Below are 72,089 nucleotides of genomic sequence, written 5' to 3' on the forward strand. Positions count from 1 at the left end.
GGGAAATTAAACATCCATTTACCGTATTAGGTTTAGGGTGCATAACGTGATCCATTTGTCTTAGTAAGGCATTTTGCAAATGTGATTTTTGAATGAGCAAATTAGTCATCTGATCCGTCCTATATCCGGGCTGGCCGGAGTCGGGATCGTCCTTGACTGATGCTGGAAAGGGAACAGACCCTGCACCAGGCGGCCACATAAGGCGCGAGCCTGTTGGCGATGCAAGGGGGTCTCCCATGGTTTTGAAAATAGGAAAGAAATGGCCTGTTTAGGCGCGGGTCAGTCGACGGTTTAAGACGCGTTCTGACCATTTGAAAAACGTTTATAAAACGTGTTGAAAAATGGGTATTTGAACCCGTTTTGGTTTGAAAGGGTCGTTTAGACCGTATTTGTTGATTTGAGGAACGAGACTCGAATAATCATCATTATTTTGATGATATTCGGTGTCGGGTTCGATTTGGCAAGCTTGACATGAATAGTTTTGAAAATAATTATGAACTAATTATTTTAAGTTCATTTGAATATAACTAGTTTAGATCCCACGCAATGAATGCGCGTTATTTATAGAGTTTTTATTTTTAGAAAAAAAAAATTGAGCTATAAAACTAATAAAAAAATTGAGTAATGTCATGAAATATATATATATACAGTGGCGGATCCAGGAATAAATATTTATGGGGTCCTATACTTTCCGGCTATTTGTAATTTTTTTTTTTGAAGTTTCAATGTACAAAAGCAAAAATTTTCTACCGTAAAATAGACTTTTTCAAATTTATGGTGTAGCTACCCACAATCATACCATCGATAACCCTTACACTAGTGTATTTACGTACCTCCCTATTTTTTGTACTATTCTCCGATTCTCCCTAATAAATGAATAGTTAAAATTATTGTTAGATACTCGTCACAAAGCTTACAACCGACAAGTTAATCACGAAAGTAAATAACCATATTCCTTTTTTATATTCGTATTTGAAAAATTGGTACCTAAATTATTAATTTTTATAGTGAAAACCGTAAATTATCGGACATAATAAACAACAGATTCTTTGAAATTGATCGATCTGCCCTTAAATTTATTGAAAAACGTCACATAATTTGGAAGGAGTACGAAGAGTAAACGTATTCAACTACTACGTGAATATAGATTTAAGAAAAAAATGGAACTAGCTTAGCTAACACAAATTCTAGAATAAAACGGTTTCATGAGATGGTTCTTTGTTATAAAAAATAATTCATTTCTTGTTATTAATAAAAGAGTTATTTTTATACAAATATATATACCGTCTTACAATATATTACCGTCTTACACAAAAATTACCGAGTTATTGATATTTTAGTGTTCTATCTAATCAAAGTAGAGTCATCATATGACAGAGTATAGAGCTATAGCCTATAGGCACTTAGGTTTAACAGAAAACCAAATTTCAGTCACTACTTTGGAATTGGATAATCAAATACGGAGTAATATTTAGTGTAAATTTTTTATACGTAAATCCTCTAAAGCAAGGACAAGTGGTAATGTGAGTGTATAATAGGTGTCCTACTAGCAAGTTTAGGGTGTCCTCTCCTGCAATTTTCATAATTTACTGCAAACTTTTCCACTGTTTGTGGTGTCCTTGGACACCCCATGACAATAGGTAGATCCGCCACTGTATATATATATATATATATATATATATATATATATATATATATATATATAGAGAAGGGTTCTTATAAGGCCTTCATACCTTATAAGGCCCTAAGTCTTTATAAGAGCCCTTGGATGAAGGGATTGAAGGGATGAGATGAGGAGAGAGGGCGTGGTTTTTGGAGCAAAAAAAAAAAGGGAAATGGTGATTGTGTGAGAGAGGGACCACTTTCACTGTTTATGTACTGCGTGCACATGAAATCCCGCGGATAATAACAATAAACAAAGCCTCCTATATCATTTTGCATGCTTCCCTCCTCTTTTCACCATTCAAAACATCTGAACAAGCAAAAACCCTAAAAAATCCTCAAAAAAACGAGCCTAAATACTGTAAAATACAATATCAATCATCAAAAAAATCAGAGAAATTTCAGCGCACATGTAAAACTACATCAGTGATCATCATCAAATAACTTTGTTGAAGAGAAATTAAATTCTCAGTGTTCATCAGAGAAACAAGCGGGAAATGACAGTCAGTGTTTGTGAAATGGATCATATGCAGATTGAAGTTGCCGTCAATGGTGAGTTGTTTACTTTCTTATTTGTGTCTAGGTTATTAGTGTAGCTTGATGTTAATGGCAAAAAATGACAGGTTCTTATTTTATTTTGGTAGCTTGTTGTTGATGGCAAAAAATGATGGAAATTTAAAAGATTGATGAAGTACGAATTATAACTTCAGTGGGTTTTAGTATAACTCTGACCCAAATATGTATAACTTCAGTAATACAGTGTCAACATGCAGTTCTATATTCATCGTGGGTTTTTGTAAAACTCTTTGACAATTTCCTGCAGATTCAAGTAACAGAGTAACTCAAACCCTAAATTGTGCGTAAAAACTTTTACTAAACAAGCAATTTTGATATAGTTATTCATGTTATAGCTGAAGTTTTTACATTCATTAAGTGAAGTTATAGGATGTGGACAGTTGTACATTATATGCCTAGAGTTATACAGGCTGTGTCAAGAGTTATACATTGTATGATTAGAGTTATACAGACTGTGTATAGAGTTATACATTATATGCCTAGAGTTATACATTCTGTGAAGTACAGTTATCCATATATAGGTAAGAGTTATACATTGTATGTCTAGAGTTATACAATGTATGTCTGGAGTTATACAATGTATGACTAGAGTTATACATCGTATAACTAGAGTTATACACAGTATGACTAGAGTTATACAATGTATGACTAGAGTTATACATTGTACGTCTAGAGTTATACAATGTATGTCTGGAGTTATACAATGTATGTCTGGAGTTATACAATGTATCACTAGAGTTATACATCGTATAACTAGAGTTATACACAGTGTGTCTAGAGTTATACAATGTATGACTAGAGTTATACAATGTATGACTAGAGTTATACAATGTATGACTAGAGTTATACATTGTACGTCTAGAGTTATACAATGTATGTCTGGAGTTATACAATGTATGTCTGGAGTTATACAATGTATGACTAGAGTTATACATCGTATAACTAGAGTTATACACAGTATGACTAGAGTTATACAATGTATGACTAGAGTTATACAATGTATGACTAGAGTTATACATTGTACGTCTAGAGTTATACAATGTATGTCTGGAGTTATACATTAAATGCCTGCAGTTATACATTGTATGACTAGAGTTATACAATGTATGACTAGAGTTATACAATGTATGACTAGAGTTATACATTCTGTGCCCAGAGTTCTACACTGTGACTAAAGTTATACATTACCTACCTACAGTTATACATTGAATGAGTAGAGTTATACATTATATGCTAAAAGTTATACAGGCTGTGCCCAGAGTTATACATGTTCTTTGCATGTGTTTTTCTCCGTCATTGTTTTTTCTGTAATTATTATTCGCTTTTTTTCGTGTTTGTTAGTAAAACAAATTAAATAAAATAAAACAAAGAAGATGATGGAGAGGATACATGAACTTAATTAATAGATATATAGATACATAAACTTAATACATTGCTGAAGCTACAGTTCTTAGATGTTCATATAGGGATGCAGTCTCTTCTATGAGATTCATCCTCTCCTGCTTTGCTACTTGGAGGTTTCGTTCAGCAGTTGCAATATCTTCTAATAGCTGCAGTATCTGCTGCTCTAACAAGCCATTTTTTTTTGCGTCCTTGAGTGCGATCCGAGCATCCTTAAGGAATTCCCTGTACTTCTTCTCGATTTCCCTCAAGCGGCTTATGAATCTTTTGTTGTACTCGGTGGTAATGCATGTTAAACGAATGGTATCATTCATTATTGAAGGAAGTTTGGAGTTTATTAGGTGTTAAAGATTTAGGTTTTGGAGTTGAGGGTGGAGATAGGGATATAATGGACTGGTTATTGAGATAATGGAATGTATTTATAATTAGTAATGTGTCCTTTGATTTATTTTTTAATTAATATATTTATTTTTTAATTAATATAATTAGTAAAGTATGCCTAGAGTTATGCATTAAAACCCTAGAGTTATACACAATGTATAACTCAATGAACAGTCATTGTGAGCCTTTGGATCATGAAGTATAACTCTAGTCATGCGATGTATAACTCTAGATACACATTGTATAACTCTAGATACACATTGTATAACTCTTAGTCATAATGTTAAATGCATAGTTATACGAGCTGTGTCTAGAGTTATACATTTTATGATCAGAGTTATACATTAAATGCCTGCAGTTATACGAGCTTACACATTGTATAACTCTAGATACACATTGTATAACTCTTAGTCATAATGTTAAATGCATAGTTATACGAGCTGTGTCTAGAGTTATACATTTTATGATCAGAGTTATACATTAAATGCCTGCAGTTATACGAGCTGTGTCTAGAGTTATACATTTTATGATCAGAGTTATACATTAAATGCCTGCAGTTATACATTCTGTGCCCAGAGTTATACATGTTATTTGCATGTGTTTTTCTCCGTCATTGTTTTTTCTGCATGTTATTTGCATGAGTTATACAACAAATCCTTATCTATTAATTATTCGCTTGGTTTTTCTGTGTTTGTTAGTGAAACAAAATAAATAAAATAAAACAAAGAAGATGATGGAGAGGATAGTAAAACAAACCCACATCTTAATTAATAGATATAGATGCATAAACTTAAAGCATTGCTAAAAATACAGTTCTTAGGTGTTCATATAGGGATGAATTCTCTTCTATGATATTCATCCTCTCCTCCTTTGCTATTTGGAGGTTTCGTTCCGCATTTCCAATATCTTCTAATAGCCGCATTATCTCTGCTCCGACAAGCCATTTTCTTTGGCGTCCTTGAGTGCGATCCGAGCGTCCTCAAGGTAGGTCTTGTACCTCCTCTCAATGTCAAGCAACCGGCGTATGAAACTCTTGTTGTACTCGGTCATAATGCATGTATTACGAATGGCATCATTCATTGTTGTTGAAGGAATTTGATGGGTTTTAACGATTTAGGGTTTTGAGTTTAGGGTGGAGGTAGGGATATAATGAACTGGTTTTTTAGATAGTAGAATGAATTTATAATTAGTAATGTGTCCTTTGAGTTGTTTTGTAATTAATATGTTTGGGGTTTGATGCTTAAATTCATACGAATTTTGTTTAGGAAGTTGTGCCATATCCCTCCTTGAAACCTTATAACCCTTCGCATTCCATATACTGTGCTGTTTCATTAATTGTATAACTCTTAGAATGTAGAGTTATGCCTAGAGTTATGCATTATATACCTAGAGTTATACATTATTTGCTAAGAGTTATACATTGTGTGGAATGAGTTATACATCTTACAGTCTCTGCCTAGAGTTATACATTTTGTAGCTAGAGTTATACATCGTATAACTAGAGTTATACATTGTGAGTACAGTTATACATTGAATGACTAGAATTATAAATACTGTGACTAGAGTTATACATTATTTGACTAGAGTTTTACATTTACGTGACCGAGTTATACACAGTGACTAGGGTTATACATTAAATGACTAGAGTTATACAAACTGTGACTAGAGTTATACATTGTATGATTAGAGTTATACAAACTGTGACTAGAGTTATACATTGTATGACTAGAGTTATACGTTATCTGACTACAGTTATACGTTCTGTGCCCAGAGTTATAAATTGTATGACTAAAGTTATACATTATACACCCATAGTTATACAGTCTGTGGCCAGAGTTATACCGTATGTGCATAGAGTTATACAGTATATGCGTTGAATTATGTATTTCTTAATCATTTCATGGTTGATTGATTCTGGTCAGATGGTCGCAAGGCAGCGGAAACTGAGTATTGTAAGCATTTGGCAGCGGAGTTTACACCGTGTGTAGGGCAGCAATTTTTTGAAATCGACGAGGCAGTGACATTCTATAAAGTTTATGCATTGGCAACCGGGTTTGATGTTCGGAAGTACTCGACGAAAAAATGGCGTGACGGTGAAATCAGGTCAAAGTTGCTGGTTTGCAGCAGAGAGGGATTCACATATGTCCCAAAAGGAGAGGCGATAATTAAAAAAAAATGAGATCGGGATTACGGAAGAAGGAATGCAATGGGGAAAAAGAAGCTGCGAACCGAGGAGGAAATATACAGTCAAGAGGGTAGGGTGTAAAGCACATGTGAGGCTATTTATGAAGAATGGATTACTAGTAATTGACCGATTCCACATGGGGCATAATCACGAGCTTGTATCGAGTGAGGATCGTCAGTTTCAGAAGATGTCGCGGAACATAGAAGATTTTCACAAGTACTTGATAATGTACAACTCCAGGGTTAGTTTACTATTAAACAAACATCCACTAATTAAATGGCAAACTTCTGAAGTTATTCACGGAGATGATAAAGTTATGTAAACCTAAAAGTTATAAATAATAAGAAGTTATAAGAATAGCTGAAAGGGTTATAGTTGAGGAATTCTTGGTTATTAATCAGCACTGATAAGGATTTGTTGTCCACTGCAGTTGAGGATAGGAGCAACAAGGACGTACAACATGTGTAAGGAGTTCGTAAACGGGTTCGAGAACATTGGTGCATCCTTAACTGATTTTAAGAACTTCCACCGAGATGTGAAGTGCTTCATCCATAAACGGGACGGTCAATTGTTCATTGACCGGTTCAAGAATATGGCACGAGAATAGGCGGGGGTTTTATTTTGATTATGAAGTTGACAAGGATAACAGACCTTGGTCGCAATATGGGCCGACAAAACCGCTAGGAGGAACTACTCCGTATTTGGAGATGCGGTGTCGCACGACCCAACATACTCAACAAACAAATACGATATGATTTTCACGCCATTCACTGGCATAGATCACCATAAGCGATCAGTAACATTCTGTGGGGCGTTGATTGCCCATGAAGACCATGAATACTTCCAGTGGGTTTTCAACAGGTTTTTGAATGCTATGGGAGGAAAGGAACCCAAGTACATTATCACAGATCAGGATCCGGGCATTATTAAGGCCGTACCCCTTGCCTTCAAGACTGCACGCCACCGATTTTGCATGTGGCATATAATGAACAAGGTGCCATCAAAGGTCGGGGTGACAAGGGAGGATTATAAGGAGTGCATTCAGAAATTGAACAACATTATATGGGACGACAACATCGAAGGCACGACTTTGACGCTAGGTGGGCGAGAAATAATGGAAGCGCATGGTCTTGTGAACGAAGACCGGTTTCTGAGCGTACGATAAAAGGAGCCAATGGGTGATGGCACATTGCAGGGACTTGAACATGGGTGGTGTAATGAGGACAACCCAGAGATCAGAGAGCACTAATAGTTTTTTTAAGAAGTTCGAGCAAAAGTCAGGTACGTTAGTGGAGTTTTGGATGCGTTTTGAAAGCGCTATGGACCATCAACGGCATACGCAGAAGAGACTTGACCATGAAAACCGACACTCAACACCGGCAATGGGGACGCATTTACCCATAGAGGAATATGCGTCGGATGTTTATACCCGTGAGGTTTTCAAGGAATTCCAACTAGAGGTCATTTGCTCAACCGATACATGTAAGAGTGTCGGCTATCTTTGAAGTCGATGGAGTTGAAGTGAGTATCGTAAAGGATTCAATCGAAAGAAAAGTTTCAACGTAGAGTACAACCCAGGTAACAACATTTTGGCATCAACTTTATGTAGTAGTTGGCTGAAGTTGCTAGATATAGTACCAAAGTTACATTGTCTGAACATAGAAGTTATACAATTGTTGATGAACTGCAGATTATCATTTGTATAAAATCGACATGTTGAATAACTTAAGTTTTTGAATGTATAACTTTTCTTATTATATGCATAACTCTACTTGCAGAATGTATAACTCTTGTTGCCATATGTATAACTCTACCTTCAGAATAACATTAGAAATTCAATTTTTCAATGAACTGTTGTCATTTGTAGTATAACTCTGATTACATTTTGAATAACTTTAGCTTTGAGAATGTATAACTCTTGTTGCCATATGTATAACTCTACTTTCAGAATAACATTAGAACTTATTCAATTTTTCACCGAATCTGACTATTTGTAGTATAACTCGAATTTAGTTCGAATAACTGTAGCTTTCAGAACATATAACTCTTGTTGCCATACGTATAACTCTGCGTGATAATGTTTAACTCTTATTATTATATGTATAAGACTACTAACTGCATAATTTAATTGGATTACAGGGACACAAAGGCTACAAGTGCGGTTTGTATGATGTTTGAAAGGATGGGATTTCTGTGCCGACATATAGTCTGGATTTTGTCGGCTAACGGCATGAAGACAATTCCAGTTGATTACGTTTCTACAAGATGGAAAAAGGATGCATTGCACTTCAGATTATCAGAATGTGATGGTGTACAAACGGAAACAAATAGTAGCGCTGATGCAAAAGAAGTTGCGATGGTGAAGTTGTGGTCAGAAGTTCATTCAACCATTGGTTTACTTCGTGGCGCGAGTGAGACTGAAGTTGTGAACTTAAGCTCGTTAATTAGAGAGTTCAAGGAGAAACTTTTACCGTACAAGAAGGATTTAACAAAGCAACAGGAATTTGAGCAAATCCTTGGTTGCCCCCTTGATGACGAGGTAACAATACTTCCACCAAAACAATCGAAAAACAAAGGCAGTGGTAAAAGAATGGTGTCAGCTAAGACTAAAGCCATAGCCTTGGCTTCTAAGCCAAAGCGCATGTGTAATAACTGTAAACAAATGGCACACCACGATAAACGGAACTGTCCTAACCCATTCTCTGAGCATCCACCGTCTTCACCAGCATCTGAAGGAGTAGAAGAAGAAGAAGAGGAAGAGGAGGAAGAAGAAGAAGAAGAAGAAGAAGAAGAAGAAGACGAAGACGACGAAGAAGAAGGATAGAGAAACTTAACATGTTGTAGTAGTAGGTAGTAGAAAATTACCCCCGTCTCAACAAATTATTTACAATCTTTTTTTCTTTAAAAGGTAAAAAATCTGGTGAGACGGAACGGGTATTTAATAGCTAGCTTTTGTCTATTTTGATGGTGATTGCACCTTGTAGATTGTATAACTTCAGTAATATGGTGTGTCAAATTTGAAGCTAATGTTGTACAACTCTATGACATTATTTTGATGACTTCTGTTCATGGCAACATATTCAATATTTAAAAGTGGCTTTAAGAGGGAATTATAATTTCAGTGGCTTTAAGTACAACTCTTACCCATATATGGATAAATGTACTTCACAGAGTGTATAACTCTTGTTCAAAATTTGTATAACTCTTGTTATTTTTTGCAAAACTCATAATTGGCTAATAAAATTTGCCTTTAAATAACTGCAGTCATATGTTGTTTAACTCTTGTACACAGTTTGTATAACTCTTGATGTTTTTTGTATAACTCTTGGCTGTCTAATAAATGTTGTATAACTCCTGCACATAATTGGTATAACTTTACTCCACAGAGTGTATAACTCTAACACTTATCTGTAAAACTTGGATTTTATTTATGACTAACCAAGATGATGTAGTAACAATCTATTCCAACAAGTTGTCTAAGTTGTTAAGGAGTATCTTGACAACATTCTAGAGTTCCAAAAAAAGAGAATACAGAATCAAAGGGATCCATTCTATTTTTCGCAGGTTTTTATCTCCTCTCCGTTTGCTTTCCGTCTGTTTTCTACTACCTTGAGAATCTGTAATTTATCGCCAATGAAACCATTGACCTTGGTCAGAACTCCTTCCCGGATGATGTTCATGTCGGCTAGAGAAGCGTCCGCCAAATTGGATCACCAAATATCGACGATTCACCTTCCTCTCGAGATCAACGTGAACAAAACTTTCACCCTCGTACATTAACATGAGCATCATGCAGAACAACCCAGACTCGGTGTCGTTTATCGTTTGCGGATGCCAGGCAAACTGGATCTGTCGGAACTGGAACGACGGTATGTCTTTCGCTCTGCTCTTCGCGTCGTCCCTAGCCTCCAAGTAGTCGCTCATGAAGCTCGCCTGGAAGAGACAATAACGTCAAAAAGTGAGATTTGTGAAATCGGTGAGAACGCTTTTTAGTTGAACATAATTACAATTTAATTCCACTTACAATGACGTGACATGCTTTGCATATCTCCGATTGCCGCGGACTTGAATAGTACTTACTGTCCAGGAGATCAATCGTCCTCGAATTAAAGTTGATACACACACATGCATAATGCGCTTCAATCTTAATGGGTACAAAGATTAAATCAGCCTTCACGCTGAAATCGTTGCCACAGTCGGTTCGGAAGACGTCCCACGTATGGTACAACATCTCGGTGTCCGGTGTTTGTTGGACGGGGTTTGAACAAGGCTCAAGATTATATCTGTTCAAGTAGCAGTATATGAATGAGGATACCGGTGGAGTTATAGGGGTTGTGCATTGGAGTTTCACAAGTAACTCTTGACAAAATGAAGAATGCCTAAGTATATCTTCGGTTGTTAATAACTTCTCAAAACAAAATGTCTAACTCCAGGGAGGGTATGTATAACTTTATACTTACTTACCACTGTGAAAGTTTTTAAGAGGGTATGTGCAACTCTTATAACATAGTAAAGGATTGATTAGGACCATACCATATGACGGATACCGAAGAAAGACGAACGAAACATCGCGCAATCCTCTGCCTCCAATCGATTAAGCAACAAGGACCAACACTCAATAACTTTTTCATCCATTGGTGTCTCAGGGAGCATAGACAACATTTGCAACCTATTAATTGTTCCGTGCCGGCCGTAACTCACAAGTGGTTCACTGTAGTGCAGACAGGAGGTGTTAATCAGGCTATGCCGTATACTAAATGGGAAAGTAACTGCTATTAAAATGGCTGCATAAGTTCACTGATGAAACGTATGACTCCAAATTATAAATTGTACAACTCTGAGCATATTATGTATAACTGTACGCACAAAAATGTATAACTCTAGCAATAGAAAGTATAACTCTGGCCATGTAATGTATAACTCTAGTCATAGAATGTATAACTCTGGCCATAAAATGTATAACTGTAAGCATAGAATGTATAATGAATTACTCCAGGTATAAATTGTATAACTGTGGGCATATATTGTATAAACTCTATGTATGGAAACTAATTAGAAGTATAGTTATACATATAACAATTAGAGTTTGACATCTATGAACCAGAGTTATACATCTAGGAACCAGAGTTATACAAAAAAAGGAAGAATTACAGTATGGAAATATGTCTATATTGATATAGCTTAATATGATAAAACATTAGGATTTTAGACAGCTTACTCATATGGATATTTGTAGTCATCAAGGAAAACGTAATCAGCCACGTGTTTGCGATACACCGGGATATCCCTAGTTAATGCCTTGTTCATCTTCAGCATTTTGGCGACCACGGCAAGGTTTGCGTCTGGTACCCCGCAATATTTGGTGCAACCAAGGCCATCGCCCTTACCCCGGGAGCGGCTATTAACGGTGAGAGGGCCGGACCGGACGGCGTCCGGCCCAGGGCTACTTTGGAAGGTGGAGTCGGAAGGTTGAACCGACCTTAGAGCAAGGTCGTTTCAGAATCTGTTCTCTCCGGCGTTTCCAACACCTCTCTTCCTTCCACTTGTGTTGCCGGCTGTCCTCTGTTTATCACGCATCTCCTCCAATTCACGGTCTTTAAGCTCTTTAAAAGCTGTTACCCTGGATAACACATCTTCCCTATCCTCGTTAATGTCACTGAGGACAAGGGTTGCAGCAATTTCCGCTCGCATAAGATCATTGCTTTCCTCAGTCCCTAGGGTACAATCGAATGGCTCTCCACGGTACAGCAACATATGAACCATGACGTACATGAGACCACAGTCATTGGCGTATGTCTGCTCCCGCCGATTGAATTTGATGTTGACAAAAGGGAACCCTTCAACTTTCTTGCCTTTGTCGAGCCCTTTGTAGGCCATATACTTTCCCATTGCATCAGCCTGGCGGAAGTTAGGCAAGGCGTTTAAAAGGGGAAGACGTATTAACAAATCACATGGAGCTGATAATTAATCTAGTCACCAGTTTTATAATTCTTACAGTAATACGCGCAATCCCTCCGTATGGTAAAGTCAGAAGATCGTCCTCATAAGATCGGTTATCAAGATACTCGATCTGCTGAGAGCGGAAATTTATGCAAATGCAAGAGTAATGATCTTCATCGCCTGTGCTTACCGGGACGAAAACCTACAAACATGCACCAAAAATCTAAGAGTTATAAAACATAATTAGCAGATTAGAGGCATACATATTGTGCGTAGTTGGAGTTATACAGTCTGTGCCCAGAGTTGTACATTATATGTGTAGAGTTGTACATTCAATTTCCAGAGTTATACAGTATATTCTTGCAGTTGTACATTATGTATAATTTGAAAGCTAAAGTTATATCTTTGTATAACTCTTGTCATAGGATGTATAACTCTAGCCCTAAAATCTATAATCGTAAGCATATACGAGTAGTGTATAACTCCGGGTATTACTCTAGGTAAAACTCCATGCCTAACTCTAAAGCATATATTGTACAACTCTAAGCATATCTTTGTTAAACTCTACGAAAATAAAGCTCCCTTCCAGTATGTAAATGTCTCTATATTGATATCTGAGCTCACCATATCGGAGTCCAGTTGGAATGGACTAGTACACGACTCTTGCCACGTGTCCCACGAGTAACAAAAGCCTTCAGAATGATCAACAACCAAGTTTTTCTTCCTGCCTTGCCAAATTTCAATTGCTAGGGCCTATAAAAATGATAGACGGGGTTGGCGGCTTGTATCATAAGTTACGTACGATTTGTCACAAAATAACTTGCGAAGTTCGAGCACACTTACAGCGTGAGATAGGCCAAAAAAACAGCGCAAGTGGAAACAATTTGCGGTGTTCGCGTGCGTATCCCGATTGAGTAGTACAGACCAATGATCGATGACATTTTAATCTGTTTCCGGGCATCAACGATCGGAGATCAATACGCGTTATGCGGTTTGGACAGGGATATGTGACCAATTGTTCCCTACAAAGGATTAGCAAAATTGAGACACGCAGCAAGGGAATGCATTCATGGCTGTTTGGTGTCGTATTGAAATATAGGTAAAACTTATATTTTACTTACGATTTTTTGTGGTCGTGGAATTCATCAAAGACATAATCCATTACATCCTTCCTCACCCTGAACACCGTCCTGAAACGTTCCTTGTTAAATCGCAACCCTTTGTGAGCATACGTCTTTGGTCGGGATCGGGTGCCCCGCAATCCCGAGAACAACCTAGGTTCTCGGGTACAATGTCCATACACGGAAGGGGGCGGTTGAATGCGCAAAGAAGAACGGATGGTGGATCATGTCACATCGCGGCACATAAATAGGGGGTGGGAGTGGCGCAACAGGCTCAACCCTAGCATCTCTAATTTCAACTACCAAACCTTCTTTGGCAGCACCAATCGTTCGCTCCTCAACCCCGGCAAATGCCTCATTCAAATCTGCCGTGCTCATGAAAGTCAGAGGGATTTCATTTCCAGTACATTCCGTTGAAGGATCCCCCGGGGTGATCTCCGCACGGCCGACAACATCTGCGTTCCCACCCCCATTGTTAGAATGTTGTTCAACATTCTCAATTACATCCTTTTTAACAGTGGCCTGAATGAAAAATAACAAAATTAAACACCAAACGTATAACTCTGGCCATAAAATGTATAACTGTAAGCATAGAATGTATAACTCGGCCATAAAATGTATAATCGTATACACTATAATGTATAACTATACTGTATAACTCTAGATATACCTCCAGCTATCTAATGTATAACTCCAAAGCATATATTGTATAACTCTAGTCATATACTGTATAACTGTAGGCATGAATGAAAAATAACAAAATTAAACACCAAACATATAACTCTGGCCATAAAATGTATAACTGTAAGCATAGAATGTATAACTCTGACCATAAAATGTATAACTGTATACACTATAATGTATAACTCTAGTCATATCTTTGTATATATTGTATAACTCAAAGCATATATTGTATAACTCCAAAGCATATATTGTATAACTCTAGTCATATCTTTGTATAATCGTAGGCATGGATGAAAAATAACAAAATTAAACACCAAACGTATAACTCTGGCCATAAAATGTATAATCGTAAGCATAGAATGTATAACTCGACCATAAAATGTATAATCGTATACAATATAATGTATAAATATACTGTATAACTCTAGATATACCTCCAGCTATCTAATGTATAACTCCAAAGCATATATTGTATAACTCTAATCATATACTGTATAACTGTAGTCATATACTGGTTAAGGCTTCAACATAAGTTTCAACAAGGTTATACTTGATCAACATAGAGTTATACACGACCAATAAACAAAAAAAAAAACGATTGTATAAAAAGTATTTGTCGCAAATTAACAAACTTACCTCGCCACCAGAACCACTCCCGTACGCTGATTTCCACGTGCGGCTTCCTTCATTTCAAGCAGAGAGAAAACAGACACTCCATCAATTCTTGTGTGTCCAAACCCATTCGGGACCGTAGATTTTTCCATCACCATATCGACGGTTGATTGTCTGACAATCGTTCAACAATTTCTGGCAATCCCTCCCCATGAACTTGCTCATGCACCGCATCACCTACCACGGGACGAGATTCAGCATTCTCTGACCGTCCGTCAGCTTGGCCTACAATGTCTGCTGCTCTTTCATGGTCAGTGTCTGCCAATCTTCCAACATTTTCAGCATTTTCATTCAATCCGTCCTCATGAACGTGCTCATGCCCCTCATCACCTGACCAGAGGCGAGCCTCATCGTCCTTTGACGGTCCGATACATTCGTCAATTTCTTCCTCGGTGTAACTCGACTCCAACAACGATTGCCGACGGTTGGGACGGGGCTGCACACAACTTGATCCTCTAACCCTGGGCTAGCAGGTGACGACGGCTTAGAAACGACTGTATCACCTCCCACTTCCTCCATAATCTTTGACCCCGAAACTGCAATTGATTTCGTTGGCGTGTCGGCTTTGACGGACTCTCGACACGGCTCAACACGGGGGTTACCACCCCATCCACCCGCATCATTGCCGAGACTCTCAAGAACTTCACTGATTTGACGCGTAGATGCATCGATTCCGACGCAGTTTTTTGGGAGGCTCGGTAACCACCTCTCCAAATTCGGGCGTTACCCACGAAACCTTGCCTTTCGCAACTCTGTTCAGCTTCAGCGACGTACTTTTGAATCTTTTCACCCTCAAAGAATTCTTGAGAGGCCTGACTAGCATTTAGGCCCGTCGGATCACTAGTTACAGCTTTGATCCGTGCGGTTGCATCTGCATACCATGAATAGAACACAATAGCGTTCCTTTGCATTTGCAGATAAAGCTCGTGAGTACCCTGCATCCAAGAAGTACAGTAAGTTAGTTATATTATAATATATGGGTACGTTCAGCTGAACACAGAATCCATCTGCAGAAATATATAATAGTTTGCACTTACATCGACAATGACCCTAGCTTTCAATTCCTGGTCATCCTCGACCCCCTTTGGTAGTTCTATCTCGAATGAACTTCTTCTCGAAGTTGGGCGGGGTTGAGGGGTGTGGGGCTGTTAGCAATGAGTATTTTGGGTTCACGCGGGGCGAGGCCTCTCGTCCACACTCCTTCCATAAGAGGGGTCTTGAAGGCACCTCGGATGCACTGGTCTTAGACAAGGTTAAAGTACCCAATCCCCCTTGACCCACCTCAAATTTTACCCTCTCTACAAGCGAAGCTTCATCCCAATGTTTAATCAAAGGAAGATCACTATTACAAGGCTTACCCTTGTAATCATATCGCTGAAAGTAGCTTATCATGAGGAAGGGGATACACCCATTCAACATTGTTACCCTTTTTTACGATCGACCCGCTTTCACCGTCATGTCCAAAATATAAGAGCACCAGTCAAAATGCGGGATGGCTTTAGGATCTTCTCTGACCCTTAATGACTTCCAATCTATCCCATTGTTTGGGGTGGGTGCGAGGAATGAAGACATACAGAACAACACAAATAGCCGGCAAAATTGATCGTCCGCCTCCTCGTACTCCACAAGTTGCTTGTGAACTTTCCCTAAGGGTATAGCACTATTCCCTTTGGCCACCCCGTACGCTTCCCGCCATTTGTCCTTCAGCTCCTTATTCTCGGGGTCGGTGGACCCCTTCTGCGTGCTCACAGGCACCAAAGGGAGAGGGTTGGGTCCTAAAGGTAACAAGAAACAGTCATGCACGTCATGCTTATCGATCATAAACTCCTTCTTCCGCGAAGCCCCGAACACATATGAGTTGTCGAGAAGGATTCCAAGAACAGGCGAACGTGTGCAAGTGGGAAGCTCCTAATCTTGAGCTCCAAAAGGCCACCAAACCCAATTTTCTTAACAGCGGACACCTGATCCTCATTAAGCTTTTCAATGAGAGAAACAAGTCTTTGAGGTCGACACGAAACCGTTATTTCATGCACCCTCTTTACCCTTGGCTTGGCCTCAACCATCTGGGGAAAAGCAAAGACAACACACAAAATTATACACACTGTACTTGCAATTATAGATATTTGGAACAAAGAAATAGACATACTGTGAATTAAAGTAATACAATAAATAGTCAGAGTTATACAAAATATAAGTAAAGTTATACATTCTGATAATAGAGTTATACAAAATATAAGTGAAGTTATACATTCTGATAATAGAGTTAATCAGAAAATATCAAGAGTTATACATTCTGACAGCAAAAGTTATTCAAAATGTAATCAGAGTTATACAACAAATGACAACAGTTATAAAAAGCTCAAACTTTGAACCTGGGAATCAGCTCCCTTCTCAGTACTTGGTGCATCATCCATCTGTAGCTGACAAATAAAAAGGGATTCAGATTATATAATGTGTAAAATTATATGTGTAACTTAAGCCATTAATGTATAACTCTATTATTAAAATGTATAACTCTAGTCATAGAATGTCTAACTCTGGCCATACATTGTATAACTCTAGTCATAGAATGTATAACTCTAGCAATAGAATGTATAACTCTAGTCATAGAATGTATAACTGTAAGCATAGAATGTATAACTCTATTATTAAAATGTATAACTCTAGTATTAAAATGTATAACTCTATTATTAAAATGTATAACTCTAGTCATAGAATGTATAACTCTAGCAATAGAATGTATAACTCTAGTCATAGAATGTATAACTCTGGCCATAAAATGTATAACTGTAAGCATAGAATGTATAACTCTATTATTAAAATGTATAACTCTAGTATTAAAATGTATAACTCTAGTCATAGAATGTATAACTCTGGCCATAAAATGTATAACTGTAAGCATAGAATGTATAACTGTAAGCATAGAATGTATAACTCTATTATTAAAATGTATAACTCTAGTATTAAAATGTATAACTCTATTATTAAAATGTATAACTCTAGTCATAGAATGTATAACTCTAGCAATAGAATGTATAACTCTAGTCATAGAATGTATAACTCTGGTCATAAAATGTATAACTGTAAGCATAGAATGTCATACATATAACAATTAGAGTTTAACATCTAGGAACCAGAGTTATACATCTAGGAACCAGAGTTATACATATTGAGTATTAAAGTTATACATCTAGTAAGCAGAGTTAGACATCTAGTAACGTATAAATCAAAATCAAAACTTTTAACCTGGATATCAACTCCCGTGTCAATACTTTCTACAACATCCATCTGTAGATGACCAACAATTGGGATTAGAGTTATACAGATATTTAATTGAAGTTACAAATCATTCTGTAAGAGTTATACCAACAAGACGAGATTTTTACCTTCGATTGATTTCTTGGAAGATTTCTTGGCATTTTTCTTGGCAAAAACCATTGTTAATTATAAAATGACCTCGAATTTGTTCTGCACAACCATAATTAACAATTGAACAAATAAACATCAGCAAACCCCTAATTGCAGATTGAAAAATCAAATGAACTCTTTTTATGATAGTTTAACAAAGGCAATAATTAACAAAAAACAAACTACAAATCACTAAATAGGGAATGGAGAAAATACCTTATAAAAAAATGGAGACAGGCGAGTTTGCACGCGACTTGGTATTAATTTGTTGTGATGAAAATGGCGTTTGTTGGGATGGAATTAATTGGTAATGATGAAAATGGAGTTATCAGAATTGTGAAGAAAGAAAAGGAAGACGAAATGACAGGAAATAGAGGGAAAACACAAATACCCGCAAGTTGTTTTGAATTGTCTAGAAAATGAGGAGGGAAATGATCATTGACTGATGGACAAACAGTGTTGCATGCATGGGTTAGTGGGTAAGAGGAGAGAGGTAAATCAAAAATATTAGTTTAATGGGGTTTAGTGGGGTTTGACTGCCAAATCGTGGCCATTGCTTTGCTTGATCCAACCGTCCACATTAGGACTTATGGGCTTAATATATGTAAGGACCTTAGTTGATCTCTTCTCTATATATATATATATATATATATATATATATATATATATATATTGAACAAAATTAATGAAATTGTTTATAATTTTTTTATTAGTATATCTTTTAGTTACGATTTTAGCATACAAAGAACGAATTTTTTATCACAAAAATCTTAGAAAAAAATTTTAAATAAGGGATTATATCAAAATAGGAAAGTAAATAAAAGATTTTATCAAAATAGGAAATGAGTTTTAAGCGGGAAAACTTGAAACTTTTCCTATTCATTTAGTATATAGGGGATTAGTCAATACTCATCATCGTACTCGGGTTAAAATCCAACATGGTATGTAAAACTAAGGATGACTTTGTGTTGGTGACTAATACATTTATTTTGAAAATGTAAAGAAATGAGGAAAGGCTTTTAAATACCTTCCGAAATGTAAAGAAATGAAATAAAAGGCTTTAAAATACCTTTTAAATGTAATTAACCAAATATTATCACCGAAACACGGATTAAACCGTCATGGTATTAAGAACTAAGGGTGAAAAATGTTTTATGGTTAAAAACTTGTAAAAATAAATAAAATAAAAGAGGTTTGAGAATATTTGAAATGGTAAAAACCGATTACAAATATGAAAATAGATTAAAGAGGAAAAACGAGAACAAACACGGTTGAGTCTGACCTGGACACCCCGTTGAGGCGCGAGCCTGTGTGCAGAACAAGGGGCTTCTGTCTCAGGCCAAAACTCAGTTTTGGCTCGTCTACCCTATGTTTTGGATCGTGTTATGCATGATTAGCATGTTATAGTCATGAAATAAGTAAAGACATGATATAAGAAGGATTTTTACACCCTCATACGTACATGCTTGGTTATGGCGAGAAACCGACGTAAGTGTAACAACTCCTTTGGTCGGAAAAGACTCGGTTTAAAACCGTTTTAGTAAATAAAAAGAGTGTTTTATTAAGATTAGTGATGGTGTAGTGGTTGAAGTGGTCGGTCAAGTGATTTAATGCACGATGACGGTACCAAACAATGTGTAAGGCTTGTATTTAGGATCGGTAGGTCGTAAATACGCATCGGATTGTGACTTAGGAAGTCGAGTCGAGAATTTTAAGGGAGAAAAGAGGGGGCGGACACTCGCGTAAGTTCTCAAATAAGGGCATCTGAGGGGTATTTATAGGAAAATGAGTGGTTGTGTGAGTTTTGAGCGACGTGGCCACCTGGGCTGCTCAAAGAGGCGCGAGCCACGTCGCGGGTCTTCGAGTTGTCCTGTCACTTTCACAGAAATGCAGTCATTATTTGTTCTATCCTAGGATTTGTAGTCACATGTTTGGTACTTGACCATTCATGAATCCGGGAAATCTTAGTATAGAAGGCTTTGAATGATTTGTTTTTGGTGGTTGACTCGGTTTGACTCGTTGTTGGAGTCAGGATTTGAATATTTGAGTCGGTTTTTGGTCCGGTGTCAGTTTTGACTCTAGTTAGTGTCATTGTGACCCCGTCGTCATGCATTAAACATTCCTTGTACTTTTGAAAAAAATTTAAATGTTTGATTTTTGAAATCATTTTAAGTTTTCCGGCGTAAAGTTGTACACGAACTGTCGATCAAACGCCGTGATTCCAAAGCATGTTATAGTCCGATAATCATCGGGTGTTTGTTGGAGTCTCAGCAGATACTGGGTATCTACAATAAATATTGAAGGAACACCTTAAATCAAATTGATTTTCTTAAACGCCTCATGGGTAAAAACATTTGAGACAATAAGCTTAAAAAAAGTCTTAGAGTCTCCTAGGATTTTTTCGTCCAATCGTCTTGGTTCCTCCTCTATCTCGAGGCTCTTCTCACGATCTCGATCATGAGTGGGAACTTTCTTTGTTTCGTTTCTTTTTTGCTTATGTTTCTCTTTGCAGGTGTCAATGGATAGTTCGTCAAGGGGCCAACACCGGAAGGAGAAAGAGGTCGTGAGTCTGGACGATGATGTAGGGGTGCAGGCGCTTGAATGGGATGAGGAAGAAGGGGAGGGGATAAAGAAGAATGAGTTAATGCTCGTGGGGAAGCTTTGGGCATCTAGGGCAATTAACGTCAAAGCGGCTATCGATTTTATGACCAAGTTATGGAATCCTTCGACACCACTGATAAGGAACGTGGTCGATGCTCGTGAGAAAACATTCGTTTTTCGGTTCGGGGCTGAGCGCGATAAAGCTAGGGTTTTAGAAGGGCAACCATGGCACTTCGACAAATTTGTGTGGTCCTTCAATGAACGAACCAATCAAGTAAGATTACAGATGTACCGCTTTTTCATGTTCTGATTTGGGCTAGGATTATGATCTTCCTGTTGCGGGACGTCGAAGTGTTTCGAATGCATAGAGGATTAGGAATTGCTTGGGGACCTTTATTAGTGTGGAGACAGGACCTAATGTTGAAATTGACAGAGTTATTCGTATCCGATATCTCCATGATGTGAGGGTACCTCTTAAAGTCGTGGTTCCTATTCGAATGAGGGAGGGCTCTATAACTGAATTTAATGTCAAATACGAAAGACTCCCAACCTATTGCTACGGTTGTGGGCTCATAGGACACAGTGAAAAAGATTGTGAGGAGGGGTCGTACGAGGAAGAGGATTTAAAATTCGGTGAATGGCTTCGTGCTTCTCCTTGGAAAGTTGTCAAGACAGTAAAGGAAGGCTCGGGGATGGCTGCTAGGGATCTCAGGGAGAGCTTGTAATACTACGGTTTTCTATGTCTATGGGTAATCTACCGAGTAGGGCTTACTCTGTCGAGTAAGTATATTTTTACGCAAAACAGTAGTCTGCCTGTTGGGTACTCGATCGAGTACGTGTGACACTCGATCGAGTAAGGGGCACTCGATCGAGTAAGTCACTTACTTGATCGAGTAAGTGAGTCTTACGGGTTATTTTAGCCGGGATTCGTTAATAACGCGTGATTAGTATAAAAGGATTCCGTCATTCTTTTTAATCACTTTTCACTTTCTAAAACCTTTCAAAGAGAGAAAAAGGAGTTACGTTGCATTGTTCTTCGCGTTGTTAACAAATCAGAATGGCTAGGATCGTCGGGTTGTCTTGTTCTTTACGTCGTTGAGTTCGTCGCGTCAAGGGTAAGATTCTTGTATAATTTTTATAATGTTTCGTTGAGTTTGTTTAAAACCCTAATTGGGTAGATTTGGGGGTTTTGGGTGTATTATGTTGGTTAAATGATAATTATATGAATATGTGTTATAGGAGGAGGATTCGTAGAGGAACATTACTGATTAGCTGCTGTGACGGTCTTGTGGTTGCTATTCCAGGTAGGGTTCCCATACTCGGTTATTGTTTACATTGAATTGTTGATGGTAGATCATTGTTGTTGATTTATATCATATCGGAATTGGTAATTAGTAATTGTTGTGGTATAATGTGGTTGGTTGTATAATTGTCTGTGGTTTGCGAGGTGCGCCCTCGGCTGAGTGGAGTCACTTGCGGGAGTGGCTTCACGCCCTTGATCCGCCCTCTGTGGAACCCGCCACAGAGGGGATGTGCACATTTAGGAACATGGGTTATCGCTCGGATGAGATGAGCGGGGCTTAGGTGGGAACGGCTGCGGTCCCCCACTGGCGGTGTGGAATACTTGTTGCGATGGGTATTCTGGCAGGACTACACACTTTCGTGTGTAGTCAGGTGTGTGGAGTTATGATGGAGATTGGATGATTGTTGTATTGCTTTTGCTGTATTGTTTTATGTAAACAGTAGCTGACCCCAGTTTAAATGTTTTGAAAACTGTGGTGATCCATTCGGGGATGGTTGTAGATACCTCACTTCTGCACCTCCCGCAAACCACCCGGTGATGATTGGGCCGCATGTTTGATACGCGGAACGATTTGTGACAGTTCGTAAGACTATCGTCAAGTGATTGCTCAAATATCAATGTCGACCTCTTAGTTGTCATCTACGTCCCGATACGGTCGTTTTGGCAGTAATTAGAGTACATTCGGAGTCCGGGTCAAAAACCGTCTCCATTTTCTGATAACTGTTAAATCCCGAGTCGGAATGTTCTGGAATGTTCCGGATATTTCTATTCCATATTTCACAAGTTTTATCTTTTGGCAAATAATATCCCGTAAATTTCATATAAAATATTAAGGAAAATCGAATTATTTCCGTCCTACCATAACTCAAACACGGAAATCTTTCTTCAGCAGGAGGAAACCTCCTGGGAATAGACGCAGCAGGTGTTGCGCCTCTTCCAAGAGACGCAGTGGCTGCTGCGCCTCTTCCCAGGCCCTTTTCTGCATATTTCTCGTATCTTTTTCATATCTTTCCGAGATTCACTTCCAAAGAGTCTCCGAAACCCTACTTCCTTCATGTGATTAGTATAAATAGGAGCCTTCGCTCCTCATATTTCTCACGCGAGTGTCCGCCCTTCTCTTCTCCCTTTGCATTCTAGACTTCGTTCTTACTTATTGGCGCCTACGTGCTTGAACTTTCGACCACGTAAGCTCGGATCCTTCCGGGGGTACCAGCCTCTCCGTTGCATGACCGACCAATTTGACCAACTACACAATAATCAATCTAATTAATCAATTTGTTTCAATCGTTTTCCTCTTACGAGGGCACTCTCTTTGCATTCGCGTCGAGCATCACTAATCGATATCTTAGTTCTTCTCGTTTCGTCAACATGTAAGTCTGAGGGTGTATAATCATTATTTATTTATTGTATTTTAATTATTGTATCATTATTGTAAGATTTACGTCGAAAATACCTCATTAAAACCGATTTCTAAAACCGTCTTTAAAACCTCTTTTTACGGATTTTCAGAAGACTGACAGTCGAGAAAAGACGCAGCAACTGCTGCGCCTCTTCGAAGGAGCGCAATTCCTGCTGCGCCTCTTCGTGAGGCTGCCGTAGTTCCTGCTTCTTTTCTTCTTCCTTCGTCTTCTGTAATTCGTCTTTGATTATTTGTTTTCACTTGTTTTCTTTAATTCTTCGGTACAATAGTTTAATAATCACATGTATATAATTCATCATTCATTAATATGTTTTAATCGTCATAAATTCGACTTAAATCCCTAATAATCCAATATTTGCGGGTTTTCGTCATTAAATTCAATTCCGGGTTGTAGAGATTCAATTTGTTCATATTGGGTTTCTTGGGATTCGTCTTTGATATAGCTTTCATGTTCATCATATATTCGTCATATATCATCATGTTTAGACTAGTTAATTGATTTCAATAGAGGACTCATTAATATTGTTCACTTCTGTCGTTGTTCCACCTTGTAATTAATTCGTTTGCATCCGTCTCATTCATATTGCACTGTTTTTATAACCCATTCATATGTTAATTAACCTGCTAATCACTTTCATCCGAGTAATTATTTTAATCCGTCATTAAATTTACCAATTGACATTAACGGCTTGCAATTACGGCTTCACAGCCAGAACTGAGCCAAGGAACAGACGCAGCGTCTGCTGCGCCTATTCCAAAGGACGCAGCTCTGCTGCGCCTGTTCCTGGCTGAGTTCTGTCTCTGAACTCCGTTTCTGCCTTGACCTAGTTTGTTTAGTCTACGTATTAATTAACTATTAACCGTAATATCACGCTAATTCCTGTTCGTTTATTTCATTAATTTTATCCTTTTATTCTTTTATTCTTTTTTATCAAATTATCCGTTTTAAAGGTATTTTCGACCTAAATCGCCTATCTCAATGTAATTAATGTAATTTCCATTATTTTAATTTTCTTTTATTGTATTTATCCTTTTTCTTGTATGTTTTCGCATGTAATTTGACTTAAATCCCAACTTCGACATTAATTGTATGCTAATTAATTGTTCACAGACTTAGTTAAATCTTCACATGCTAGGATTAAAACTTGGATGTTGCATTGCATGCATATAGCCGACGATATATCAAGTACGAATAACTTCCCTAATCATTAGTAGAGGCCGCTATCGAGGCGGGCGGGATTAGGTGTTCGATCAAAAGAGCTTCCTAATACGTACCCTCACCCCTTACTCCAGATCTCCGTGAACACCCGTGTTCATTGGCATCCACGAGAGTCATTCTAGACATAGAATGCTAAGGGTAACGATTCCTTAGTGTTCATGTCACTACTTTATGTCTTGACATGACATGAGGTATTCGAACGGTTCCAATTTCCCATAAAAATTGGTGGCGACTCCATACAAAAATGCAAACGCTTGTTTCGTTTCTCACCAAGCGCCCCCGTGGGCGGCCCGCTGTCCACAGTTTGGCGACTCCGCTGGGGATAATACAATTACGTGTAGATAGGGTGAAACTTGAACAAGGTTAGGGAATAATTTGTACAAGACAATTGTCGGTTTTCATAACTCGGTCTTCCTAGACCGTTTTATTCGGCCTTCCTAGGCCCAACCCAACCCATTCGACCAATCGTCCCGTCTAAAAGGTCCTAATTCTTATTTGGGCCTAAGGATGGATAGCGATTGACGTCATCCATACCATGATGCTTACTCTTGTTTGTGTCAAGGGCCTTCACTACTTGAGGAAATGGACTAGGAATCGGCCTTACTCTTGTTGGGCACGAGCCTCTCCACAGACTTCGGGTTTGATGGTTCGGTATGGCAACCTACCCTTTAAACCAAAACCCTTCTAAATGCACTCAGCATCCCGTTATAATGCTTGTATAAATATGTAAACCTTACGTGATCACCATTTCTAAACAAAACTATGACGAATTTTCAAAAAATCAAAACCCTTTTTTCAAACAAGAATTTCGAAATAGGGCTTCTAATTAGCGCAAAATCCGGTCAAAACTCTGTCCGTTTGTCGCGTCAAAGTTCGAGCCACAAGCCCATTTCAAAACCTCACTTCGAGTCCACTCCTACAACTACACTACAGTTGACTAGGACACACATTTTCAAAGACCCTATCTTTCTTCAAAACTCACTCAACACAAGTGGCCCACACCCACTTCACGAGTCAAAACTTTTCTTCTTTTAGCAAGTGTGTTAGAATGGTCGATCGTGTTTTGATTCGTCGCCAATCTCTTATCCAGTCTCCAAGATGCCCGGATAAAGTGATGAAACAAATCTCCAGCAAATTCAAGATGGTAATGATCGAATCCTAGCCGCGCTAGCCCAAATCCAAGTTACCCAAGATCAAGTCCATGATCGCCTTGAAACTATCGAAGGACGGATCTATTCCGTAGAAGAGAGACTCCCCCCTCAAGAAGAGGAAGTAATAGGTAATTCCGATGATGAATCTAGAGACGGAAATCCTCTCATGGGGATGACTGTAGCTGAGAAATGACTCCAATACTTAGAGGAGCAATTGATGTACCTTAAGGGGGATGACATTTATAGAGAGAACAATCGCAAGTATGAGGCCGTCAATTCCAAATTGCCAACTAACTTTAGCATGACGGATATCCCTAAGTTCAAGGGGCACGAGAACCCTTTGAATCACATCCGTGCCTTCAAGGATTACATGTCTATCAAAGGCATCAGACCCGAGATGTTCTTAAGGATCTTTCCTTCATCTCTTGACACCATTCCGAAGCAATGGTTCTACACTTTAGATCACAAGAAGGTCGCTACTTGGGAAGATGCCGCAATCGAATTCTCTAAACAATATGCGGATAATGCCGAGATCCAAGTCAACATGCGTACTCTAGAGGTTCTTACCCAAAATGACAAAGAAGGATTCACCGACTTCCTAAGTAGGTGGAGGAAGACTAGCACCCAACTAGTTGAACGCCCGGATGAGGCTACTCTTGTGGAAAAGTTTGTGGATAATCTCAAACCCATCTATGCCAATCATTTGAGATATCAAAACATCAAGACTTTCAAGGACTTAACCGTATTGGGGACGCGAATTGAAGATGACATCCGTAAAGGACTCTTGTCCAAAACGGTAGGTAGAGGATATCAAGGGTCCACGAGTCGTTCATACGGCTCTACTAGCAAGACCGATGAGGTTAACCTTCTCGAGCCATCCAAGAAAACTACCCCACCAAGGAAGTTCACAAACCTTGGGGATACTTACTCCAACGCTCTAAAAAGGCTAATGAAGCAAGGTAAACTCCAACCCATTGGACCTACTCCCGAACCCGAAAGGAAGTCCAAGTTTTGGGATGAAAATTCATACTGTGAATACCATAGGGGCAAAGGGCACGACACAGAAAAATGCTACAAGTTGAAACACGTGCTTCAAGATATGATTGAAGATGGTCGACTCCCAATACCACCAGGAGGTAAACCCAACAACACTCAGAATCCTCTTGGAGTTCTAGTGATCACAAGTGATGAATCTACCTTAGATTGCTCACACCTCATTTCTCCCACCGAAAATGAAATTCATGCAATTGAGAAAGAGGGGCTCTACTCTACTATCTCCCCTACCATTTCCGACTTCATCACATGGGCAAGGAGTGTAGATAGACAAGTTTCGGAACTAAAGAGCATGGTAACAACCTTACGCAATCCCAACGCAATACCCGAAGAACATGTGCCACTAATCTTCTCTCAAAATGCCACTATGCAAGAAGTAGTCACCATGGTTGATAAACTAGTCGATCAAATCATACGACTAGAAAGTGATATCATGAGAATGAGGGAACTAGCTGCAATCAATGGGGTTTGGGTCGATGATGATGAGGACGAGTATCTCATTGAAAACTCCCTAGTCAAGGAAATAGTCCAAAATGGTGAAGACCAAGATGTGGATCACCTAACTCGTTCGGGTCGCCCATATCAAAACACTACTCAAAACGGTCCAACCAACGTCATCACACCAAATGACAACGAAGATGACCCCACTGATCATTTGCTCAAGCAATTACAGAAAACAAAGGCTGATCTTTCAGTCTGGCAATTAATAGCAAGTTCATTCCCACATCGCCAAGCTTTACTGCAAGCTTTGGCCAAGCTAAATGCAGCACATAACTCCACTCCTGAAGATGTAGTCAACTTGGTCTTCCAAGAATCACCAAAGCTAAGTAATCCTATTACTTTCTCAGACGAAGATTTGCCACCTTTTGGCGCTAGTCACAACCTTGCTCTATACATCACTGTCATTTGTCTAAACAAGAATGTGCCAATGACCTTGGTAGATGATGGCTCTGCGGTCAACGCCATACCCCTCAAAACAGCATACAAGCTAGGCATGAAAGAGTCGGATTGGACTCCCACCAATCAAGGTGTATGTGCATATGACGGTACACGACGAAAGGTAGTAGGACTTGCTAGCTTAACCATAGCCACAGGGCCAATTGACCGAAATGTTAACTTCCAAATAGTGGACATTGAAGCTTCATTCAACATACTTCTGGGAAGGCCTTGGATTCATGCTTCCAAAGCGGTAACATCCACCCTTCATCAAAAGATCAAGATCCCACTAAATGGCAAATTAGGGACGATCACTTCGTCACCCATCAAGGCAATAATCGAGAAGCAATCAAACAATCAAGTCCTTGCGGATCCCGTATACGAACTTGGGGGCTTCCAAAGTGTAAATGTCATAGAAAGTGAGTTGGCACCCCTATACTATAATCCCTACTCCAACTTGGTGGACAACCACATACTCAAATCCCAGGGATACTTCCCTGGAATGCCTTTGAACCCTATTCGGAAGAATACCTTCGCACCACACAAGGAAGGCAACTCGACAAGGATACCACTTGGACTAGGGTACAAACCTACAAAAGAGGAAGTCCTCGAAATGCTGGCCCAAGTCCAAAACCGCAAGCTCGTGGGAGTCCAAATGAGGCCCTATCTCCCTACCTTAAATGGATACTTTGTTCAAGAAGGAAGTTCAGAGCTCTTTCATGGATTTCCCGAACCTTGGCATTATCTTGAGAGGAAGTTAGCCGGAATCGAGATCTTTCACGATTGCTACTTCATTCCTCCAGAAACGGTTCCTACCGTCAAAACCTGTCAAGCACCTTGCTTAGACGAACAAGCTGTTAGCCTATTGTTTGGAGAAGATCGATTCATTAGGGCCGCGCAGGATGAGATCATTACCATGATACTTCAAGACGATCGTTTCAACCCCACCGCGTTGATCACAGAAACCGACGCAAGACAGCAGAAAGGATGGAGAAAGTCAATCAAATGGACCAACAACCAAGGAAGACTCTTCAAGCTCACCACTGGAGAAGGAGAGATGTTCAAAGGAGAACCAGAAGACGATGAGTTCAAGTCGGAGTCGGAGTCAGAGTCGGAGTCTAGAGAAGTCATTAGAGAGTCTACTCCTGTTGTCATCCCCACTCCCTTCGTTTCTCCTAGCTTAGCCTCGAGTAGTCACAGTAGTTCGGGAAATGCCCCAACCACTGTCCCTTTGCCGCCACTGACCATGGATCAGTTGGCTTCTTTGTTTCAACTTTACTCAAATCTTAATATGAATAAATCAGGTTCTGCTTACTCTCTGTGTTCTTTCGAGTGCAATTGCATTTATGATGATGCGAGGATGACCAAGACCCGGACTTGACCGAAATACCTCCCTACGTAGCCAAAGAAATATTACAGGAAGGGGAAGGGGGACCAGTAATAGAGGACACCGAACCCATCAACGTAGGAACCGAACTAGAACCCCAAGAACTTAGGATAGGGACTACCTTGAGCTCTACCGAAAGGGCCGACTTCATAGACCTCCTAAATGAATTCAAAGACGTTTTCGCTTGGTCCTACAAAGACATGCCAGAATCGACGGGGATATTGCCGAACATAGAATTCCGATTAAGCGGGTTTCAAACCCGTGAAATGAAGCTTCGACGAATGAGAACAGAATGGGCTCTAAAGATTAAGGAAGAAGTTGATAAGCAATTCAAAGCCGGGTTCATCAAAGTTTCCGAGTATTCTGACTGGGTAGCTAACATAGTACCCGTACCCAAAAAGGATGGGAGAATCCGTGTTTGTGTTGACTTTAGGGACTTGAACAAAGCGAGTCCAAAAGATGACTTTCCTCTACCTCACATCGACATATTAGTTGACAATACTGCAGACCACGCATTACTATCCTTCATGGATGGATACGCGGGTTATAACCAAATCAAGATGGCCATGGAAGATATGCATAAGACCGCATTCGTCACCCAATGGGGAACCTATTGCTATACAGTAATGCCGTTTGGATTGATCAACGCTGGAGCTACATACCAACGCACCGCAACTACACTCCTACATGAAATGATGCACAAAGAAGTTGAGGTATACGTAGATGACATGATCGTCAAATCCAAAGAAAGAGAGGGACATATTGCAAACCTTCGCAAGTTCTTCGCAAGGCTACGAAAGTACAACATGAGGCTCAATCCTCAGAAATGCACATTTGGGGTAACATCTGGCAAACTCCTGGGATACATGGTTAGTCAAAGAGGAATAGAAATAGATCCTTCCAAAATCAAAGCTTTGATCGAAATGCCACAACCCCAAAAAAAAAGAAGTCGAGGATTCTGGGAAAAGTACAATACATAAGTCGATTCATATCGAAACTTACAATGATTTGTGAGCCTATCTTCAAGAAACTCAAGAAAACAGACCACACCATGTGGGATGATGATTGTCAAAAGGCGTTTGACCGAATCAAGGAGATATTGGCTAAACCACCAGTGCTCATGCCGCCACAACGAGATCAACCTCTTGGTTTATATCTCACAAGAATCGAAACCGCCATGGGTGCTATCTTTGGCTCAAATCGTAGGAAGTGAAGAAAGAGCTATTTATTATCTAAGTAAGAAGTTCTTGGAATATGAGTGCAAATACTCACAACTCGAAAAGACATGCCTCGCTCTTGTGTGGGCAACGAAGAAGCTACGTCACTACATGCTTAGCTACTCCGTCAAGATATATTCCAAAATGGATCCAGTAAAATACCTCTTCGAGAAACCCGTCCTCAACGGACGTCTGGCAAGATGGACTCTGATGCTCTCAGAATTCGACCTTAAATATGTGCCACTGAAAGTCATAAAAGGTCGCGCCGTCGCCGAATTCTTCGCAGAAAATCCTATCAACGACGCACAAACCATAGATACTTGGTCATTTCCCGACGAGGATATACTTCAAACAGATGTAGACTCCTGGGATCTATACTTTGATGGAGCATCCAACTTAAGAGGATTCGGAATAGGAGTGTTGCTCATTTCTCCTGAAGGTGAGCATACACCGATTGCTGTCAAACTCGACTTCGAGGTGACAAACAACGCTGCAGAGTATGAAGCTTGTCTCATTGGGCTACAAGCGGCAGTAAGCTTAGGCATTAAAAACCTCCGAGTACATGGGGATTCATCACTAATCATCAAACAAGTTACAGGATCTTGGAAAATCCGAAGTGCAAGCCTCGCACCCTATCAGGCTAGGATAGACCAAGTGGCTCAATTCTTTGATCACGTAACATACCTACACCTACCTCGGGAGGAAAATCAATTTGCAGACGCTCTTGCGAAACTTGCATCTTTGATAAATATGCCAGATCACATGATGGACATGCCTTTGTGCATCGAACGACGGTCAGAGCCGGCTTATGTCCACCAAATCACCGATGAAGAGGAAATCACGCAGGAACCCTGGTTCCAAGCAATCCTAAATTTTAAGCTTAATGGTACCTATCCACCGGATATGGACAAGAGGGGACAACGTGCTATACGCCTATTAGCTTCCCAATACATTCTGATGCAAGGAGAATTATACAAAAGAACACCTCTTGGTGTAGTCCTACGTTGCCTTGATCATTCACAGGCACGAAAGGTGATGGAAGAAGTCCACGACGGAGAATGCGGTCCCCACATGAGTGGGCCTATGATGGCAAATAAAATCACACGTTTGGGATATTATTGGACCACAATGGAATCCGATTGCATCAAATACGTAAGACATTGCCATAACTGCCAAATCTTCGGGAATGTGCAACATGTCCCTCCTTCGTTGCTCTATACAATGACATCTCCTTGGCCATTTTATGCATGGGGAATTGACATAATCGGAAAGATAACCCCGGCCGGAACGGGAGGCCACTGTTTCATCCTAGTGGCAATTGACTACTTCACCAAATGGGTAGAAGCGGCTTCCTACACTAGCCTTACGGCTAAAAATGTGGCAAAATTCATACAAAACAACATCATCTGTCGATATGGTTGCCCACATGAGATCATTAGCGATAACGGGTCACACTTCCAAGCTGAAACCGAGCAATTGCTAGCCAAATACAAGATTAAGCATCACCACTCTTCGCCCTATAGACCACAGACTAACGGCGCGGTAGAGGCGGCAAACAAAAATGTTGTCACAATTCTCAAGAAAATGATCGACAACTACAGAGATTGGCCAAGCAAGATACCCTTTGCTTTATGGGGGTATCGTACATCTGTCAGGACACCCACTGGGGCTACTCCTTTCTATTTGACCTACGGCATGGAAGCTGTACAACCAGTCGAGCTAGAAATACCGTCCCTGCGTATTCTACTAGAAAGTCAAATCCCGGAGGCCGATTGGAAAAGGGATAGATATGAAGAACTCATCCTCCTGGATGAACGTAGGCTGCGCGCCTTACATAATGTCCAAACATATCAAGCACGTATCAAACGGGCTTTCAACAAAAGGGTTAGGCCAAGAAACATCAAAGAAGGAGACTTAGTACTCAAATCGGTTAGAGCTCTTTTACCTGTCGACCCAAGGGGAAAATTCAAACCTAATTGGGCCGGACCATTTCTAGTCAAATCCATACTCCCAGGGGGTGCGGTTAGAATCACAGACCTAGATGGGAATGAGTTTTCCAACCCCACAAACCTTGACCAATTGAAACGATACTATGCCTAGAATAGGACCAAACACACGCCTCGCGTAAACCCATGTGTCGCTCTTGTGGCACTAAATAAACGGCCCCTGGCCAAGCTGAAATAAGCTAAGTGTCACTATGCTCTTGCATTTTGACAAGATTGTCATCCTCATATCATCAAATAAACTAAATTCGCACCTTGAGAACAAGCAAAAGCTCATGCTTATTTTCTATGTTCATTACAAGCTCTTGCTTCGAACAATTATTCTTTTACATTTACTCGAACTACGCGCAAGGGTTTGATTTCGCTTTTTAAAAGTGAATACGTAGGCAATCCTTCACAGGATTCAACCCATTATATCTAAAATGTAAATAGAAGGACATTTGCATTGCATTTGAAATTCGACAAGAATAATAAAGTAGAAAATCTTAACGGTTTCATAACCATTTAACCTTTTATTTCATTCGTTTCCAAAATAATAATAGTACGTTACATAATAAAAATAGAATAGGCTAGGATTCTAAAAATCCCTCCTTTTTATTACAACGACAATAATAATAATAATCAAATAATAAATAAAGACTCGGGCTATTCCTCCATCTTCCCTTTGCCCTTGTCATTCTTGTCATATTTCTTGTCACGACCTCGAGCTGGGCGCTCTTGCACCACTTCAGACCTAATCACCAACGGTCTTTCTCAAGGCCTGACTCTTCCATTCTTGCCAACCACCATCTCTGCGACAGGAGTAGTCTTTGATTTCTTTGAAGGACGAATGACCTGAAACTCGGCTTCTTCTTCTCCCTCTGTCAGATGCTTCTCCTTCTCTTTCTCTCCCTCGCGCACCTTGTAGTCAACAGGCTCGCGTTTCCTCAGTCTCTCGCGCTCTTCCGGAGTTGCAGCTTTTCTCCACCTCAGATAGGAAGCCGACACCCATAAAGCATTGGCGGAGAAGTTCAAGAACCACATGTTTCTTTGGGCCCATTTAATAGCCCACTCCCTTCGGCTCTCGGTAGTAAGCGTCATAGCAGTCTGCGGGACGGTGTCAAGCCTAGGGATCATCTGCTTCAGCCCAACTTGCCTCATCAGTCTTTCCGGAAAGATGCATACCATAAACTCCAATCCCGGAATGCGCACGGACCTAGTGGGATCCAAAGAAGACACTCCAGTGACAGACTTGAGGTGCCACCACGGTACGACCCACCTAATCAACGGACCATCATCACTTTTCAGCTTGTTCTTCCAATAATCGCAGACCCGGGTGAAGTCCACCATGTACAACCGCGTCCTCATCGCAATCGAACGGGAATGATAGGAAAGTGCATGAACTGGGGGCTCGATCAATTGGAGCCGTTCCATAAGCCAAACCTACCAAAAGCAGGTATTAGACACCAATAAAAAAAAACGAACAAAAAAAAAAAAAAAAAAAAAAAAAAAAAAAAAAAAAAAAAAAAAAAAAAAAAAAAAAAGAGTGTGTCTTTACCTGCAGAATGACGGGACTCCCCAAGAACGGCAGATCGCGGTTGGATTTCCTATTATCCAAGCCCAAAATAATCTCTCCTAAGCATAAGCAAGCTGGGCTCCTGCGCAACTCCATTTGCTCAATAAGGCCCAAAAGACGAGGATCACCTCTCAAGTCTTCATCAACATGCCCTTGGAAGACATACACATGCAACAAACAAAAGCCAAATGCTCTCCTCCTAGCAACATGAGAGACAGTAGGGTCGGCTCTGTTGATGAATCGATCTATAAAGTCCAACATTCTCACGCCTTTCGGGGTAACTAGACGATCCACCTCAAGTCTGGTCAGTCCAAGCAAGTCTCTGAATTTGCTCTTATACCCTTGTGAAGTGGAAGGAATGGCAGGTAAATATTCAGGATCCCACCCACCAATAGCAGCTATTTCTTCAGGAAATGGGCAAATGTCACCCCCTGGGAACGCGAAAACATGATAATTCGGGTCCCAATAGTCAAGGCAAGCATCCAAGAATGGTTTTACAATCTTAATGAGTTTCAAACTCAATAAAGATCCAAGGTTATAAGCACCCATGTCATGCTTCTCCGTATTCGAAAATTCATTGGTCCATTCCTTCAAGCGGATCTCCAAAGTATTCATGATGATAATTTTCTTTTGAAGATTTATTTTGGGAGTTTTATGTGAATAGACGAAGAAAAGACGGAAGATTTATGTGAATTAAAACTCCATCGACGCTTCTATTTATACTAATTGCTGTTTCCAAAAATCCGCCAGTACGGACCAGCTTGGGAACAGGCGCAGCACCTGCTGCGCCTCTTCAAAAGGACGCAGCTCATGCTGCGCCTCTTCCCCAGTCTTACTTCTGTGATTTCCGCGTTGGATCTTTCCTTATTCTATAAACGCATGATTTCCTATTCCTGCGGGGTTTTATTTTGGTAAATACGAGGAGATTACCATACTTCAAATTTCCTAAATTCACGGGCACGCATTTCGAGGCGACATCGACACCTTCGCCATTTCATCACACTAAATTTCCTTTTCCTTTTTAGGAAATAAATTACATTTTTCATTTTTAGGAAATAAATTTCATGTTCTTTTTGGGAAATAATTTTCTTTTGTTTTCATTTTTAACGAATTTCAACATTTCATTTCTACACTTATAGATTTCTTTTTTTTTTCTTTTTTTAGGGGGTAACCCTCCCTACCGTCCGGTCATTTCCGGCAAAATTTTTGCATTTTTTGCATTCTTTCGAGTCTCTCATTTTGCGCTAATCAAGGCCATATGTATATACAAATGTATGTTTTGCGTGATTTCTATGTAAATTTCGGCAGCATGACGGCGTAAACCGTCATCTACCAAACCTGTTCAAGAACTAACCTGCAGATACAAGCAACACAACCCAGCAGCAAAGGCACTCAGGCCGTCGTATATACACCAAACAGAGCAAATGTACAAGCAAACTGGGGGCTTGCGCCCCAAACAAAGTCCAAAAATGTTCAAAATCAGACGTCCAAATGTAAAAGTCTACAAAACTACACAAAACTACTGATGGGCGCCCTCCAACTCGGCAACTCTCGCCACCAGAACGGCGATCTCGGTGTCCCGAACCTCGAGCTCCCTCAACAAGCGAGCTGTCTCCTCCCGAGACTGGGTCAACTCTCGCTCCAGCTCGCGGTCACCCTGTAAACAGCAATAAATTGGCTCATGTCAATCGGTTCAAGCAAAATTGGAAATCAAAAATCAAAAGAAATCAAATGAGGTTCATACCTGACGACCTCGACCACCGACGAGTGCCTCGATGGCAGTAGCTCGCAGCCGGTTGGCCACCCTCCATAGTGCCACGAACCGGGACGGCGCGACCTGCATTTCAAAAGAAATTCTCAGCAAATTGAACAAGCTCAATCAAACGTGTTCTTACACGAAAGGTATATAAGCTAGAGGCTCACCCTCCGAATCAGATGCTGCCAGTCGTCCAGGCCAGCATCCGTCACAGCTACGTCAAAGTCACGCAGCTCAGAGATCGTCGTCCTCCCAGTCGCGTCGGTGTACTCAAGGGTCTCGGGGTACACTGGGGGCTCGATACTCGCCGCCTCGACCTCCTGTAAAGACAAATAGCTCTCATTAATCGATGATCTTTCGTCGTAATTCCCGAAACCAAATCAAGGAAAAGTAAAAGATACTCACCACTACCGGCCAGTACGCCAACCTCCCGTAAAGGAACGCCGAGTAGTCCTCGCCAGGGAGAAGAAGGTCGTCGCCACTGGCACCAGCCAAGTCCGCCTCCCTCTCAAAGATCGAAGGCTCCTAAACATCGTCTCCGGGAGGATCGACGGGAACCGTCAACGCGTCCCGACAAAGACCGACGATCCAAACGCTCACCGGGTACCACAGGACCCATCGACGTCCTCAACAGCAGTCGGCTCGGGCTCCTAGGTCGAAGGACCTCAGTGACAAAAGGAGGCGCTCCAGCGTACTCCGCCCAAGGTCTGGGCACCCACTGCGACAAGATAAGGCAAAGATCATTCCTATGATCAAGTAAAGGCAAAGGATAAGAAGTATAAATGAATACAAATGGGATACTCACGCCGCTCAGCTGAATAGCGTTCACGTCCCGCCGGTAGACGTTGTGAGAAGAACGCTTGCTCTTCTTTCGGCACATCACCCAATCCCTCACCACGGGATAGGCCTTCTCCAGTGGCTCCGTCCTCTTGGGCGCGAGACTCGGGAAGTAGGAGTACACCCACGCCTGTAAAGCAGAACAATCAATGACAATCTTTCGTGATTCGATAAAGAAAGGAATTTGCTTTAGTCTAAAAAAGGAAGGTTCATACCTCCAACAGTAGTCCAGGTCCGACAGCACCTGGAGAAGTCCCCTTCTCTATCAGCTCCGGACGAACCATGGCCCTCATGAAGCGGATGAGGACCGCAAAACCAGCAGTGACCCAGTCCCGGCGCCCTAGGGAACTCGGGTCAGAAAGAAAGGGAAGAAGCTTCGTCGACAGCCTCTCGCCCTTGTCTCCGAGGTAAATCGAAGATAGAAACCACCAAAGCCACAGGCGAGCCCTCTGCTCAGCTGTGCAGGGAGGATGAGCCATCTCCCTCCCCTCGATCGTCACCAGCGCCGGGGTCTTCCCCGCAAAGTAGTCTCGAACGTAAGTACTGGGTTCCAAACCCTAAGATCGCAACACGACCTTCGGCGACAAGTTCCGGCCGATCAATCTCCTCGCCTCGGCCGAGTCCGCCCTCATGGCGGTCTCCGGCCACACCATCTCCTCGGTCCCACACGGCGGACGGAAATCATGCCGTAATCCTCCAAAGTGACTCCCACCTCACCGAAAGGCAGGTGAAATGTGGAAGTCGTATCCCATAATCGGTCCAAGAAAGCACGGACCAGGCTAAGGTTAGCCCGCAACTTCCTCTTCACGATATCCCTCCGGACTGAACAGGAGGAGGACCGAACGCTCCACGCTCGATCATGGCCCTCTCCTCCGCCGACAGCTGCTCGTAGTGCTCCATCGCTGTCGTGTAACCCGAGAACGACCTGATGTTCCCGGCCTCCTAAAAATGATTTGAAACAAATCCATCTTTAGTTCTGAATGAAATTTGAAAGAAATTTGGACAAAAAGAATGAAAGAGGACAGGTAGTGAGTAGTGAATTCCTATTTACCAAGCTCTTCACCGTCCCGTAGGACAGGTGACCCTCTGCAGCCCACACAAGATGCCTACTCTCCCAGGTCTCGGCCCACGCAGGAGCTCCCCTCAGCTGACGACCTCCTCGCCCGACGTTGGCTCGTCTCGGGATCTCCTCCTCCTCGACGGCCTCCTCCTCGTGAAACTCAGCAGCCATCACCGCAGCGGTGAAGGCCTGCTCTAAAGCCCCCTCAACAGTAGCGGCGTCTATCTCCATGGGAGCCCTCCCAGAAGTAGAAGCCTCATCACCTTCAACGTTAAAGTAAATTCAGGCCGCGTCACATGACGACAAGCCTTTGTTAAGGAGTTTTCGAGCCTTCAAAGCCCTGAAAACACCCTTTCCTTGCCATCCTTGGCCATATTCCCACCAACCCAATCACTCATGTGATAAATTGGGTCAAGTCAAGTCCAAGTCGAAGCCTAGTTCCGGGTTCAAGTCGAAATTTCGGCAGCATTTCACTGTAATGGCGATTATGCCCTAAAAAGGTGTCCCGAAAAAGTTGTTACAAACCAAAATTCCGAGATGGTAGAAAGTTTACCCATCATCCAAGGATCCCAAATATCAAATTTCATCACAAATGGGCAGTCCTAAAGCTATTTTCGAAGCAATTTACGGTTTAGCTGTAAAACCGTCTCAAATTCCACTCAAAAGCTCAAAACTCGACAAAAATTCGAAGCAAACACATGGTTATGTTCCTAACATTGCCTACTATCCGTTTCTAACATCAATTTGGCATGGCAAATCCATTTGGGGGAAAAGCCCCAAATTTTCGATCAAAAGGGTCGAAAACCCTAAATTTCGCGGCTCAAAATTCAACAAATGTAGATGATTAATACAAGATTGGGATACATACCTCGATTAGTCATGTTTAATGCAAGCTTTTGAATCAAACCTCGACGGAAATGGTGAAGATTTGAGAGAGAAATGAACGATTTGTGTATTCGAATGCAAATGAATACAATCCCTCTGATTTTCGCGTTTTTACGCAGGAAAGCCAACTTGGGGAATAGACGCAGCAAGCGCTGCGCCTTTTCCAAGAGACGCAGCTCTTGCTGCGCCTCTTCCTTGTGTTCCCTCCATACAGATTTTCAAAAATTCGTTATGAATTCGTTATTTGTGGGCCCATCTTTGGTGCGCCTCTTCCTCGACGCTGTTATATTCTTTTGGTCCATTTTGACGATTTTCTTTCGTTCCGGCCTGCATTTCATCAGCCAGCAGCGGACTGTTGCATATTATTCATTTTCCCCAGCGCGGCAGTATTTTGCAGTATTGCTCAAGTCCTTATATCCAGTATAAGAGTAGTATTTTGCAAGATCGCTCACTCAAGATTTCTCCCATGACGATCAAGATGTTCCTAGTCGTCAATATATTTCCCCAGCAAGAGTTCGCTTGAGACCGACGCAAGCAGATTCAACCTCAAGTTTTGCTAGAGTTCGCTTGAGACCGACGCAAGCGGATTCCCCAGTAGTTTCTACCGACGTCCTGCTGTTTTCAATATTTCTTGTTTCCCCGCGGAGTTCGGCAATAGTGTCGTTCTCCAGAAGTTCCCAAACCCAAAGCCTTCTTTCTTAGGTTCGTAAACCCGAAATTAGGACTTTTTAACTATAGGATCCCAATCCTTTTAGGTTCATAAACCTTTAGGTACCCAAACTTAGTTACCCCTTAAGTTGAACTTACTTTAGGCCTCACTCCCGTCGATGCTTTCCTTTAGGGCCCCACACCCTAGTACCAATCCTTACTTATCTTTTAGGTCTTACCCTTAGCTCCCATGCTCAACCTTAGCTCCTACGCAACTCCGGAAGCATCTCGAGAAGAAGTCTCAGGTATGGTCTCTTCATATGGCTGGCGAGCCTCCTTACGTAGTCTAATGGACTTTAAACGACCCTCCCCGATAGTCGACAGACTCTAAAATGTTCCCGACGACAGGTCCTTGGTTCAGACCCCTTGAGCCGCCTCGCGTCGCCATAGTCGTCAGGTTGTAATCTTCGATTGACCTGATGGCTATACTTTGACTTTCGCCTTGTCCAAGCCTCAGTCAAAGTGGGGGCTCTGTAGATACCTCACTTCTGCACCTCCCACAAACCACCCGGTGATGATTGGGCCGCATGTTTGATACGCGGAACGATTTGTGACAGTTCGTAAGACTATCGTCAAGTGATTGCTCAAATATCAATGTCGACCTCTTAGTTGTCATCTACGTCCCGATACGGTCGTTTTAGCAGTAATTAGAGTACATTCGGAGTCCGGGTCAAAAACCGTCTCCATTTTCTGATAACTGTTAAATCCCGAGTCGGAATGTTCTGGAATGTTCCGGATATTTCTATTCCATATTTCACAAGTTTTATCTTTTGGCAAATAATATCCCGTAAATTTCATATAAAATATTAAGGAAAATCGAATTATTTCCGTCCTACCATAACTCAAACACGGAAATCTTTCTTCAGCAGGAGGAAACCTCCTGGGAATAGACGCAGCAGGTGTTGCGCCTCTTCCAAGAGACGCAGTGGCTGCTGCGCCTCTTCCCAGGCCCTTTTCTGCATATTTCTCGTATCTTTTTCATATCTTTCCGAGATTCACTTCCAAAGAGTCTCTGAAACCCTACTTCCTTCACGTGATTAGTATAAATAGGAGCCTTCGCTCCTCATATTTCTCACGCGAGTGTCCGCCCTTCTCTTCTCCCTTTGCATTCTAGACTTCGTTCTTACTTATTGGCGCCTACGTGCTTGAACTTTCGACCACGTAAGCTCGGATCCTTCCGGGTACCAGCCTCTTCGTTGCATGACTGACCAATTTGACCAACTACACAATAATCAATCTAATTAATCAATTTGTTTCAATCGTTTTCCTCTTACGAGGGCACTCTCTTTGCATTCGCGTCGAGCATCACTAATCGATATCTTAGTCATTCTCGTTTCTTCAACATGTAAGTCTGAGGGTGTATAATCATTATTTATTTATTGTATTTTAATTATTGTATCATTATTGTAAGATTTACGTCGAAAATACCTCATTAAAACCGATTTCTAAAACCGTCTTTAAAACCTCTTTTTACGGATTTTTAAGATCGATGATCGAGAAAAGACGCAAAGAATCGCCGCGCCTCTTGAAGGAGCGCAATTCTCTTTGCGCCTCTTCGTGAGGCCGCATGATTCTCGCTTCTTTTCTTCTTCCTTAAATCCTCTGTAATTCGTCTTTGATTATTTGTTTTCACTTGTTTTCTTTAATTCTTCGGTACAATAGTTTAATAATCACATGTATATAATTCATCATTCATTAATATGTTTTAATCTGTTGGGGTTGGTGTCCTTAACAGTTAGTGCAAGGACTTATAAACCTCTAAAAGGATCAAAGGGCATACTTTGGTATTATTATCAGTTGATCCACGTTTATCAATAACGGTTGGCTTGCTAGATAAGTTTGACGTTATTGTCATACAGATGGCGGTGATCAACTGGTCCCTAAAAGTCACACCTATAGGATACGTTCGAGAGATGTGACAGTATGAAAATACTGTCATGTAGATGCCAAAATTGACTAACCAGTTAGTCCAAGTTATTTGACTAAGTAATTAGTCAAATATGTGATGTTGAGATATTATATTTAATACGGATTAAATATCATGGGCTAAGGCGAATTAACCAGTTAATTCGTAAAATTAAATATACGTGATTTATATTTAATTAAATGTATATTAAAATAAATTATACAATACTGTTTTGTCGGACACGTATTAATAATTCAGCTTACTCATATTATTAGCTGATGCCTTAATTTCCGATAACCGATAACAGTTTATAATATAAACCCGTCATATACATTTTAGCGATTTTGCGAACCAGACCATGAGCCAAGACTAAAAGGAAGTGGAAGCCCACTTCCCTAGGTAGCCCATGGCCGGCCGAGTGAGAGGGAACAAAAGGGAGGGTTTCTCCTCCCTTCTAACCTAATCAAAACATTTGTAAAAAAACTAGGGTTTCGAGAGAGCATTTTTCTCTGTAGAAACCGAGATCTCACATCTCAAGCAAAACACACATCAGTTCTCCCTATATTGCAAGGCAATCGGAGAACACTGTTCTAGCACAAGGGCATATCTCGGACAAAGTCTTGGGTGCAACGATTAGGAGGAAATCTGCTTTGATTTCTGTTCTTTACGCCGTTCATCAAGGACCCGAGGTTGATTTCTTGTTTCCTTATTGTTTTTATGTTTTATGACTATATTCACATGTATATTTTACGTTATAGTCCTACAATTAAAGGGGTAGTATACGGATATTAACCCACAAGTGGTATCAGAGAGAGGCCACGTAAATTTTATATATGTGTTTTTCATAAAACGATTTTGAAACGGTTGTTTTTGTCTCAAAAACCGTGCGGCATCAACCAATTTTTCTCACGGCAGGATTTTTTTTTATTTGGTTGTTGCGTTTTTGAAACCGTGTCATGTCGATACACGGTTCACAAGTTTTGTCTATTGCATATTGTTATTTTACCCGATCATTATAGCAACATGCTCATGTTTTGCAATTTATAGAATTGATTTTAATCAGTTTTGATCTAAATTGCATTTGTTTTGTTTTTAACAAATTGTTTCACGAGGGTTTTGGATTTTCCAGAAATTTTGCACTCGATCGACCATGTTTTTAATCGATCGAGTGGCCTTTCTGTATAAGTTTTGCTCGATCGAGTCCCCTCTTTGTACTCGATCGACCCATTCAAAATTTTTGCTCGATCGAGTCCTTGCTGTACTCGATCGACCTGCTTTCAAAACCCCTCTGCTCGATCGAGTTGTCCTCGTACTCGATCGAGTAGTTTTGCTGATATAGGTACTCGATCGACCTCCAGTTTAGTCGATCGATCACCTCCTGATTAGCTTACCTCTCGATCGACTTGCAGTTCAGTCGATCGAGCCCTTTAGTCCCTCGATCGAGCACTTATGTCCCTGGATCGAGGGATTTCCTCTTTAACAGCTTTGAAAATTTGTTTCTTTTGATTTAAATTTTCTTTTGGCTTCAATATGTACTTTATCCGGATATAGTACACTCGCTATGATTGTGAAACGGTTCACACACGTACCAATAAGTTATTTTAAATTGTATTTAAAGTAACGGATTATAATAGATTAAAATTAAATGATAGAAGCGGTTTTATCACACGAATTTTAATCATTAAAAGGTGGTTTGGATAAATTTAACATAATTACGGAATTATGTCATGAATAAATTTGTTTTGTTTTTAGTTGATGCATTTTATTTATCGTTAATTTATGAATGCCGTGAATGCTTTTTAATTACGTATTTAATTTTTACAAGCGATTGTAACTTAGTGTGGCCTTAGTAGAACGTGTTACCGTAATGATGGAACACGGTCTTGGTTGTATTTTGAGATCTTGTATCTCCGTTTTTGTTTTTTCACTTGTAATTACAGTTTTAATTAGAATGTAAATAGGTTTATATTTTGTAATTTTAATTGTAATTTTTGAGAAGACTAAAGATGGAGACCGGATGCTCACTCCCGCTACATGGATCAAGATGGAACATCAAGACAAGCTTTTCGGGTCCAACGGTGGATTCCAAAGTTGTATTATGTTCTTATACTAGGATAGGCCACACTAGGAAATTTTTATTTACGTATCGCATTCCTTTATTTAATTATTGTTACGATAATTTGCATCATTTTCCGCCTAAAAACCAAACCACCTAATTATTGCATGAAAACTGACACATATAGAGGTCACGAGTTAGTTTTCATTGACATTCTCATGTCACACGTTTTAAAAGCCATCATCTAATTTAATTCGTTCACAACAGACGCTAGTTATTCGTTCACTTAAAATGAATTAAAACTTAGTTGATGGGATCTTCCTCGTATAAACAAAAATTGAGAACGGTCTTTATAGGTCAAACTCCAATGAGTCCCTTCTTCGTCGGTAGGCATACTATGACCCCTTCTACGTCGGGTAAGTTGGAACTGATTGACCTATTTTATCTCAACACTGTGGTCACTCGTACGATCCTGTGATTATGGTGGACTATAGATAGGATTTACGTAAATCTATCGACCAAGAGTTCTTACGGAAGAATTAGCTAAACAGTTGGCTTATCAATTTACTGAAATTGAGTCTTGGGATCACTTGTATCATTCTTGAGGGAGATCAATTATGCAAGTGCGAGAGTCTACATGTTTAAAATGCATTTTAAAATAGACTTAAATCACCTCGATGAGTTGCTTATTTCGTTTTGTTTTTCTTTCTTTTTCAGTGTAGATCACGTTTTAAACTGCTTAACATCTAATGGCTGGTTCAAGTGATAACCCAATGCCAAGTGCCACATTGGACCGTGAGTCCTGGCTTAGGATCTTCATGAGTCAGATGAATCAGTCCACTCGACTGAAGAATGACGGATCCAACTTCGCGGATCGGGAGGCAAAGATTGCGGAATCTTGCCGCCGCGACGGAAAGCTCAAATATCTACTTGAGCCCATGCCGCCACACCCAAGTCCCACGGCTGGAGCTAACGAGATCGCTACTTATAACGATTTCGTCATGGAAGCGGGTGCGATTAAAAACGTGCTCATTTTTGCAATGGAACCCAATTTGCAGAAACGCTTCATAGCCCAAGGTGCAAACAAGATTTTCACCACGCTCACCAAGGAATTCTCGAAAGCACCGAGAATCGTGACCTATGAGCATACCACTCGCTTCTTTGATGCGAGACTCCAGAAGGGCCAACCGGTTAGCCCACACATTCTCAGCATGATTGAGAATGTCGAGAAACCGGAGACCTTTAATCGTAACATCAGCGAGAATATTGTTATCGACCGTATTCTTCACTCACTCCACGATGGTTATTCGCAATTCAGAGCGAATTACTATATGAATGATTTGAAGAAAACTCCCCATGAATGGCACTCCCTCCTCGTACAGACCGAGAAGGACATGAAGTGCAAAGTGGGAGCTCGAAACAGGATATTCTCGTTGTGTCAAACAAAGGGAAAGGTAAGGGCAAAGCTCCGGCAAACCTAACAAAGAGGTAAGGCGAAGTTCAAGAAGTCGGGTTCAGGTAAGAGTGGTCTTGGTGAGTCGAGTAACTCATCAGGCATGACAAAGAGCAAGAGTGAAAACATGGAATGCCATCATTGCCACAAGATTGGGCATTGGAGACGCACATGTCCTGTTTATCATGAGGACTTAAAGGCAGGTCGTGTTAAACCGGTTGGTATGTCTTCTCTCTCTTCTACTTTTATTCATATGATTGAGATTAACCACGCAAGTTACGGAACTTGGGTACTTGATCCTGGTTGTGGTTCTCATCTGTGTAATCATGTGCGGGGGCTCCGAAACATCGAACCCCTCGTAAAGGGTGAGGTGGACTGCGTGTCGGGAATGGAGCAAGAGTAGCTGCCATCTCCAAGGGGACATATGTGATCCAGCTTCCAAGCGGATTTGAGTTGTCATTATATGACTGCTATTATGTACCTAGTCTTTCCAAAAACATTATTTCAGTTTCTGTGCTTGATAAACTTGGTTTTTCATTTGTAATAGAAAACAATGCTTGCATTTTCTCATTACACGATATGATTTACGGCAAGGCAGTCTCCATGAACGGAATTTATGTTTTAGATCAGACCAATGAAATATTACACGTAATGAATAAAAAGTTAAAGGTTGGTGACAAAGATCAAACGTATCTATGGCATTGCCGTATGGGACACATTAATGAGAAACGCGTAAAACAGCTCATCAAACATGGAGCTATCTCGGCCTTTGATTTTCAATCATTTGGCACGTGTGAATCATGTCTCATCGGTAAGATGACTCGGATTTCCTTCAAAGGTGTTGGAATGCGCGCTGCTGACCTATTAGGGCTCATACACACGGATGTATGTGGTCCTATGTCAATCACCGCACGAGAAGGCTATAGGTATTTCATCACTTTCACGGACGATTTGAGTAGATATGGCTATGTCTACTTAATGAAGCACAAAAGTGAATCCTTTGAGAAATTCAAGGAATACCAAAATAGGGTACAGAACCTGTTGGGTAGAAAGATAATAACACTGCGTTCGGATCGTGGTGGCGAGTATCTTTCTCACGAGTTTGATCAACACCTGAAGGACTGTGGGATTGCCCTACAGTTAACTCCACCTGGAACACCTCAGTTGAATGGTGTGTCCGAACGGAGAAATCGAACACTACTTGATATGGTTCGATCCATGATGAGTCACACGGTTTTACCCGATTCATTATGGGGTTATGCTCTTATGTCACCGCTCTAATACTTAATCAAGTCCGTCTAAAGCTGTTGACAAGACTCCATATGAACTATGGAAGGGAACGGTCCCTAACTTGTCCTTTATACGGATTTGGGGCTGCGAGGCTTATGTCAAGTGGAGACACGAGGATAAGCTCGGCCCGCGATCGGTCAAGACATACTTTATAGGTTATCCTAAAGGAATACGTGGTCATTACTTCTATTCGCCAACCGAACAACGCGTTTTTGTTGCGGCTAGTGCGACATTCTTAGAGAAGGAATTTCTCGAGAATGCAAAGAGTGATAGAACCTTCGACCTGTCGGAGATTCCAGAACCAAATACCGAGCAACCATTGGAGGAACCAATTCCTTCAATCCCGGCTGCGGTGAATATTCCTGAGGAACCTAGGAGGTCGGGAAGAGTCTCTATTCCTCCGGACAGATACATCGGTATGGTCGAGGAACATGACATAGATGACGTTCTACTCTTAACGAGTAGTGAACCCACAACCTATAAAGGTGCCATGACCAGTTCTGACTCAAAGCTATGGCTTGAGGCCATGCAATCCGAGATGGACTCCATGTATGAGAACAACGTGTGGGATCTTGTTGACTTACCTGCTAAGGTTCGTCCCCTTCAATGCAAATGGCTTTACAAGATAAAGCATTCTGTGGAAGGTCAACAAGATATCTACAAAGCACGACTAGTTGCTAAAGGTTTCACCCAAGTGCCAGGTTTGCACTACGATGAGATTTTTGCACCCGTAGTCATGCTGCGTTCCATTCGGATTATCTTAGCGATCGCCGCTTTTCATGACTATGAAATTTGGCAAATGGATGTGAAAACCGCCTTCTTAAACGGCTTTTTGGAGGAAGAGTTGTACATGGTACAACCCGAAGGTTTCATCGATCCAGCACATCCTAAGAAAGTGTGCAAGCTTAAGCGTTCCATTTATGGACTTAAGCAAGCATCAAGGAGTTGGAATCATCGCTTCGACCAAGTGATAAAAGACAATGGATTTACTCGATCTGTCGAGGAACCATGTCTATATATCAAGTCGAGTGGGAGCAAGATTGTCTTCCTAATATTGTATGTTGACGACATACTCGTGATTGGGAATGACATACCTCTCTTAACTTCGGTGAAAGTATGGTTGAAAAACCATTTCCGGATGAAAGATCTGGGAGAGGCACAAAGAATTCTAGGCATCCGTATCTATCGAGATAGATCACGACGGATGTTATCTCTCGATCAGAGTCTTACATAGACAAAGTCCTAGAGAGATTCAAGATGACTAACTCCAAGAAGGGGTTCCTTCCTATGGCTCCATGGGTGCATTTGAGCAAGTCTCGGGCACCGAGACACCGGAAGAGAAAGAGCGCATGACACGGATTCCTTATGCTTCAGCTATAGGATCAATCATGTATGCCATGATATGCACACGTCCGGACGTGGCATATGCATTGAGTATGACAAGTCGATTCCAACAACAACCAGGTGAACCGCATTGGTTGGGTCAAGAACATTCTTAAGTACCTCGGAGGACTAAAGATTGGGCATTGACTTATGGAGGCTCACAAAAGCTATGCGCAACCGATTCGCAGATGCTAGCTTCCAAACGGATCGTGATGACTCGAAATCTCGGTCGGGATTCGTTTTTACTCTTAATGGCGCTGCTGATCACTGGAAGAGTTCGAAACAAAACTGTTAAAGAGATTCTACGATCGAGTCCGAGTACTATGCCGCGCGTCGAAGCAACAAAGGAAGCGATATGGATGCGTCAATTCTTACATGGACTATCCGTAGTGCCTAGTTCGAATGACCCGATCACCATCTATTGCGACAATAGTGGTGCCATCTTCCAAGCTAAGGAGCCAAAGTCTAGTAACAAATCTAGACATGTACAACGGAAAGCTCATCTAATCCGGGATTACGTGGAGCAAAAGAAGAGTGATAGAAAAGATTGCTACGAGATGATAACATAGCAGATCCTCTCACTAAAGCATTACGACAAGATAAGCATGAAGGGCACGTAAATTCCATGGGAATCAAACGTGTTCCTGAGTTGTAGTACTCTTTTATGGATCAGATTCATTCTCCTTTGTACTCTATACGACATCATCGTTTTGATATTTTATATATATATTTTGTTTTTCATGTGGAATTGTACGACAATTTTGAACACCACAAAGTGAATTGAACAAACATCATATCTTGTTAGTCCTTAATTGCCCACATGAGCGATAACTCGGCAATTATTTCGTGACGTTGGTTGATGGTGGGTTCAACGAGCCATAAGTCAACAAAGTTGTGACCAATCACAGAGGCGATTTATACGGATATTTCGTAGGACACAATTGTGACATCGACGTGGAGTCCTAAATGTTTTATAACATTCGTTGCCCGGTCGTGGATAGGACTTCCATAGTGATCCTAAGAGTCGATTCTTAGACTATCGACTGTCTCTTGAGACTACGGCAGATTTTGGGTGACTTTGGTTTCTATCTCACGGTCATCCGTAACAGGGGGCCAAGTAGATTTTTTTCTGGGTCATTTCATGTTGTGCTTAGATCGGAAGGAGTCGAGTTGAAGGAAATATTCAGCCTTTATCAGTTACTCGATATTTCTCAGGGCCACTCGAGGAGTCAGAATCGAAATGCATGGCCATGCTCGGATACGGATTCGTTTTATCGGTTAAGTTACTCTCTAGTCGGGGAAACCACTCTAGATACGGATCGATTGTAAAATACGACCTTTGTGGATCCAGATCCGCAAATTGTTTTACATTGAGTGGGAGAAATTTTAAATGAATATGAGAATCGGTTATCGCACCTACACTTGTTCGGACAAGTGGGAGTTTGTTGGAGCTTGTGTCCTCCATTTAGTGCGGATAACGTCATTGCACATACACTTGTACGGACAAGTGGGAGCTTGTTGGGGTTGGTGTCCTTAACTGTTAGTGCAAGGACTTATAAACCTCTAAAAGGATCAAAGGGCATACTTTGGTATTATTATCAGTTGATCCACGTTTATCAATAACGGTTGGCTTGCTAGATAAGTTTGACGTTATTGTCATACGGATGGCGGTGATCAACTGGTCCCTAAAAGTCACACCTATAGGATACGTTCGAGAGATGTGACAAGATGAAAATACTTTGTCATGTAGATGCCAAAATTGACTAACCAGTTAGTCAAGTTATTTGACTAAGTAATTAGTCAAATATGTGATGTTGAGATATTATATTTAATACGGATTAAATATCATGGGCTAAGGCGAATTAACCAGTTAATTCGTAAAATTAAATATACGTGATTTATATTTAATTAAATGTATATTAAAATAAATTATACAATACTGTTTTGTCGGACACGTATTAATAATTCAGCTTACTCATATTATTAGCTGATGCCTTAATTTCCGATAACCGATAACAGTTTATAATATAAACCCGTCATATACATTTTAGCGATTTTGCGAACCAGACCATGAGCCAAGACTAAAAGGAAGTGGAAGCCCACTTCCCTAGGTAGCCCATGGCCGGCCGAGTGAGAGGGAACAAAAGGGAGGGTTTCTCCTCCCTTCTAACCTAATCAAAACATTTGTAAAAAAACTAGGGTTTCGAGAGAGCATTTTTCTCTGTAGAAACCGAGATCTCACATCTCAAGCAAAACACACATCAGTTCTCCCTATATTGCAAGGCAATCGGAGAACACTGTTCTAGCACAAGGGCATATCTCGGACAAAGTCTTGGGTGCAACGATTAGGAGGAAATCTGCTTTGATTTCTGTTCTTTACGCCGTTCATCAAGGACCCGAGGTTGATTTCTTGTTTCCTTATTGTTTTTATGTTTTATGACTATATTCACATGTATATTTTACGTTATAGTCCTACAATTAAAGGGGTAGTATACGGATATTAACCCACATAATCGTCATAAATCCGACTTAAATCCCTAATAATCCAATATTTGCGGGTTTTCGTCATTAAATTCAATTCCGGGTTGTAGAGATTCAATTTGTTCATATTGGGTTTCTGGGATTCGTCTTTGATATAGCTTTCATGTTCATCATTATTCGTCATATATCATCATGTTTAGACTAGTTAATTGATTTCAATAGAGGACTCATTAATATTGTTCACTTCTGTCGTTGTTCCACCTTGTAATTAATTCGTTTGCATCCGTCTCATTCATATTGCACTGTTTTTATGACCCATTCATATGTTAATTAACCTGCTAATCACTTTCATCCGAGTAATTATTTTAATCCGTCATTAAATTTACCAATTGATATTAACGGCTTGCAATTACGGCTTCACAGCCAGAACTGAGCCAAGGAACAGACGCAACGTCTGCTGCGCCTATTCCAAAGGACGCAGCTCTGCTGCGCCTATTCCTGGCTGAGTTCTGTCTCTGAACTCCGTTTCTGCCTTGACCTAGTTTGTTTAGTCTACGTATTAATTAACTATTAACCGTAATATCACGCTAATTCCTGTTCGTTTATTTCATTAATTTTATCCTTTTATTCTTTTTTATCAAATTATCCGTTTTAAAGGTATTTTCGACATAAATCGCCTATCTCAATGTAATTAATGTAATTTCCATTATTGTAATTTTCTTTTATTGTATTTATCCTTTTTCTTGTATGTTTTCGCATGTAATTTGACTTAAATCCCAACTTCGACATTAATTGTATGCTAATTAATTGTTCACAGACTTAGTTAAATCTTCACATGCTAGGATTAAAACTTGGATGTTGCATTGCATGCATATAGCCGACGATATATCAAGTACGAATAACTTCCCTAATCATTAGTAGAGGCCGCTATCGAGGCGGGCGGGATTAGGTGTTCGATCAAAAGAGCTTCCTAATGCGTACCCTCACCCCTTACTCCAGATCTCCGTGAACACCCGTGTTCATTGGCATCCACGAGAGTCATTCTAGACATAGAATGCTAAGGGTAACGATTGCTTAGTGTTCATGTCACTACTTTATGTCTTGACATGACATGAGGTATTCGAACGGTTCCAATTTCCCATAAAAAATGGTGGCGACTCCATACAAAAATGCAAACGCTTGTTTCGTTTCTCACCAAGCGCCCCCGTGGGCGGCCCGCTGTCCACAATGGTGAGTAGTTATTGAGCAGGTATGAGATTATGCGCATGGGATAGCTGGGTTGAGTTGCCACGAGATGTCTAGAAGTGTTCCGCTGTGTCTTAAATTCATTTACGTTATTTGGATTAGTATTTTTGAGAAACAGTTGTATTTACTTTATCAGTTTTGGTTTTGGACATGTAACACTTTAAATTCATTTATTAAAGTACGATTTTTTATTGTCTATTTGATATACATTGCCTCGGGTAACCGAGATGGTAGCATTCTCATGCCTAAAATGGTCCTGGTAAGGCACTTGGAGTATGGGGGTGTTACAGAGCTTCGATGCTGCGGGGAATGAAAAAGCTAATGAGGACATCGCGATTATGATTGAGAAACTACAAGCTATTGCTCTTAAACTTCGTAGCAAGAAAGCTTGTGCGGATAACTTGACAGGTCGTTCTAAAGATTGTAGCGAGAAGGTTGTTAGCAAAGAAGGAGAGGGAAGAGAAAGGGTAGAGGGAGAAGGGCAACTGGAACCTGATGGGGTTGTAGGGCAGAAGCATGGAGATGTGAGGGGGGGAGTGAAGGGGAAGTGAGTGTCCATGAAAGGGGGAGAGAGTGTCAATTGATGAATGGTTGTATAGATGTAAGAGGAAGGTGCGGGATGGATATGGGGGAGGTGGGAGGAGGGTCTGCTGGATGGGAGGAGAGTTTGGGTGAGGGCAGTGAAAGGGAGGTGGCTACATATAAAGGGAAGTGTTGGAGGAGGATGACGAGAGAGGAACTGACTGGGAGGAGTGCACCGGAGCTGTTATCGGGCAGTTTGGAGGGGAGTACTGGAATGCGTGGGAGGGAGGACAATGATAATGAGGGGGGGTTAAAGAGGTTGAAGCTGATTTTAGACGGGAGCGTCTTAATACCTGGGGCGGAGGTTGATGGTGATCAACCCCGCCGGGCCCAATGAATATCCTAAGTCTTAACTATCGGGGCTTGGGCAACTCCGACACGGTTTCTGCGCTCCATGATCTTGTGCGGAGGGAGGCCCCGGCCATTTTGTTTTTATGTGAGACGAAACTTAGTGGTTTGGAAATGAGGAGGGTGAGGGAGAAGTTGGATGGCTACTACGGGATGGAAGTGAATAGTGTGGGGAGGTCGGGAGGCTTGGCTTTTCTGTGGAGAAAGGAGATGGATTGCGTTTTTATGTCGGCTTCAGTACATCATATGGATTTCACTATAAAAGGGGAGAGAAGAGAATGGAGACTTACGGGTTTTTATGACTGGCCAGCTGTTTATGATCGGCATTTGTCTTGGGAGTTGCTTCGCGTTCTTAATAGGTAATCCCCTTTGCCGTGGGTATGTATTGGTGATTTTAATGAAATTTTATTTTCCACAGAGATGAAAGGGGGGAGTCGACCACAATGGCAGATGAACAGTTTCCAAGCAGCGGTTGATGATTGTGGGCTTCGGGATGTATCTTGGGAAGGCTATAATTTCTCTTTTGATAATGGGCAATCCGGGGATGCTAATAGACAGAGTATGATTGACAGAGCCATGTGTACGGGGCCTTGGTTAGACTTATTTCCGTTTGCCATATTGTTCTACCTTGACCGCGAGTGGTCAGACCATTCACCGCTAAAGCTTGTCCTTAATAGAAGGGAGCTGGAGGGAGCATGGCGTCGTCAGTTCCGTTTTGAGCAAATTTGGACCGAGGATGAGGGTTGTGGGGAAGCTGTTGAGCGGGGTTTTAATAGAGGAAGAGGCAATTTGGTGGCTATGTTGCAGGCTTGTGCGAGTGAGTTAAGGGCTTGGAAGAAGACTAATATTAATAAAATCGGCAAAGATATGGAGCAAAAGATGAGGAGGCTTGCACAGCTAAATGAGGGGGACCGAAGTGAGGAAAACGTGAAGAAAAGAAAGAAGTTGGTTGCGGAACTGACGAGCTTGAGGAAAAAAGAGGAGCAGTATTGGCGTCAACGGTTTAGAGCACTGTGGCTTTAAGATGGCGACAGAAATACTTCTTTCTTTCATTCAAGAGCTGGTGATCGGAAAAGAAAGAATTTTATTGCAAATCTCGTTGATGATAATGAGACGGTACATTCGGGTGAGGAAGCTATTTCGGGCGTGCTTAATGACTATTTTCAAGCTCTATTCACATCTTCGAACCCGGCTGATTTTGATGACGTTTTACACGGGTTGAGGGATCGAGTTTCAACGGATATGAACACGATTTAAAGGCGGGATTATGGGGAGGAGGAGATTGTCGAGCCTTTAAACCAAATGCACCCTTTCAAAGCTCCGGGACCAGATGGAATGAATGGGCTATTCTATAAAACTTATTGGGACATTGTTGGGTCGGAAGTTGTGGCTGCAGTCCTTGCTATCTTGCGAGGAGAGAGATCACCGCAAGACATAAAAGACAAATATTGTCTTAATTCCAAGAAAGAAAAAACCAGACAAAATTCGAGATTTCCGACCGATCAGTCTTTGTAATGTGGCCTACAAGTTGGTGTCCAAAGTGTTAAAAATCATTATTCTCATAATCAACATATTCATATATGTTACATTTTAATTTAGTCATAAAATTAAAACTAGATCTTATGCATGCAAACTAAAATAGAGAAGAGAACAAATCGTCTTTCTTACTATGGGAGTTTTGGATTAATGGGCACAAGTAAGATCTCCTTCTTACTTGTTCTTGAGCTTTCCTTATATGGATGAACAAGGATTTAAGTTTACAATCCCTCCCAAAGATGAATACCCAAGATAACCTCTTAAAGACTAATATTATTTGAACTAGAACAATATTAATCTTATTAAAAATTGACCCAAAATATTTATTTTGGTCTCTATAATTTCGGTATAGAGAAAGGATTTTTGGAGTTTTTATTTCTCTAAACTTCTCTAAGTTTATGGTTGTGTGAAGAATGAATAATACACTAGAGAATGTCTTAGTGTATATCACAATATAAATTATAGAAAACCCTTTGCCTTTTGCTCTAGGAAAACCGGGTATAGGGGGTGACAAGGGCCAATGCATGACCAAGATGCTCTTCACAAAAGCAACTAGGTGTGCATGGCTATATTAGGTTTAATGATTATGCTTTCCACTTAAAAATAATCAACACAATTTTTAACCTAATACTCCCTCCATTTCGGCACTTTTATAAAATGGAAAGTCCATTTTATATTTGTCAATTGTCACATGTTACTAGTCATGTGAAATTGTCATGTATTTTTAACATGTTAAAAATCAACGTATTAATAAAAATACGTAATGTACAAAATCGACTTAGTAATTCATAATTACTTGTACCAAAATGGTTTATCAATTATAAATCACAACGTCTTGTATTTATAATAAATTATTCATTCAGTTCCAATTGTTTCCGTAAACAATAATTTCATCTAAGTAATAGAACAGTTCGATCACTTAGACCGCATCTTATTTAATCAAGTTACAATGAGACACGTAAATATAACTTCCAAAATCGTACGTCAATTTTAAGTAATTTAATTAACTCGTATCGACATACGATCAATTAAATAATCAATTAAGAGTGTTACCCTTTAGGTATGACCTAAGGGGATCAACTGATCACCACCGTCGCACGACAGTAATGTCAAACTCTAGTCAGCCAATCATTACCGATATGTGTGGACCAGTTGACAGTAAAATATTACTTCCCACATGTATTCTTAAAATGAGATTTAAACATGTGATCATCATGATCGACAGTTGTGATCGCATTATTGTTGAAGGACACATGTTCCAACAATCTCCCACTTGTCCTCGACAAGTGTGCATCACCAATTCTCTAGTCCTATTACTATCTCCCACTCAATGCAAGGTGTCATTCAGGTCGTACTTGCAAGTGATCATATCGAGAGTGGTTTCCTCGATCTGGAGAATAACGGATTGACCGGAATTATCTACCATAGATACCTTCCGAGCGTGGTCACGCATTTCCAGTTCATTACTCCTCGAGTGGCCCTGAGATATTGTTATAACCCTGACAAGGGGTGGACAATTCCTATCGCACTTATTCCCTTCGACTAGCCACAACTATCTGTTAGAAATCATTATCTCATTAATTTACATATTCATATATGTGAGAAATTATTTAGTCATAAAATAATTACAAATCTTATGCATGCAAACGTAAATAAAAGTAAAGAAGAAATCGTTTTCCTTACTATGTAATTTCGGTTTTATGGGCACCAACAAGATCTCCTTCTTGTTAGTTCTTGAGCTTTCCAACAATGGATGAACAAGATTCAAGTTTAGAATTTCTCCCAAAAGCATATACCAAAGGAAACCTCTTAATAACTAATATTATTATGATCTAGTAACAATATTAGTCTTACTTAAAATATGACACAAAATTAATTTTGTTCTCTTGAAAAATCGGTTCAAGAGGGAGTTATTATGTGAGTTTATTTCTCTAGAATTTTCACAAATTGTAGAGAGTATGATAATTTCTTACACTAGAAATTTTATGATAATGGTAAATGAATAATTGTAGAGGAAACACTCTCTATTCCCTTGGTAAAACCGGTTGGAGGGATTAGTGTGTCCAATGCATGGGCTAGTTTTTCTACCCAAGAAAAGATAGGCATGCAAAGCTAAGACTATAGGTAATTATTGTGTTTTCCACTTAAAAATAATTAACACAATATCAACCATAAGCCCCTCCATTTTCGGCACATATAAAATGGGAGGTCCATTTTATTTTTTGTCATTTGTCAATTGTAACATATGTGACATGTTACTTGACATATAAAATTGTAATGTATTTTTAACATATTAAAAATCAACATACTCATAAAATATGTCATATACAAAATCGACTAGTAATTCGTAATTACTTGTACCAAAATGGTTTATCAATTATAAATCACAACATCTTGTATTTATAATAAATCATTCATTCAATCTCAATTCAATATCAATTGTTTCGTAAACAATAATTTTATCCAAGTAATAAAATAATTCGATTACTTAGACTGTGTCTCATTTAATCAAATTACAATAAGATACATTAACTTTACTCACAAAATCATCCGTCAATTTTAAGCAATTTAATTAACTCGTATCGGCATACGATTAATTAAATAATCAATTAAGAGTATTTCCCTATAGGTATGACCTAAGGGGATCAACTGATCACCACCGTCGCACGACAGTAATGTCAAACTCTAGTCAGCCAATCATTACCGATATGTGTGGACCAGTTGACTGTAAAATATTACATCCCACATGTATTCTTAAAATGAGATTTAAACATGTGATCATTATGATCAACAGTTGTGATCGCATTATTGTCGGAGGACACTTATTCCAACAATCTCCCACTTGTCCTCGACAAGTGTACGTCACCAATTCTCTTGTCCTATTACTATCTCCCACTCAATGCAAGGTGTCTTTCGGGTCGTACTTACAAGTGATCATATCTAGAGTGGTTTCCTCGATCTTGAGAATAACTGATTGACCGGAATTATCTATCATAGATACCTTCCGAGCGTGGCCACGCATTTCCAGTTCATTACTCCTCGAGTGGCCCTGAGATATTGTTTTAACCCTGACAAGGGGGTGGACAATTCCTATCGCACTTATTCCCTTCGACTAGCCACAGCCATCATAACCCAAAATATGCCCATTTGACCCCATTTACGAAGGTCGTAGTAACACAAATCAAAGTTAATCTGAAACTGTGCCACCTTAGGCGAACAGTCTTTCGTCAAAATAATCGACTCATTAGAATACTATAGTAGCTCTCGCCACGACCAGGCTATATAAATTTGCCAGAACTCTATAAGCGGTCATAAGGCCCGACAAAGTGTTCCTAACAGTCTGCATAGGTGATCGACTAGTCATCTCACATGACTCTATGGCACTTGAACTTGCCATCAATCGCATCACACTCTAGTCACTTCGAGACGTCACCTCATACAAGTGACTATGGGCGAATACAATGTTAATCCGGGTTCACTTTAACGGGGTTCAATATTGTCTCCACAACCCGTTTGGATGTAGCAAAGTATAAAAGGAGTTTTTAGATTTAAAAACTCGAACGATAAATGTGATTAACACATATGAATAGTCAATACCTGATTACTACTTCATATTCTATAATCCAGTTTGATCTTTAATGTAGTTGTTCATCTCAATTCAATTAAAATGACATGACTCATCATGTTAAGCCTATGAGAAGGCTTCGGTTAGTAGGTTTTATCAACTTCTTGTACCTTAGTCAATCTTACTACATACTCGTTTTCCTTTGTAATGTATACATTTGCATTACAAAACTTTCTGAGTACGTGTCTAGATCCAATCTAGACATAGGCCCTCTAGCCTTAGAATAGCTCCCACTGTTTTCACAGTGTGCGGGACTCATCCTTCTTGCACATCTTATGATTGCAAGTGTACTCAATTTCCGTTGTGAATATCTCTCATTGTTCTTTATTACCTAGAACGATTCTAGAAAATCTATTTCTTAAATAACATAGCCACAATGGTTCCTTAACCATCCTAATGTGTTTTGATTATGGTTTTGTCTGAAACCATGCGCAATCTCAATTGTCAATTGTCATTTGTGTAACACCCTTGCACAAAATTGCATCAAAAACACTTTGCTTTCCATCCTTAATGCTTCTTCAAGCACTTAAGATTAATCTATATGGCTACTTGGTAACTATTACTTGAATTCAATTTTGAAACAATTCATCATACTCAAAGTATATGAAGTGTTATACATCATTTCCTATTTAATTGATTCGGCAGCGGAAGCAAATGGAATTAATCAAATATGTTCAACTTGGTTGAACTAGTCATGAATCTTATCAACATAAGACTTCTTATTTGACGCTAATATCATGTGGATTTATCTCCATAAATCTGGATATTTAAGATGTATTATTATAAATCTTCAAGTCTTAAATCATTCCCAATGATCAATATGTCATCCACATATTAGATTAATTAAAATTACCGTAACTCCCACTAAACTCTATGTATAAACACAACTTCTCGACTTATCGTAAAAAGTTTTATAACATGATCAAAACATTGATTCCAACTCATTGATGTCCTACTTAAGACAATCTCTTAAGTTGCACATTATCTTAGGATTGTAAGAATCTATAAAACTCATGACATGTATTGAATACATTCCTTCTAATTTAAGAAGTGGGTTTTAGATTTACACGTTATATGTATATGATCATAATGAAATACAATCCCTAAGAAGATCCGAATAGTGCAAAACACTTTGCAACTAATCAAACTTTGATATCTCTCTTAGCTATCCAACAATTTCACTCGGAATTTATTTCGGATTTTCATGGCTCTAAGCCTTGTATTGAGTTGTGACTTAAACACTCTCATGTAAGTCATATATTCATTACTTTCCAGAATTAACTTGAATCAAACAATTTCTTTGTAAGTTGTAAGCTCTTTACTTATTTTAAGTAACACTAATTCATCATCTTCAACAAGTGAAATAAGTGATGAGTTCAACCTCCTAGGTTTCGAAGAAACAACGTCATGTAGCCAAGAAAGACCGGTTTCTTGCGACATAATTTTTGACACAATTCTTTTGTGGCTCTTTTGCGGCTCTTGAATAATTTCTCCCACTTTGTCTTCTAGAAATAAACTTGTATTCTAGGAAGACAACTTCATAAGCCACAAACCCGTTGTACTCGTGATTATTGGAAGGAAAACTGAGCATTTATTTCTTGTGAAAACTTACAAGCATGGTACTCTACCATTTCATATCTCATATGAATCGTTTAGATTTAGTGGAAAAATAATAGACAAAATGATAAAATCCCCAAAATAAGATCAAGTAACTTAAAGTAACTTGATTAAAGTCCAAACCATATCGAATAGGGTTTGATTTCTTTATCCAACTACACATTATCCCATAATGCGTGCTAAGAGAGGTTAATTTGTGATACTATATCACATTTCATTTGGCTTATATCAAAGTCTTCACTTTGATAACCCCATTACGACTAAATCGTAATTTCTGGAACTCCTTGAACTTCTTCAAAGATTTCTCTATTTACCTTATTAAGTGAACACATTAGTGTCAACTTAAATCGTTGGTAAACGAAAATGATCAACCTATTTTGGATCAATGATTTACAACCTCGATCTCCTTTTAAACCAAAAGGCACGAGACATCTTGCTTTGAATACAAGATACGCATATACCATAAGATCTAATGGTTTCAAGAGTACTCGATAACTATTTGCGTTCATCATTCCAGAATCTAAGGTTTAATCTTTGGGTTACCAATTTGATTCTTGCATCATCTTCATGATATATCATTCTAGTTTGGTTTAGAATATAATTACCTTGATAATGGGCTAGCCATATATCAAATCATGGTGTATAGGGTCACAAAAGTGAAACCTCTTTTGTATCTTAACAAGTTTATATTCTTATTTGGAGTTTATTCACTTAATAGTCATAATTAAGGTCAACAATAAACCCAAAACTAGATTGAGTACACAATGACTCTATCTCTCGACATCATTGTTGCTAGTCGTCATATTCTAATCATCTTATGTATCAAACACAATGATGAAAACTTCCACTGGTTTCTAATATTGACGAAGTAGTACTAGCAAAATTTATGTCAATCAAATAAACATTTAAAGAAGAAGGTTCCATTAGATGTCCCACAACTAGCTTGTTGATTCTTCAATAATTTGGGGTAGCTTCCTTTCTAGTGTCCAACAATTAAGACAATGGAAACTTTATCGGTCGGGATTGATAGGTTTAGTATTGTTATTCTCAATAACGTTACTTTTAACATTACCTTGTATCAATTCCATTCTAATTTTACTTCTTAGAACCTTATCATTTTCTTAACGGTTTAAGAGAATTCTCCCACTCATTTCAATGAGTCTTTGCTTAGAGAAGCAAAATTTGAATTTCATGAAGACTACTCTTCATTCGTTCGTTTAGTCTTAAAACTTTTATTGAAGTGGTTGCGGTATTTTTGTCAATTTTGATTTCCAACAAATCTAGTTACCAAAATGATTTAACGTTTCAAAGTACTTTAAATCAATTAAGCATGTGAGAAACAATTTATTGTAAGTAGATATGTTAGTCAAGAATCAAAAACCCTTTTGATCACGAATAAGTTTCATCTATACTCTTCACAAGAGATCCTTACAATGGATAATATGAGGTTTTTAGAAGAAAATTCATATTTGTCTTTAGTTACGATGTTTTAATGGAGATTTGAACTAAAATCGAAATGATATCGTATATAAATTGAGGTAAAGAAATAGAACAATACGATAACGGAATAATGAAAAAACAAAACATTTATCGTTATAATAATACTTGTAAATAATTTAACAAGATATGAGCATTTATATAGTGACCTCTACCCAACTATTATAAATGATTCCAAGATCCAAATTCAAATTAACTTGGGCACGGTGTGGCCGATAAATCCCTTATCAATATAACTCGGTGGATTAACTCTTTAATCGATTCTAGTTTTAGAACTCTTGGTCGATAAAATTACATTAAAATTTATCTTTAGCCCGGAACACATGCGACTACGGTCACGAATACTTCCGTTGAGTTCAATCCAAATTTCGAATAAATGTGTCCATGATCCAAACCCACATTAACTTGGGCACGGTGTGGCCGATAAATCCCTCATCAACATGAATTCGGTGGATAGACATTTATCACCCACTTCCCCTACGTAATAAGGTTTGTACCCCGGTGTGGCCGAGTACACTCCCTCACGAAATAGGTTTTCATGGTTTCTACTTTTTGGTAAGGCTAAGTCTCAATTGTTTATTTTTAGCGAGAGGTCATGTCAATTTATTATCTATCACGTTTTAAGTGAACTAAAGCGGTGAACTACGATAATTGTAATTGACACGGTCGATAAACTCGATTTAAAATGCATGTTTAGTTATGGCGATTTAGCGAGATGCATGCAACATATATATAAAATGCAAAGCATAAATTAAATCCTAGTATGGCCTTCCTAAAATAGTAAATCTAATAAACTATTACAAATTCGGAAACCAACTCCTTTGGTCCCTAGAACTTCGGTCTTGGTACGCATCTCGAGGTAACACCGTCTTCATGTAAACTCCGGGAAATTACAAAGTAATAAATAAAATTATAAAATGAATTACATAATTTCCTATTATACATTTGTAATTAAAATAAAAATAAATCTATTAAATTACAAAACGGTAATACGAGATCAAAATAATTACAACCGAATCGATATTCCCATACATTTCGGGTAATATCAATTAAAACTAAGACCATACTAAGTAAAATTACATAATTCAAAAATTACATAAAATTAAAATATGACAATCATAAATAAAATGCAGCATTATAATATGTATGAACATGCCCAATTTTATGCTAAATCGCCTTTAAGGAGCCAATATCGTATATTAATCGGTTTTTACGGATTTGCGTGATTTAACCTTTTATAATCACAATAATTACATAAATTCATATTTATGTACAAGTTAATTACCCTAACCAACTTAGGACTCAAAATTAGTCTCCACTAATATTATTGACAATAATTACATTATATTTCTTAATATTGTTCATAAATGGGCTTAAAATACAAAATTATGTCATAAACTTCAAATTAAATCATAAAATTTCAAATAAATTAAAAATTTGAAATTTAAACTCATGAACATTCTGGAAAAATACCATGAAACTCATAATGTTAAAAACCATAGGTTAAAAATTTCGAAAATATATCGAGAAAAACAATGTTGCGGTTTATCGATTTTAACAATTATCACCATAAAAATATGAGAAAAATTATTTTTATCAACTTTTCACTTTTAGATCTTAAATAAATGATAAAATGCAACATGTGACGTTTTTCCTTAGTCATGAAGTATATTTTAGCAATTTTTACTAATTAAAGTCACTATTTATGTGATTTTTCATCAAAAATTCATAAATCATGCATAGAGACTTCATTATAGCCAAATATTTTACACACATCTTGTAAAATTGCATGTGACAACATACTAAATTTCTATGACCAGATTCGAAATATAACTCATATTAACCTATTTACCCATTTAAATACGATTTTAACTTGAAAAATCCATATTTCGAGCAAAACAACTCATTTTATCATGAAAATTTACAGGCCATCAGTAGATAATATATTTGAAAACATATCCAAAAACCACTGAAAAAATCGAAGTTTAGATATTTTTCGTCCAAAAATGACATTTTTATCATAAAAATCACATTTTAATGCCATTATTATCTAAAATGAACAATAAAATCCATAAATAAACCAAAATGTCCTAAAAATCACTTAGGACCAGAAAATTTTAACATGCAAATAAATTTCGTGATATTTCATAATAAACACAAATTTATAAGTTTTGTTTGTTAATCTTATAACTCGGAAAACCAATAACCGATTTGCATGCAAACAACCTAAGGCTCATGATACTGCTTGTTAGAAATCATTATCTCATTAATTTACATATTCATATATGTGAGAAATTATTTAGTCATAAAATAATTACAAATCTAATGCATGCAAACATAAATAGAAGTAAAGAAGAAATCGTTTTCCTTACTATGTGATTTCGGTTTTATGGGCACCAACAAGATCTCCTTCTTATTAGTTCTTGAGCTTTCCAACAATGGATGAACAAGATTCAAGTTTAGAATCTCTCCCAAAAGCATATACCCAAGGAAACCTCTTAATAACTAATATTATTATGATCTAGTAACAATATTAGTCTTACTTAAAATATGACACAAAATTAATATTGTTCTCTTGAAAAATCGGTTCAAGAGGGAGTGATTATGTGAGTTTATTTCTCTAGAATTTTCACAAATTGTAGAGAGTATGATAATTTCTTACACTAGAAATTTTATGATAATGGTAAATGAATAATTGTACAGGAAACACTCTCTATTCCCTTGGTAAAACCGGTTGGAGGGATTAGTGTGTCCAATGCATGGGCTAGTTTTTCTACCCAAGAAAATATAGGCATGCAAAGCTAAGACTATAGGTAATTATTGTGTTTTCCACTTAAAAATAATTAACACAATATCAACCATAAGCCCCTCCATTTTCGACACATATAAAATGGGATGTCCATTTTATTTTTTGTCATTTGTCAATTGTAACATATGTGACATGTTACTTGACATATGAAATTGTAATGTATTTTTAACATATTAAAAATCAACATACTCATAAAATATGTCATATACAAAATCGACTAGTAATTCATAATTACTTGTACCAAAATGGTTTATCAATTATAAATCACAACATCTTGTATTTATAATAAATCATTCATTCAATCTCAATTCAATATCAATTGTTTCGTAAACAATAATTTTATCCAAGTAATAAAATAATTCGATTACTTAGACCGTGTCTCATTTAATCAAATTACAATAAGATACGTTAACTTTACTCACAAAATCATCCGTCAATTTTAAGCAATTTAATTAACTCGTATCGGCATACGATTAATTAAATAATCAATTAAGAGTATTTCCCTATAGGTATGACCTAAGGGGATCAACTGATCACCATCGTCGCACGACAGTAATGTCAAACTCTAGTCAGCCAATCATTACCGATATGTGTGGACCAGTTGACTGTAAAATATTACATCCCACATGTATTCTTAAAATGAGATTTAAACATGTGATCATTATGATCAACAGTTGTGATCGCATTATTGTCGGAGGACACTTATTCCAACACTATCATAACCCAAAATATGCCCATTTGACCCCATTTAAGAAGGTCGTAGTAACATAAATCAAAGTTAATCTGTAACTGTACCACCTTAGGCGAATAGTCTTTAGTCAAAAGAATCGACTCATTAGAATACTATAGTAGCTCTCGCCACGACCAGGCTATATAAATTTGCCAGAACTCTATAAGCGGTCATTAGCCCGACAAAGTGTTCATAACAGTCTGCCTATGTGATCGACTAGTCATCTCATATGACTCTACGGCATTTGAACTCGCCATCAATCGCATCACACTCTAGTCACTTCGAGACGTCATCTCATGTAAGTGACTATGGGCGAATACAATGCTAATCCGTGTTCACTTTAACGGGGTTCAATTGTCTCTACAACCCGTTTGGATGTAACAAAGTATAAGGTGAGTTAACAATAACTCAAACGACGAATGTCGACATCACATTCGGGTAGTCAATACCATATTACAACCTTGTGATGTATATCGTAAGTGTGTAAACACTAGTCGTTTGCAACATGAGTTTAACATACCATGTGTCCATGTGTTCAAACTCTTGAATTGCATTTTCCTTCATTTTCATGTTTGTCTCACATAGCATGAACCTTACCAAGTACACATCTAGGTTCCCAACCTAGGTTTAGGTTCTTTATCTTGAGAGAACTTTCTTGTTGTTTATCTCATAACCAACGAATTGTGATGGATGATATAACTTGCACTGGTCAAGTGTTCTACCAACTCGCAATGCACTAGGTATGCATTTTGTAGGGTCTTGCAACAATTGTCAAGATGATTAGCCTCGCACTTCTCATAAGTCCTAGCATATTAGAAAAACTAGTTTTGAGTAAATTCTTACTATAACTTAGTATCTTTCTAACTTCTTATTTCTCTTTAAGCTTAATTAGCTTAGGATCTTCATAAAGCCTTACGCGTTTTCGAACTTCAATATGTGCAACTTCTTGTCACATAACAGAGTGTTCTGTCAAACATTAGAATAGCTCATTAGTTCTCCTCGAGAATTCATGACGATTATTCTATGGCTTACCAATGACTCATCATGCTCTTAAGCATATGATTCTTTATTGGACACGTGCATGATTATTCTAATGGCGGAAACATTAGTAATCTTTAATCATGTGATCAACCATTCTTAGGTTCAATGAATGACCATGACTCCTTATGGTAATTTCATTTTCATCGATATGAATAACCCACGTTACTCGTTGATATGATGTGTCTATCTCAATACCTATCCAACATCCCATGATGTGATTGGATTCATCATAGTCCATTTTCATCCAGAATTGAAAACTCAAATACTTCTTTGTGAAAGATAGTACTAGCTCGTCATTCTCAATGAGTAATGAGTTATAAATTTTACAAGATGATTGATCCCACTAAATTTCATTTCTTCACATGATAATTTTAAGCTCCCACTTAATTCCACATGTTTCGCAATTGACTACTTGATCGAAACATTTCAAGAATTGAAATACATTTTGCTTTGCCAAGTTATTAAGATTAAAACCATATATGTTCCCAACATATCCTTTCAAAATACCTATTTTTAAAAGGTTTTAGTCTTAAACTTTATGGAAACAGATTTTAATCTCTAACTCATTCATTTTATAATGATGCGTAGCAATGTCATTATTTAAATGTGAATTTCATTTAATACACGTCCTTCTCAAAATACCCTTTTCCGGAAGGAGGTTTAACCATTTCATTTTCACAATGAGGTTAAGTAATGACACTAGCGTGGTTAACAATTAACTTAGCTCTTGTAGATATCGGCATATCTTTCTTTGTAACTTTTAGTCATAAAACTCATTTATTTTCAATGATGCAACTTTGTTTCATTTAGGCTCTTAAGTAAATATCAATATTGAAACTCTTGGTCAAATGTTGTTCATAAACTAGCCAAATCTCTTGTTAAGACTTTTCATTAGTCATTTTTATTCAAAACTTTCTTTTGGTCTCCTCTTGTAGTTATCTTGAGAACATATTCTTTGATTACTTCACTTGGTCTCTTTTGTCATGTAGATATCATCTATTCAAGACCATAGATCTCATCTATTCGTGTATACTTTCTATTTAGGTATACAAATCATCCTTTCTTTCGTAGATCTCATTTACTCAAGTATACAAATTATCTTTGTATTCTTTGCGTCTTCATTTTTCTCCCACTCTATCTTTAGAATAAATACACTAGATATTCAAAGATAGCTTATTAGACACAAATAATTATTTTGAAGTATAAGGAGGACTATCTCATAGATTGACTAATAGTTTTAGATTTGATGAGTGTACTTGGTAATTGACATTCCTTTAGGAGAGTTCATTAACTCAACATCACTTTATAATTGATCATACACAAGCCTTAAGCTTGTGGACATATAATGAATCCCATCATTATAGTTATCTATTGGATCACTTTAAGTAGATGATCATATGTTTCTATGTGCAAGCATATAAAGACGAATTTTTAGAACAAAGAAATACGATAAAAGGGGTGACTTGGGTTGCAAGCCAAGCCACCATTAATCCAAAATAAAACCATTGTTTAGAAAGGATCAAACATTTCCATGTCGAACACGGAAATAAAAATAGTTCTAAAAATCCGAAACACAACTTAAAATAATACAATAATAAAAACAAGCTTCATTGGAAGCTACTCCTAGCTCCTTGATGATTTCTCAAGCTTGTTTTTCCTTTCCTTTGTCTTTGCTTGGAGGAGGCCCTATTTACAATAAAAAGGGGATACATTATCACAACTTTGTATCAAAATACCATAGTTGAATTAGAAACATAAAAGAAAGGATAGTCATTTACCTACTGGAGTGATTTTTCCAGCTTTGATGTCACCAAGGTACTTGGAACAATTCCTTTTCCAATGTCCAACACCATTACAATAATGGCATTTATCAAGAGGACCCTTCTTGGTCTTGGAAGTGCTAGCTTCAAAAGTCTTAGCCTTGGTGGACATGGGAGCTTGCCTCTTACCGTTTTTCCCATTCTTTTTGAACTTCCATTTGCTCTTAGTACTTATATTAAGCACGTCCTTAGGTGGGTTAACATTTAACCCCATGTCTCTTTCGGCTTGTACAAGTAAGTTGTGCAACTCTAGCTTCAAGAGACACGTCCTTGTCTTGCATGTTAAAATTCACCCGGAATTGAACATATGCTTTGACTTTGGATAAGGAGTGTAGAATCCTATCTACAATGAGCTCTTTGGGGATTTCAACCTTTTGAAGTTTCAATGTCTCGACTAGCTCCATCAATTTGAGCACGTGAGGGCTAACCTTTTGGCCCTCCTTAAAATCGAGATCAAAGAATGCCGAGGCCGCCTCATATTGGACGATCCTCGGAGCTTGCGAAAACATTGTCACAAGTTTGGAATAGATTTCATAAGCGGTGCCCATTTTAAAGGCTCTCCTTTGGAGATCCGCCTCCATCGCAAAAATCAACACATTTTTCATTGCGGCGGACTCTTTTTGGTAAGCCTCATATGCTTCCCTAGTGGCGGCACTTGACCTAGCATTAGGTTCGGGTGGAGAGGCCTCGGTGAGGTAACGAAGCTTGTCGTCAGCTTGGGCGGCTAATTTGAGTTGGGCATCCCAATCTGAGAAATTTGACCCATTCTTTTCAAGTTTACAACGATCTATGAAGGATCGGAGCCATGAAACATTAGTGAGAGGTGCGGCGTTGGTGTTTGGTGCGGCCATTTGTTATGAGAAATAAAAGTGGTCTACAAAACGAAAATAGAAGGAATAAAACATTTGTCGTTTTCACAATAATAATAATACTTGTAAATTTAATTTAAACAAGTTTTATTGCATTTATCTAGTGACCTCTACCCAACTTTGATAAATGATTCCAAGACCCAAATTCATATTAACTTAGGCATCGGTAAAGCCGAATACAACCCTTATCAATATAACTCGGTGGATTAACTCTTTAATCGATTCTACTTTTAGAACTCTTGGTCGATAAATTTACATTATAATTTATCTTTAGCCCAAAACACATCCGGCAACCGTCGAGAATACTTTCGTTGAGTTCAACCCAAATTTCGAATAAATGTGTCCATGATCCAAATTTACATCAACTTGGGCATCGGTAAAGCCGAATAAAACCCTCATCTTTATAAATTCGGTGGGTAGACATTTATCACCCACTTCCCCTACGTAACAAGGTTTGTACCCCGGTAAAGCCGAGTGCACTCCCTCACGAAATAGGTTTTCATGGTTTCTAATTTTTTGGTAAGGCTAAGTCTCAATTGTTTATTTTAGCGAGAGGTCATGTCAATTTATTATCTATCACGTTTTAAGTGAACTAAAGCGGTGAACTACGATAATTGTAATTGACACGGTCGATATACTCGATTAAATGATAATGCATGTTTTAGTTATGGCGATTTAGCGATGCATGCAACATATAAATAAAATGCAAAGCATAAATAAAATCCTAGTATGGCCTTCCTAAAATAGTAAATCTAATAAACTATTACAAATTCGGAAACCAACTCCTTTGGTCCCTTGAACTTCGGTCTTGGCACGCATTTCAAGGCAACACTTTCTTTGATGGATCGCCTTCTCGAGTGGCACTGTCTTCAAGGAACTCCGGAATAAATAAATTACATAATAAATTACATAATTTCCTATTATACATTTTTAATTAAAACAAAATAAATCTATTAAATTACAAAACGGTGATACGAGATCACAATAAATTACAACCGAATCGATATTCCCATACATTTCGGGTAATATCAATTAAAACTAAGGTCATACTAAGTAAAATTACATAATTCAAAAATTACATAAAATTAAAATATGACAATCATAAATAAAATGCCGCATTATAATATGTATGAACATGCCCAATTTTATGCTAAATCGCCTTTAAGGAGCCAATATCGTATATTAATCGGTTTTTACGGATTTGCGTGATTTATCCTTTTATAATCACAATAATTACATAAAATCATATTTATGTACTAGTTAATTACTCTAACCATCTTAGGACTCAAAATTAGTCTCCACTAACATTTGACAATAATTAACCTAGATTTCTTAATATTGTTCATAAATGGACCTAAAATACAAAATTATGACATAAACTTCAAATTAAATCATAAAAATTCAAATAATTTCAAAATTTGAAATTTAAACTCATGAATATTCTGGAAAAATACCATGACACTCATAATGTTCATAAACTTAGGCTAAAAAATTCCGAAAATTTATCGAGAAAAACAATGTTGCGGTTTATCGGATTTATCAATTTTGACCCTAAAAATATGAGAAAAATTATATTCATCAACTTTTCACTTTTAGATATGAAATATATGATAAAATGCAACATGTGACGTTTTTCTTTAGTCATGAAGTATGTTTTAGCATTTTTACTAATTAAAGTCAATATTTATGTGATTTTTCATCAAAAATTCATAAATCATGCATAAAGACTTCATTATAGCCAAATATTTTACACACATCTTGTAAAATTTAATGTGACAATATACTAAATTTCCATGACCAGATTCGAAATATAACTCATATTAACCTATTTAACCATTTAAATACGATTTTAACTTGAAAAATCCATATTTCGAGCATAACAACTCATTTTATCATGAAATTTTACAGGTCATTAGTAGATAATATATGTGAAAACATATCCAAAAACCACTGAAAAAATCAAAGGTTAGCTATTTTTAGTCCAAAAATGACATTTTTATCATAAAAATCACATTTTAATGCCATTATTATATAAAACGAACAATAAAACCCATAAATAAACCAAAATATCCTAAATACATTTTAGGACCAGAAACTTTAACATGCAAATAAATTTCTTGATATTTCATAATAAACACAAATTTATAAGTTTTGTTTGTTAATCTTATAACTCGGAAAAACAATAACCGATTTGCATGCAAACAACCTAAGGCTCTTGATACCGCTTGTTAAAAATCATTATTCTCATAATCAACATATTCATATATGTTACATTTTAATTTAGTCATAAAATTAAAACTAGATCTTATGCATGCAAACTAAAATAGAGAAGAGAAGAAATCGTCTTTCTTACTATGGGAGTTTCGGATTAATGGGCACAAGTAAGATCTCTTTCTTACTTGTTCTTGAGCTTTCCTTATATGGATGAACAAGGATTCAAGTTTACAATCCCTCCCAAAGATGAATACCCAAGATAACTGATACGTGCCTAGTTTATAATCTTTTTAGCCTATTTCAGCACGTATTTTCATGCATATTTATACTATTTTTATGGTATTTTGCCCCGAATTGGCTACTTTGGTTCGTTTTGTCTATTTTGTAGAAATGAACGCAAGAGTAGTGGAACCGTACCCTTTTTCGTCCTTTTTGCATGCATTTAGAGGAGACGGGATTGTTCCAGAGAGAGATACTGCATTTGGGAGCGTCGTGGCACGCATTACGAGACACTTAGGTGAAGACGTGAGCTGAAATGAAGATAAAGTGCTCGATCGAGCTGTTTCCCAGTCGATCGAGTGGTTTCTACACCCCCTGATGGTCGATCGAGTAAGCTGCACCAAGACCATCTCCTCGATCGAGGGACTTTTTGGTCGATCGAGTGACTCTTGCTGAGAAGTTGGTCGATCGAGTGGTTTAATCCACTCGATCAAGTGGTTTTTATGGGTATGGGCTTTTAATCAGCCCGTGTGATGTTTTATTCCGCAAGCTTTAGTGACTTTTCTATTTAAACCTATGTTAACTAGGTTAATAGACATCTTTTATCTAGCTTATCACCTTTTACTCTATCTTTCACAGTAGAAACTTTTACTACGTTACTTTTATTTCTCTTCACTGCTTATTTATTTTGGGGTTATTATTGCTCGGATTCGTTCTTTACGCCGGATTCGCACTGATTGTAATTCCTCCTCTTCCTTTATTAATAATAATCATTTGATTGCTTTAATCTCTTGTTGTGTTATTAATTCCTTTTGCCCTAATTTATCTTTTATTGCAATTTATTGTTTATTCATTATGTTTTCTGTTGGGAATTCAATTGTTGTTAGTTTAATTAAGAATATGAGTAGCTAAACCCCTTTCATGTTGGGATTAGGAGATCCGCGGTAGAAATGTGACGATGCAGTGAATGAATTAGACGAATTAATTATGAGACTATGTCACTATAGCAATTTAACTGTAATTTCCGACCTAGTTGAGTGCACGCTTCTATGTCACCCTTTAATCTGGCTAAAATTAATCCTGGATCGAAAGATTGGACTAAATAGGCCTGCTATAAACAGTGGACTACCCTAATGAGGACGAAAGTTAAGTTAGTGGTATTTTAGGATAGAAAGTGGACCGAAAGGACCTTTTAACATCCGTCTCACATCTAGTTCGTCTGAATCATTTACAGCTGAGTCACTGGACTACCGTAGTGAACCGAATTCCCGACATGTCCCTCTCTTCTTGACAGTTTAATCATTTTTTATTGCCTTTACTGCTCTTTACTTTAATTCTCTTCCTTTCAACTTCGTAGTTTAGAACCAAATTTCAAACAAACCCCCAAGTGTTACGATAGGATTAGAATTGGGCAGCTATAATTACATTACCTCCCTGTGGATTCGATACTCGACTGCCTCTACTAAATTTTAGTTGAGACCGTTAGGTTTTATCTTTGATAGGGTTGCGATAGCCGTGTCAAATTTTGGTGAAAAAAATGAGGAATTCACGTGTACAGTGAAACAAAAAAAAAAAAAGGATTGTGAAAATGGAAAAGAGTTGAGAAGATGTTCGAAGATGTTCGAAGATGTACAATCGAAAAGGGTTGATTGTTTCAGTTAGTTATTTCAGACGGTGTTAAAAAAGGGGAAGTTTGTGACCGTCTGACTCCTCCGTTTTATCCCATATCTTTTTGAGGAGATTGTGTTTGAGTCTAGTGAGTTTTGTGCCAAAGAAGGGCACTTGTGCTTAGTCTTTCAGTCAGTTGAGATTAGGATGGTTTCATTATGGTCCTGTTAGGAACTAGCTTGACGCTTTTACCTCCACATTTCCATAACATGTTTTGCCTTTTCTCACCTGAACCTCACTATTCCCAAATTATTTGCAAGCCCTCGGTTGTGACGGACATTTTTGGTTGGAGTGTGTGCATTAGTACTTGAATTGTCTTTCATTTTTGTTGCATGCATGCTATGTAGGTCGCAGTTAGGTGAGTGACTGTCTTTTCTTCTCTCTTTTACATATAATATTCACCCTTTGCTTCATGAGAGAAGAGTGACCACGTGAGAGTCCAGTTTTGTTGGTCTTGCAAGGTCGATAGGTCAGCTTTATTTCTGAACAGCTTATAATTCGTTTGCGTATTGACTGCTTAGCTTTAACTGTTAATTTTTGTTGCATTAAATTGGTTCAAGTAGACGGGTTAAGCTAACT

The 72,089-nt window shown here is 38.8% G+C and overlaps 2 protein-coding genes across 2 annotated transcripts; one reads left to right on the forward strand and one right to left on the reverse strand.

Annotated features, from left to right (window-relative positions):
• Nucleotides 1–5,934: 5,934 nt before the first annotated feature.
• Nucleotides 5,935–9,308, forward strand: LOC141630665 (protein FAR1-RELATED SEQUENCE 1-like). The gene is made up of 3 exons (XM_074443439.1): nucleotides 5,935–6,446; nucleotides 6,636–7,783; nucleotides 8,345–9,308. The coding sequence occupies exon 3, from the start codon at nucleotides 8,373–8,375 to the stop codon at nucleotides 9,027–9,029; it is 657 nt and encodes a 218-aa protein (XP_074299540.1). The 5' UTR covers nucleotides 5,935–6,446; nucleotides 6,636–7,783; nucleotides 8,345–8,372; the 3' UTR covers nucleotides 9,030–9,308.
• A 301-nt stretch (nucleotides 9,309–9,609) lies between these two features.
• On the reverse strand, nucleotides 9,610–18,624 carry LOC141630671 (uncharacterized). The gene is made up of 10 exons (XM_074443444.1): nucleotides 18,247–18,624; nucleotides 18,009–18,090; nucleotides 16,995–17,910; nucleotides 13,267–13,788; nucleotides 12,989–13,167; nucleotides 12,770–12,898; nucleotides 12,201–12,347; nucleotides 10,739–10,916; nucleotides 10,230–10,488; nucleotides 9,610–10,138 (listed from the first exon to the last, which is right to left on the reverse strand). The coding sequence occupies exons 3-4, from the start codon at nucleotides 17,034–17,036 to the stop codon at nucleotides 13,420–13,422; spliced, it is 411 nt and encodes a 136-aa protein (XP_074299545.1). The 5' UTR covers nucleotides 17,037–17,910; nucleotides 18,009–18,090; nucleotides 18,247–18,624; the 3' UTR covers nucleotides 9,610–10,138; nucleotides 10,230–10,488; nucleotides 10,739–10,916; nucleotides 12,201–12,347; nucleotides 12,770–12,898; nucleotides 12,989–13,167; nucleotides 13,267–13,419.
• Nucleotides 18,625–72,089: the final 53,465 nt, after the last annotated feature.

The sequence above is a fragment of the Silene latifolia genome, chromosome 2 (assembly GCF_048544455.1).
Source record: "Silene latifolia isolate original U9 population chromosome 2, ASM4854445v1, whole genome shotgun sequence".
Taxonomy (NCBI): domain Eukaryota; kingdom Viridiplantae; phylum Streptophyta; class Magnoliopsida; order Caryophyllales; family Caryophyllaceae; genus Silene; species Silene latifolia.

Excerpts from the sequence above, each read along its gene's own strand:
- LOC141630665 (XM_074443439.1), top strand. The coding sequence starts at position 8,373 with ATGATGTTTGAAAGGATGGGATTTCTGTGCCGACATATAGTCTGGATT.
- LOC141630671 (XM_074443444.1), bottom strand. The coding sequence starts at position 17,036 with ATGGATGATGCACCAAGTACTGAGAAGGGAGCTGATTCCCAG. Across the intron at positions 13,789-16,994 it reads AGAAGGGAGCTGATTCCCAG|GCCACTGTTAAAAAGGATGT; the intron begins GTTCAAAGTTTG and ends TTTTTCATTCAG.